The sequence below is a fragment of the Wyeomyia smithii genome, chromosome 2, assembly GCF_029784165.1.
Source record: "Wyeomyia smithii strain HCP4-BCI-WySm-NY-G18 chromosome 2, ASM2978416v1, whole genome shotgun sequence".
In the NCBI taxonomy this organism is placed as follows: domain Eukaryota; kingdom Metazoa; phylum Arthropoda; class Insecta; order Diptera; family Culicidae; genus Wyeomyia; species Wyeomyia smithii.
The window spans coordinates 99,585,367-99,657,455 of record NC_073695.1 but is presented as its reverse complement, the minus strand read 5'-3'; the positions used below and the strand labels follow the sequence as shown (position 1 = coordinate 99,657,455).

The 72,089-nt window shown below is 38.4% G+C and overlaps 1 protein-coding gene across 1 annotated transcript; it reads right to left on the bottom strand.

Moving 5' to 3' along the window:
• Nucleotides 1–28,657: 28,657 nt before the first annotated feature.
• Nucleotides 28,658–53,128, bottom strand: LOC129722353 (sialin). The gene is made up of 6 exons (XM_055675732.1): nucleotides 52,390–53,128; nucleotides 41,052–41,226; nucleotides 30,270–30,389; nucleotides 29,525–30,071; nucleotides 29,335–29,468; nucleotides 28,658–29,268 (listed from the first exon to the last, which is right to left on the bottom strand). The coding sequence occupies exons 1-6, from the start codon at nucleotides 52,416–52,418 to the stop codon at nucleotides 28,804–28,806; spliced, it is 1,470 nt and encodes a 489-aa protein (XP_055531707.1). The 5' UTR covers nucleotides 52,419–53,128; the 3' UTR covers nucleotides 28,658–28,803.
• Nucleotides 53,129–72,089: the final 18,961 nt, after the last annotated feature.

Here is a 72,089-nt window from a genome sequence, read left to right as displayed (position 1 = left end):
AATAAAACGTGAAATTCAGACAAAATTTATAAAAACTCGTAGATCTCTGAAACTTGAAGAGTTAGAAATTTTGTATATTGCGTAAAGTTTCATGAAATTTAGAGATCTACAACTTTGTCGTTTACCGCAAAGCTCTAGCGTGTAAGAGAAAGAAGTTGGCATCGCAACGCCACCTTTGCGGCTAAATTCCGAACCAATTCAAACATCCAAAATGACACCCTAACTATACCAAGAAACTTTGTAGAAAATCGGAAACCGATTGATCAAACCCTAAGAGCGCTATTAATTTCGTTCCACTAGATTCCATTTCTGGCCCAGTGTGCAATGTACTCCAAGCCTAGATAGCTGGAAGTATCGTCTTAATAGCGTAGTGTAGTTGAGCAGTCTATCTCAGCTTCTTATCGAAAATGGTTCCAAGATATTTAGTCTCGTTGCTAAAGCTCAGTCTAACCCCATTTAATAACTGAGGAGTGATTGAATGGATTCTTCACTTGGTAACGGTTATAATGACTGTTCCAGCGGAGTTCATTTTTAGCCCTTCTTCTAAGCACCACTGCGAAGTGGTGTTAAGAGCCGTTTGCATACACCTAGATAGAGTTGCATCACATTTTTCCCGTACAATATGTCAACTTGTCCGGGCTCACCCCGACACCATATTTGCCGTTCGTTTGGTGTTCTTCAGCTGTTTGAAGCTGCAACTTCAACTTCCCCTATCGTTGGAAGTGCATGTCTCCGTCTTCTATCGCATCGACAATGTCAGTTGCTTCATTCATAAATATGCGAATATGTGCCTTAAATTTGCACTTTCCTGAGTAGTATCAAAAATTTCCATATATAGTGCTCAACTTGTGAAAAAAACACATAATCAAATTCAATCACTAAAATCACCAAAAACTTACACCAACGAAGAACGTGGACATTTACTATTAGAAAAAAAATTGACGATAAATCTGTGCTAAAAATTTGTAGAGTCTACACGCAAAAGTTGGACGGTGCGAAACCAGTACAAAATTGTGCGTTTTTAGAGCAATTGTTGATGTAATTCGGAACCAGTACAATGATTGCGTGTTGGGCATAACGCAATTAATGCTCTAGCGTTTCTCCAATGTTTTTGGCAGCTCCAAACTACTACACCTAAACAGTTCAAGCAGCATTGCAAAGCGAGCGAGAAGCAAAACCATTCTCCTCCTTTCTGCTTGAGGACGAGACATATGCTACGCTTTTCAAGTCTTTTGCACACACGCTTTCGAGATACTTTTTCTTCTTCATGCATTTCTTTGAATAGCAACAAGCACGCAACGACAGTATGAGTGAGACTAACAACACTGGTATCAAGTATGTACAGCACGGGTGTCTCGCTCATTTCGTAAAGCAACGAGATATCGCCTTGCGCGTCGCAATCGGAACCGAAAGAGAAGCGAAAGAGCAACCTGCAAATTGTATGTGACGTGTCTAGTCTTGTCGCACATACATGGAAATTCTACGAGCGAGAGAGAAATTTCTTTCGTCGCTTGCACTGCACTTGCTGCTTGCACTGCTCCATGAGTAGCAGTCACTAATACACTCGACGTGAGAAATAAAGTGTCGGTATATGATACATATTCTGATTTCATTCTATGTCAATGTATTCGCAGTACAACTGTTGCGTTATGCGTTTCACACATTTATTGTGCGATTTCTGTGCAACATTTGTGCGATTTGGGAAGACACAATGATTGTACAAAACTTCAACTTTTGCGTGTAGAGTCTAAAGAAAAAAAGGGCCAGAAATTCTACGTGGTTTATGAATAGTCTACGTGGTTTATGAATAGCTCATTTTTTTCCTGTGTGTACTCATCACTGCGACCAGAGATTAGATCTATTTGTGATATTGCCCAGGTGTTTTCTGTACTCCGCACTTCATATTATTGGCAGTATCACTATTGAAGTAAGTATACGCTTATCATTCATATCCGTGCTTGTGTGTAAGTTTTACCTTTCCGTTTCAAGTTTACTACTCTACTATACCGAGCCTCTGTCCCTCCTAACAATATCGCCTAATTACAATTCCCTGGAGAGAACTTTCATACGTTACTCACACCAGTTTTATTATAACAGAGACTTAATTTTGTTGAAAGGAGAGTCAACAGAGGTACTGTAGAATTCAGATTGAAGGAAAGGTACTTAGTCCTTTGGCAACCAAATGGCCGGATTCTACTAAGATTCGAACCCACGACCACCCGCTTACCAAGGCGGACTATGTAACCTTGTGGCTACGGAGCTCCCAGACCAAATGTTTCCTTGATATATGTCAAAATTTCTGAAAATTGAAGCCTTTCTTACAATTTCCTTTTTTATTCCAGCGTTATCAACGTTATCCGTAAACAAAAACTAATCACTGGCTACAAAAAAAATCAGTAGCATATAGACTGGAACCCGCAAAACTTGGTCGACAAAAAATTGTTTCTTTCAGACAAAATTTATAAAAATAATGTCTTCTTACTTTTTTTTTTTGATAGTTCATTTTATATATTTAAATGAAACAATGTTGGTTTATTTTTTTGGTTTGCCAAATCCGGTCTTCCGCCTAACACCTTCTATAAAATTTTGTATAGTTGCCTTATCGACCTTGTTCTCCGCCGAACACCAGTTGGATTTAAACTGCTGCTCGTTTTCCATCGATTTACTAGTTTTTTCAAGAATCCGTTTGACCAAGGCTCAATACCGTTCGATAGGGCGAAGTTCTGGGCTGTTAGAGGGATTGTAAAAGCCGCTTTTTCAGGCACTCCTGGTCGTAGATTGCCATCGCGAACAGTCATCGGGCGCGGACGCGTTTTCATTTCGCTCCGCAATTTAACTTGTATTTTTATTTTTTTTTTTTTTTTTACACCTTGACGGCGTCGCGAGTGCACGTAAGCAACAATTTATTTATTTATAAACAATCTTTGACCGTCGCGCTACCGCGTGTATCTAACCTTTTCTCGACAATTCGTACTCGCCGCGTAACAATTTTTAATCAGTGCTATGGAAAAGTGTGGCATAACCAACTGTACTTCGACCGACAACCGTTTCCTGTGGAAATGCGAAGGAATATGCAAAAGGCACTTCCACGCTGCCTGCGTAGGAACCCGTAGAAACCAAGAAGAACTACTGCGTTCATTCATGCTGCCCTTATGCATAGAATGCCAGGAACAGTTCATGGACCAACTCCAACTGAAGAAGCTCATCCAGCACCAGAAAATTTTAACAGAAAGTATTGAATCACAAATCAAATCAAATCATTCAATAATCAGTCAACTTCCTAACCTGACTGTAACGCACGACACACTGGACAGTATCAATACACTGCTTTCTGAATTGAAGACGGAAATTAAAAAAGTAAATATTAACACAAACAATGCGTCGGCAAAAACCATAAATCGCATTTCGACGCTGTTCGGCGAACTTGGCCATGACTCCATATCGGACATATCGGACATTAGCAAAGAAAACCGGCAGCACACAAAGAACATACAACAGCACCTGGAAAAAGCATTTACTAATATAGAATCAAAAATTGACAATATGGAACACCAATTAGAAGCTATACAAAATAAGAAAACAAACTGCAGTACAACGGCGCAGGAACTAATTAATGAATTAAAAGCGCTCAAAGAATCGAATTCACTCCAGCCAAAAACAGACAATCATCCCAGTCTGGCTGAAGAACTTCGCCTTTCGTTGCCACTTCCAGAACCGGACTCAGAAGAACACCGTACTCCAAATTTCACATCAGGCTGGCGCCTAATTGGCAATAAAAAAGTATGGAAACGCGACTGGACTGAATATGACGCCAGACAGCGTAAAAGACGCATGCAGGAAAAGCAAGCAGAAAAGGCCGCTCGTAAACGTATGCAGCAACGCAAACGTCAGCAGGAAAACTCAAACCCTATCAGCATAAGTAACACCTATAAACACGGAATAAACCATTTCGCCTGCAACTCAAAGAAAATTGCTGAAATGCCAAAACAACCATTACCCTCGGACAAAGACCTCCTGGCAGCTGCACGCGTTCAATTTGCTGGGCCGCCGAATTCAGACATAACATCAAAATTTATAAATTTCCAAAAAGGCGAAACTATCAACCCATATCGGACAGAAAAAAATGCAACTAACAATGAAAATTCTGCACCGGCTCCTGCCAGCAACGCCAGCATACAATCAGCACCGCAAGACAGCCAATTTGAACTTGACCCCATGCGTCCACCAATCGTCCGACTTACGCAGCAATCATCGAATGGCGACGAGCGCTTTTTGAAGGCTAGACTCCGCGACCCAAAAGTAATGCATATTACACGCCTATATCTCGCATACATGAAGGACCAACCATCATCTGTATGCGTAGAAGGAATGACACCAACCAGTATAAGAATGCTTCTCGCATCCGAAGGACTGCCGACATCTCCAGAACAGCTCCAACGCGTCTTTATTGAAGTCCATCAGGAATATGGACTCACGCCAGCCGAAGCAGTAGCCGACCTTCAATCATATCGTCATTTTTTATCAAATGAACGCACGCACCGTCTTCAACAACTTCGCGAAAGTGTAAATAAATTTAGTACAAATTTTCGCAAGTAAGGACGCCCTCTTCTGAGGCAGAACCATTATATTTAAACATAAGTAATAACTTGACTAACACTTCTTCGCTTCCTCGACAGAATGCGACTGAAATTCTTATCTATTGTCAGAATTTCAATCGCATGAAAAGCCCAAGCAAAATGAAAGAAATTCAACAAAATCTATTGTCGTCATCTTTTAAAATAATTTTAGGAACTGAAAGTAGCTGGGACGAAAGCGTAAGAAGCGAAGAAGTATTTGGAAACAATTACAATGTATTCCGGCACGATCGGAATTTGTCTACCAGTCAAAAAAAGTCAGGCGGTGGAGTCCTCATTGCCATTAATGTAGACTTTACTTCTGAAGAAATAATATCCGACAAATATAAAGAATTTGAACACGTATGGGCCAAAGCATTTATTGCTGGCGAAGAACATATCTTCTGTTCTGTGTACTTTCCACCGGAACATGCTCATAAACATTCGTATGAATTATTTTTCAAAACTCTAGAATCTATTATGTCTAACATGAAACCAGAAGTAAAACTGCATGTCTATGGCGACTTCAACCAACGTAATGCAGACTTTATTGTAGACATTGAAAATGAATCTATCTTACTCCCAGTCGTAGGCGAAAACGAAACACTGCAGTATCTTTTTGGCAAATCCTCAGAACTCGGTCTATATCAAATCAATCATGTCAAAAACAAACAAAATGCTTATTTAGACCTATTATTCACAAACTGCACTGAAGACTTCTGTGTAGATGCATCATTGACTCCCATCTGGAAAAATGAAGCATTCCACACAGCAATTGAATATTCAATAGTAATGAATAACACTTCGTACCCCAGCGACTGCGAGTACGAGGATGTACCGGAATACCACAAAACTGACTTCGAACAAGTCAAACGTAGACTTCGCATAATAAATTGGCGTAGTATAATTTGTAAAGAAGGAAATGTCAACGTAGAAGTATCAAAATTTTATGAAATAATTAATCAAATCATATCAGAAAATGTACCTCTAAAGAAAAGAAGACGAACGAACACCAACAAATATCCAGTGTGGTTTAATCCACAATTGAAGAACCTAAAAAATAGAAAACAAAAAGCACATAAAATATACAAAAAAGACAGCAATAGCGAAAATCTTTAAAATTACCAAGAAATTTGCTGTCAACTTGACGCAGCCATTAAAATTGCACATGAAGGACATAATCGTAAAATCGAATATCAAATCAAGTCTTGCCCTAAGAACTTCTTTAATTACGTAAAAACCAAATTAAAAAGTAACAACTTTCCATCACGAATGCATCTTGACAGTAATGTAGGACAAACTAGTAATGAAATATGTAGTCTTTTTGCCACTTTTTTTCAAGAAATTTACACCAAATATGAAGAAACAGATCGCGACCGCGAATACTTCTCGTATTTTCCTGAATTTTCGAATTCTTTATCTGTCAATCAAATATCTGAATTCGAAATTCAAAACGCACTTAAAAATTTAGACGCTACGAAAGGTCCTGGACCTGACAGAATAGCTCCAATTTTTCTCAAAAATTTGGCAGAAGAACTATCTACACCATTACAACACCTTTTTAACATGTCCCTGAAGAATGGAATTTTCCCAGAACTCTGGAAAACCTCATATTTAGTGCCAATTTTCAAATCTGGCGCTAAATCTGACATTCGTAATTATCGTGGAATTGCCATTATTTCATGCATTCCAAAATTATTTGAATCAATAATTAATGAAAAAATCTTTCAACAAGTAAAACACCAAATTACAACTCAACAGCACGGCTTTTACAAAGGCCGATCAACTACCACAAATCTTTTGGAATTCATAACTTTCACTCTGACTGTAATGGACAACGGTAACCACGTAGAAGCTCTTTATACGGACTTTAGCAAGGCATTTGACAGAATCGACATACCATTATTACTCTTCAAGCTCGAAAAATACGGAACTGAAACAAAATTTTTGGAATGGCTGCAGTCATACTTAACAAAACGAACACAAATAGTCCGCTTTCAAAATTCCTTTTCAAACCCAATAGAAGTAACTTCTGGGGTTCCTCAAGGTTCCCACCTGGGCCCTCTTCTTTTTATATTATACGTAAATGACATTTCCTTTCTTCTTAAGTCAATACATGTGCTTGTATATGCTGATGACATGAAGCTCTTTATAGAAATAACCAATGCAGAAGACTTCGAAATATTCCAGAACGAAATTAATGTATTCTACACTTGGTGCAACAAAAGCCTATTACAACTCAACATTAAAAAATGTAATTCAATAGCCTTTAGCAGAAAAACAGTAACACCACCAACAAACATTTTCTTAGGAAACCAACCAGTAGAAAAATGCAAAATCGTTAGGGACCTAGGCGTAATCTTAGACTCCAAACTCACATTCATAGAACATTATAATACAATTATCAACAAAGCAAATAGTATGCTGGGCTTTATAAAACGCTTCGGCCACAATTTTCAAGACCCATATACAATCAAACTATTATATATTACATACGTCCGACCAATTCTGGAATATTGTAGCATTGTATGGAATCCCTATATTGCCACACATGAAGAACGCATTGAATCTGTCCAAAAACAATTTCTTTTGTACGCGCTTCGTAAGCTAAATTGGACATCATTTCCCTTGCCATCATATGAAGCACGCTGCATGCTTATAGACATACAAGCACTTAAAGAACGCCGCGATCTTTCAATGCTTTATTTTATCAATGACATTATTTCTCAACGCGTGCAATCTACTCAATTATTATCACAACTAAATTTTTATGCACCCAGTCGTCAATTAAGAAATCGTAAAATATTTTCGGAAAATTCTCACAGAACAAACTACTCAAAAAATGGCCCAATAAATCGCATGATGCGTCACTATAACCAGCACTGCGAAAATATCGACATCACCATGGGCAGAAATCAAATAAAAAAAACGACTAACTACTGGAAATAATGTATAGAATATAAGAAAGCATTGTATTATTATAACTGTAGTCTACATTTGCTTGACGAAATAAATAAATAAATAAATAAATAAAAGATATCTTGTTTATAGTTTTCGTATTAATGAATTGAAAATATCGCTTCTTAGACCACAAGGGCAATCGGCCTGCCAGACGAGGTTTTTCCTCCGGAATTTCGGAAGTTTCGAAAATGTCGGTCACCTTGCTTTTCCTGATGCAGTATAAAAGTCCTGTTCCGAAAGCTGCTTGAAATCCACCTTCACATAAGTTTCGACGTCCAATACGGCACAGTCGAACTCTGTGAGCAGAGTCGTATACAGCTTCCGGGTCCACTGCTTTGCCGACGTGTTTTGTTTATAATCTCGGTTCGCTACCTTCAGCTTTTTGAACGTCGACAACCCGGCTCGCTTCTTGGCCCGCTGCACATAGGAGTATTTCAGTCAAAAACCCGGCCAAAATACGGGAAAAAATTTAATGTACCTCATGCTATTGCATTCTCTAATACTTACTACGTTGTATGCTGGCCAACTTGAATTTATCTGAGTCGTTTTCAAACGACTGTAGCTATCATAACCTTGGTATTGCTTAGAGCGCATGAATAAGTCACAAATTGTTCTAAGAAAAATATAAACTTCCACTGATGTTATTATAACTTTCAAGTGATTTAATATGGGCGGTAACAATAAAGGCATGTTAAGTAAATTTATGCCGGTGATGTGTTGTATTGGTTAAAAAAATTGATTCAAAAAAAGGCCTTGCCATACACGTGTTTCTCAGCTTCTTTTGATTAATAAAATTTTCACAAAAAGGGATTTCTATTTGGGTTTCCAGCAAGTCTCAGCAAAAATTCACTCACCATTGGAAAGGTTATGTGTTTCTGCATAAGTACCAAGAAGAAAATCTGCCCCATCCTCACCCATTTGTAATTGCAATCAATGTGAAGTTGGAACGTTCAGATTTGCTGTTTTTTTTTTCTATTGAATGGGTGCATTTATTATGCCTTTGTAATGTATCGATTGTAAAAATTTGATTAGTTTTTTTATATTGTGTGATAATTTGCCGAACTTTTCCAGAAATACCCTATTCAGGTTGATTACGCACTCTGAACATTCGATTGATAAAAGGTTTTTGTTTATGGAGGAACAACTTGAAGCAAATTTTACCACAAGAGATAAAAACCATGATCGCAGTGGTTCAAATCTCATAAAAATTCCTCAAATATCCTCCAAAAAACACTCGATTTTTAAGATGTCAACAAAGTCGCTTCAAAAGTTAGTTTAAATGAAAATTGACAACTTCACAAAGGGACAAAATTTATTAAGCTAAGGTTCTATGTTTAAACCATAAAATTTTCTGTTGGTCGGAACCTTTGCATTCATATCGTCCAAAGCATTGATTGCAGTGATTGAACCAAGAGAAGCAAGACGCAAATGCTAAGAGAAAATGTAAAATTCCCAATGGTAACTTTCCATGACTCAATGATCTGCTGGTAGCGCCACGATTTCTGAGATTATTGAGAGCATATCGGACAATCCTTTCAAAGCGAATGATTTAAAATACGCTTCAAAAGCACCATCTTTTAATGGCAAAAAAGTATACACCAGAACAATCTCTCACTATAATATTTGTTTAAACTTTATTTTTTTATTTCCAGAGGAATAGTAAAGAAAAGTTCTCATATCACTGCTAAGTGATCTAACTACATGAAATCTTGTTAATGATAAGTTTTTATGTCTAAATATATAGCTTAACCCTCTAGTGCCCAGTGCCGCCTTTAGACGGTCATCAGATGAACCTCTAAAATGCTTCAATCAATACCTAAATAATGTTTATAACAATTCATAGTGATTTTTTTGAAGTTCATCTAAAAATTAACTTGGGCACTAGAGAGTTAATTGAGATAAAACCCCATTAAGACAGATTTGCTATCTTATAATTTTGGCCAGGTTTTTGTTCTACGTACTCCTATGTGCGCTGCACACTAGTATGAGAGACATTGAGCATGCCAGCAACGTCCCGGAAGGAGAGGTTAGGATTCTGCTTATATTTCCTAGTCGTCGTGCGTCGCTTCTGGATTACGATTGCCGCCGCTTCCAGGCTTCCAGACACTCGCCGAACACTTTAAAATCGTTTGTCACAGTCGATTTGGTCACATCCAGTAATTTTGCCAACTTTGCGTGCGAGAACGCCGGATTCTCTTGCTGCGCGAGCAAAATTTTAGCACGCTGCTTTTTTTGCTTGGACGCCATTTTAGAAACTGGAGAGCAAACGGTCAAAACTCATCATAGTAACGACTGTATATACACTCTATTTCCAAATGCAGCATTTCGGGTTTATTAAATGCATCTATAACAGTTATACACCGATTTGAAGTCGACAAATTTTTTCGTGTTCCAGTCTTCATTTGAAACAATATTGATGGATTTTGTTGTTGTACATGCATTCCAGTACACTAAGGTCGCTTTTTACGCGGTTTTTTTACGCGGCTTTTTTACGCGGATTCCGGAATTTACGCGGTTTTTTTTTACGCGGCACGTATCCCCCGCGTAAAAAGCGACTTAAGTGTATATCCGAATCCAGTACTTATTTTAAAAATACGAAACCAGGAGAAAATCCATTGAAGATTCGTATACACTAAGGTCGTTTTTTACGCGGGGGTTGCGTTCCAAATTTGTATGGGCCCGCGTGAAAAACGACCTTAGTTTTTTGAGTTTCAAATATAACAAAGAAAACCGTCCTAAAACGTTAATACCTCGTTTGAATATGATAGTGGCCAATTTAGACCAAAATTCAATATATTAAATTTTGAGTATTTACACCAAAAATTGTGAAATTTTTAACAACTGATATATGATCACTCGAGGCCTAAAACGGAAAACGTGATTGAAATGAGGTCGATATCTTGTACCGTTTTTGAGTAATGGAAGAAAGCAACCCGCGTAAAGAAAACCGCGTAAAAAGCGACCTTACTGTATTCAGGCAATATTTTAAGAAGCTATTAAAATTAACCCCTTTTACAGCATTTTGGAGACATCATCAAAACAATAGAAAAGTATAAATTCAATAGTTAAAGAACCCACAATTAATTATAACTCTCTACCAGTCAGGATACTCAGGGCACAAAATAAATCGTGAAAGTTTTTGACGTTGACTAACGTCTATATCGAAGTTAGGCCCCTGAATTTGAAAATCTAGTAATTCAACCAGGAAAAACCAGAGAAAAGTGGTCAGGTTTTGAGCGCTTATTTTGCAGTCATCTATAATCAGGTTTTCGAGGTTTTAACATCAATCGATCAGAAATTCTTTTACGGTTAAATTTATGTAACAAAAACAAACTTTTGTTTGAGATACACTATTGAAAAATTGGTAATTAATATCGATTGTCTAAATCATACCGCGCAGCCAATCACTACCTCTCTTCCCAAGCACAGTCGACACTAACGGATACAATCGATCTGACTTTGTTGTTATTGTTGTTGTCACTTTCTGTTTCCGATGTTTATGCTGCTGCTAGCGGAAAAAACCTTGCAAATATGCATTTTTTTGTTGGTGTTAATATTACGACAGCGGCCGGCGCCCCATAATTCTGATTCCAAAACCGCACCAGTGACATGCGGACGCTAGGTGATAGCAGCTGAAAGGAGGAAATACAAAATAGTACCGGTCATCTCGTGCCGGTTTCACCCGTTATGCTGGTGGCTTTAGTAGTAAATGGCTACTGCAAAACACTTAAATGGCTGGAATTCTGGACGGACTAACCAAAAACAAGGATATATTCGGCAACTGGCCCCTTTTGGTGCCTCGAAATTGTTCAATAGAAGCGGCTAATTGAATTTTTTGTTTTACCAAATGCTGCTGCTAGCGGAAAAAACCTTGCAAAAATGCATGTTTGTGTTGGTGTTAATATTACGACAGCGGCCGGCGCAGCTTTCAAGAAACATTTGTCTCTACCATTCCATCATCTATGTAGCCCCGCCTTCTTTCTAATTATCTGACGAAGCCTTGGTATAAAACGTATCGTTCGAACATTTCACCCCATCAGTTTCACTACTAAACCGTACCGGATACATACGGACGCTCGGTGTTAGCAGCTAAAAGGAGGAAAAACAAAATAGTAACGGTCATCTCGTGCCGGTTTGACCCGTGATGCTAGTGGCTACTGCAAAATACAAAAATGGCTGGAATTCTGGACGGAAACCAGTAAACAAGAAATCGGCAACTGGCACCTTTTGGTGCCTCGCAGTTTTATAATAGAAGCGGTTAGTTGAATTTTATGTTTTACAATTGCTGCTGTTAGCGGAAAAAAACCTTCCAAAAATGCATGTTTATGTTGATGTTAATTTCACGACAGCGCTAGGTGTTAGCAGCTGAAAGGAGGAAAGACAAAATAGTACCGGTCATCTCGTGCCGGTTTCACCCGTTATGCTGGTGGCTTTAGTAGTAAATGGCTACTACAAAACACTTAAATGGCTGGAATTCTGGACGGACTAACCAGGAAACTATAATCGGCAACTGGCACCTTTTGGTGCCTTGAAATTTTGTTACAGAAGCGGCTAATTGAATTTTCTGTTTTACCAAATGCTGCTGCAAGCGGAAAAAACCTTGCATAAATGCATGTTTGTGTTGGTGTTAATATTACGACAGCGGCCGGCGCAGCTTTCAAGAAAAATTTTTCCTTACCATTCCATCACCTATGTAGCCCCACCTTCTTTTTATTAATCTGACGAAGCCTTGGTATAAAACGTACCGTTCGAACATTTCACCCCATCAGTTTCATTACTAAACCGTACCGGCTACATACGGACGCTATCTTGAAAGAATTCTGGACGGACTGACCAAAAACATGGATATATTCGGCACCTGGCCCCTTTTGGTGCCTCGAAATTTTGTTACAGAAGCGGCTAATTGAATTTTCTGTTTTATTACAAAATGCTGCTGCTAGCGGATAAAACCTTGCAAATATGCATCTTTTTGTTGGTGTTAATTTTACGACAGCGGCCGGCGCCCCATCATTTTCATTCCAAAACTGCACCAGCGACATGCGGACGCTAGGTGATAGCAGCTGAAAGGAGGAAAGACAAGAGTACCGGTCATCTCGTGCCGGTTTTACTCGTTATGCTGATGGCTGTTAGTAATAAATGGCACTGCAAAATACTAAAATGGCTGGAATTCTGGACGGACTAACCAAAAACAAAAATATATTCGGCACCTGGCCCCTTTTGGTGCCTCGAAATTTTATTACAGAAGCGGCTAATTGAATTTTCTGTTTTACCAAATGCTGCTGATAGCGTAAAAAATCATGCAAAAATGCATGTTTGTGTTGGTGTTAATATTACGACAGCGGCCGGCGCAGCTTTCAAGAAAAATTTTTCCTTACCATTCCATCACCTATGTAGCCCCACCTTCTTTTTATTTATCTGACGAAGCCTTGGTATAAAACGTACCGTTCGAACATTTCACCCCATCAGTTTCATTACTAAACCGTACCGGCTACATACGGACGCTATCTTGAAAGAATTCTGGACGGACTGACCAAAAACATGGATATATTCGGCACCTGGCCCCTTTTGGTGCCTCGAAATTTTGTTACAGAAGCGGCTAATTGAATTTTCTGTTTTACCAAATGCTGCTGATAGCGGAAAAAATCATGCAAAAATGCATGTTTGTGTTGGTGTTAATATTACGACAGCGGCCGGCGCAGCTTTCAAAAAAAAATTCCCTTACCATTCCATCACCTATGTAGCCCCACCTTCTTTTTATTTATCTGACGAAGCCTTGGTATAAAACGTACCGTTCGAACATTTCACCCCATCAGTTTCATTATTAAACCGTACCGGATACATACGGACGCTCGGTGTTAGCAGCTAATAGGAGGAAAAACAAAATAGTACCGGTCATCTCGTGCCGGTTTCACCTGTTATGCTGGTGGCTGTTAGTAATAAATAGCTACTGCAAAATACTAAAATGGCTGGAATTCTGGACGGAAACCAGTAAACGAGAATAATCGGCAACTGGTACCTTTTGGTGCCTCGCAGTTTTATAATAGAATCGATTAGTTGAATTTTCTGTTTTACAAAATGCTGCTGCTAGCGGAAAAAAACCTTGCAAAAATGCATGTTTGTGTTGATGTTAATTTCACGACAGCGCTAGGTGTTAGCAGCTGAAAGGAGGAAAGACAAAATAGTACCGGTCATCTCGTGCCGGTTTCACCCGTTATGCTGGTGGCTGTTAGTAATAAATGGCTGCTGCAAAATACTAAAATGGCTGGAATTCTGGACGGACTAACCAGTAAACGAGAATAATCGGCAACTGGTACCTTTTGGTGCCTCGAAATTTTGTTACAGAAGTTTTGTAAAAGAAGCGTTGCAATTCCCTCTACTATTTGCTTCAATGGAATATTTTTTTTTATAAGAATACGGTAGTCAACGTCATGCGGTCGTGTCTTGAATACCACCCTCCTACTTTTTTTTGCCAATCCGGTTTTACAGTGAGAACACGCGAACATTAATTTCCCTCATGTGTTGTGCACCAAGGCCATCGGAAAATTTTCGCTAAGCATGATAACGATGTGTTTAGATATATCCGGGTAGATGAATGTTTGTTGTGTGATTCAATCAACGATGTTACTACGCATGTTTTGACATCTGCAGTGAGTAGAAAGCTGTTATGTGAAAGTGGTATTATAAAAAAAAATATGTTGCCGTGTGTTAAGAGCAACTGTGAATAATAAAATCACGAAAAAAAATAATTTAGTGGCAGGATAACATTAACATTGTTTTGCTAATTTATTATGTAGAAGCGTAATGGCTTCATGTATTTCATACTTAGATCTAACCAATTATAAACCGAACAGTTTCAGATACTACAAGCAAATCAAAATCCACAACACCTTTTATAATCCGCACGGTTCACTGAAAGTGAAAATTCTAACCAAAATATTTTTTTTAAATTTACTCGTGATCAAATTATCTTGTTTTGTACGCTAAAGGTGTCCCGGGGAAAGTAATTTATGAATCGTGATACGGAAAATGTTGTAAACAACCGGTGTTTGCTCAATAAATTCGGTCAACGATCGTTAGCTTGAGCCGTAGGGTTGTATGATTATGACGTTATCCTAACAATACCGAAAAACGTTGGCGCACTGAAATCGATGGCGTCGATGCCGACTGCTGAAAGAATCACACCGATATGGATGACGAAGTAAACAACAATAAATTCTGTTTTCTCACTTTTTTTCGACGAGATCAACCAGCCTCAACCGGGTCATGCCGCAGTGGGATCAAAATTAAATATAGCTTGTTCGGTTTAAGGAATAGTTATTCTTGACCGACACAAGAAAATCGCAAAAAAAAGTGAATCAAACGCAAAACATCGCATTCACCAAGCGTCTAAATCATACGAATATATTGGCAGATCATGCACGGTAGCGTGTGTGCTTGAATTTCATTAGAGCATTAATTTGCCAAAAAGCACACCTGCACCCAAATCTGTCACTCGGTAGCAGCTCATATCTTGCTAACTTTCACTTGGAACATGTGGTCGTAGATAACGGAAGCTGACATGTCAACCAGCGATGACGTAGGTATCTTTTGCGGAGCTAGACATTTAATTTTTACTGTCACATTGGGGGGCAAAGTTATTTGGATTCGCAAGTGAGTGCAGTTTTTGGAATAAGACTAGAACACATTGCTGGATGGTGTTATCCTGTTATATTTTATGCCATTTTCCTCTTCTTGTGATACTAATGATATGTGTTTTTCCAAAGTCTTGGCGAATCTGAACAATGCATCGTGTTTTTTATATTCTTTCTAAGATTATGGTCAATGAATGTTCATGATTTCATGTTACTACCCTAGAAGACATTTAAGTTATTTCGTAAACGTTTACATGAAAAAATACTGCTAAAATGGAATTTTAGTTCTATGTAATCATTCACACTTTCGTTTTCACATACTCAGTTCCAAATCTTCGCACACCCACTGTAATCAGCAGTTGTTGTTGCGTTATTGTATAGGAAAGCAGTGAGTCACCTTTATTTGCGCGGTGGAAATTTCGATAACAAGCGAACGATTTTCTCTCGACAACAGTGCAACGTACCGGATGGACATTAAATGGAACAATTTTTTTCTATGCTTCCGGCGAAAGTGTTACAGTAAACATTGCAAACTTACGTGACGCTGTGATTTTTTAACCTGGAAACACAAAAAAAGTAGGAGGGTGGTATTCAAGACACGACCGCATGACGTTGACTACCGTATTCTTATAAAAAAAAATAAAAAATATTCCGTCGAAGCAAATAGTAGAGGGAATTGCAACGCTTCTTTTATAAAACCTCTGTAATGAAATTTCGAGGCACCAAAAGGTACCAGTTGCCGATTATTCTCGTTTACTGGTTAGTCCGTCCAGAATTCCAGCCATTTTAGTATTTTGCAGTAGCCATTTATTACTAACAGCCACCAGCATCACAGGTGAAACCGGCACGAGATGACCGGTACTATTTTGTTTTTCCTCCTTTAAGCTGCTAACACCGAGCGTCCGTATGTATCCGGTACGGTTTAATAATGAAACTGATGGGGTGAAACGTTCGAACGATACGTTTTATACCAAGGCTTCGTCAGATAATTAGAAAGAAGGAGGGGCTACATAGATGATGGAATGGTAGAGACAAATGTTTCTTGAAAGCTGCGCCGGCCGCTGTCGTAATATTAACACCAACACAAACATGCATTTTTGCAAGGTTTTTTCCGCTAGCAGCAGCATTTGGTAAAACAAAAAATTCAATTAGCCGCTTCTATTGAACAATTTCGAGGCACCAAAAGGGGCCAGTTGCCGAATATATCCTTGTTTTTGGTTAGTCCGTCCAGAATTCCAGCCATTTAAGTGTTTTGCAGTAGCCATTTACTACTAAAAGCCACCAGCATTACGGGTGAAACCGGCACGAGATGACCGGTACTATTTTGTCTTTCCTCCTTTCAGCTGCTATCACCTAGCGTCCGCATGTCACTGATGCGGTTTTGGAATTAAAATGATGGGGCGCCGGCCGCTGTCGTAAAATTAACCCCAACAAAAAGAAGCATATTTGCAAGGTTTTTTCCACTAGCAGCAGCATAAACATCGAAAACAGAAAGTGACAACAACAATAACAACAAAGTCAGATCGATTATATCCGTTAGTGTCGACTGTGCTTGGGAAGAGAGGTAGTGATTGGCTGCGCGGTATGATTTAGACAATCGATATTAATTACCAATTTTTCAATAGTGTATCTCGAACAATAGTTTGTTTTTGTTACATAAATTTAACCGTAAAAGAATTTCTGATCGATTGATGCCAAAACCTCGAAAACCTGATTATAGATGACTGCAAAATAAGCGCTCAAAACCTGACCACCTTCCTCTGGTTTTCCCTGGTTGAATTACTAGATTTTCAAATTCAGGGGCCTAACTTCGATATAGACGTTAGTCAACGTCAAAAAACTTTATCTTTTTGTTGGTTAGATATAAAAAAAATTGTAAAACTATTAATTAAAGCGTCGTTGGTTACTGAACATTTAACTTTCTAGAGTTGATTTGGTTTTTAAATCTGATGTTATCACAGAAAAATACTGTTTTCATACTTTATTCTAGACATTCGTGTAGTGTATACAATTATGCATTATTATACGCCTTTAAAAAAAAATTACCATCTGAGAAAATGCTAGAAAATTGAAGCTTCTTGAAAATATTTAGTCATTTTGTTACGCAATTAAAATGATAACGTGTTAGACATATTTATTTTTTAAAACAATAAAACACATCACAAAGACATCCTGTGAACAAGTAAGAAAACACTGTAAACAAGAAGGGTGAAAACAATAACACAGCATTTGTCGATCATCGCGGCGAGAAAAATAAAACCTCCGTCAAGCAGATGATCATCTGCAACAACAAGCTGGCGTTCAAGTTCATGATTATCAACAAAAAAGATATTCATCATTTGCTGTGCCATAGAGATATTTTGTTTTCGTTGCCGTCGTTTCGTAATTGGCCAACGGAAAACAGGAACAGCAAAAAAAAAATACAAGCTTCATTTTTCTTGGCACAATTTCCCCAACATCGTTCTCTCTCTCCCAAATTTTCTTGGCACACGTTCTTGGCAAATTTTTTTTACCGAAAACAAATTCGCTAGAATGAATCAATTTGCCAACCATCGGATTCTCTTCCGATCAGCTGAATTCGACAATCCTTCTCAGTTGCAAAACAAACCGCGGTAATTGATATAACGTAGGAATGTATGTCAAGAAAATTAGACAGAGAAAAAGTTCAACGTCAGCCCCTAATTACCCCAGCGAATTTGCAAGATGAACATGACGTGCAACACAGCGCAGTAAAATACAAATTTAATAGACCTTGAACTCGAGCATCGGATTCAGCTGTTGTTCCAATAATCTGACGGGTTGTTTTTCGAGTGCATTTTTTTTTCGGCAGAGAAAAGAAAGAAAGCACGGTTCATCACCCTCGTCAATCTTTCGACAAAACGACAGAAAAAATGGCGGGCATCCTACCTAATTAACTAAACTGAGTTATTAGGTCCTGATGTGCTTTGTTTCGACAGGCACGTACTAGGCCAAGAGTGTGAGTCAATCTAGAGAGGTTGTTTAGGGACTGATCAACGTTCGTTGAAGGAGTGCCGTTCGCATATAAAAATGTTGATTGATGCCGATGCGATTTTTTGGGTAACAAAATAAACATGAATGTATGTGAGGTTTGTATTAACTATTATTACACTACATTGGAGCATAGTTAACCTTTCAGCACAGATTAATAGACGTAAACCTGGAACCTAGCTCCATTGCCACAATAAACGATAATTTCAAATTTCCAACCGCGTAACAGTCTGGGGCGCTGGCATGCAATCTCACACAGATTTTGTGGTTCCCATTGTGACACATACACTACGCTAGCGCTGATGTAGAAATACAAGACGCAGCGCGAACACAGCAGCAGATGGTGCTAGTGTTACTATCGCAATGAACTGGTATCATCCGAACGATGATTTTGTAGAAGATTTGTTCGAAATGTTATGTCTGTTAGTCTGTGCCCGTGCCCTATCTCAACTTCCAACTTTATCTGGGATAACGATCTAAGTTTGATAAACATTGCCGCAGCCAAGAGAATGACCATCTGTAGCACCTACTTACCACGGTTGGATGTGTGGAAACACACCTGGAGACGTCCGAAAGGAAACACCTGCTTCCAGATCATTTTTCGATTGAATGTCGACAATTTTCAGATTTTACGGATGTTAGGTGTGTTCGGAAACCGAACATAGACTCTGACCACTATTACACCTATAACTGACGCTGACTGACGGAGCTGGATTGAAGAAACGCGGTACAGTACAATAGCAGGAGGAAAGGGTAGAAACAATAGATAAATTGTGGAGAAAGCATACATGATGTCATCGGAAAGATTGCGAGAAAACTATGGGTACGACGCGTGGAAAACACCGTAACGGTTGGTTCAACGCTGCTTGGCAAAAAGTAACGGACGAGAAGGAGCAGGCAGGAGTCGTATGGTCACAGTGGATGCGCGTCAAAACAATAGAGAATTGATAGTAACGGACAAACTGTGGAGCCACTAAGACAGACGGAGAATAAAAATGCGATTGGAGAGTTGAAAAAAGGGCAAAGCTGCTAGGGAGGCGAGGGAAGCAGCTGCTTAATGTGATCCACCGGATCATTCTAAGAATCTGCGCGGATGAACGACTCGATCTTAGATAAGTTTCGGAAATCCTACAGAGTTATCATCTATTTGCGGATTTCAAATGCGGCGTACAGTTCAGTCAAGCAAAAATAGCTTTTGCAAATAATGCAAGAACAGGGTTTTTCGGCGCAACGCGCGGTGTACGGTAAGGCGTCGCTTTTGTAACATTGGACGGACCAAAGCATTGGGACGCGATTTCAAACCCACTGTTTAGTATCGACTTGTTGGTTTTACGGATGACATCAATATAATCGGTAACAACCATAGAACCACAGAGCTGTGAAAGAGGTTTTCAAACCTTTTAGGAGAGAAGCGACGCGATTAGGGAGTGCTAGTGGTGTTGATGCTGAGGTGGAGCTAGATGGGAAAATCCTTGAAGTGGTTGAGGAATTCATATACATTGGTTAACACGAGACATATGACAACAGCGTGAACCACGAAGTCAAACGACGAATTGCAACTGCAAAAAGGACTTTATACGGAATACGTAGCCAGCTGAACTTCCATAACCTTCATACTCCCCCACATATCCTTTATGACCATGAATCATGAACGCTAAAAGAAATGTTCTGTGTTTTTGAGCGTAAGGTGCTGCATTCAGTACTTGGTGGCAAGTTAGAAGATGGAGTGTGGCCCAGACGCTCACAAGGTGTACCAAGTTAAGATGATAAAACTCGGCTGGTTGCAGTGGGCTTGGTAAGTTGCCAGAATGCCTGATGTACTTACTGGGAAACATCCTTCAGGGTTTCACCTGCGTCACAATGTTACACCAACACTCAATCCATGGCAGCTTGTCTCCAGTTTCTGGAGCGTCCTACACTTCCCAGACCTTACTACTCTTGGTCTAACCACTTAACTAGTTATGCACCTCTACGTCCTAAACCGAACGGATGCAAGATAAACACCATTTTCGGGGCAGTGTTGTGCGACTTTCTTATAACATACACCGCCGGTTGCACCCTTCCAGGTTTAGCGACTCCTCCTTGAGCAATATCCATGTTTTGTACCCGGTCTTAAAAGCGTCTTCAATGAGCAACTAAACGCCGAGGCTGTAGAGCGCGAGGGAGGTGTGGCAACTGATTTTGGGTTACCATACCGTCCTCTCGTGGAAGATGAGCTGTTGGAGTGGACCAACTTCCTAGCGAGCTGTTGAAATACGGTGTTGAAACACTGGCTATTGCTGTGCACTGGGTAATTGCCAAGATTTGGGTATTGTGTGTCCCATCTACAAAAAGGGCGACATGCTGAAGAGCTGCAATAACCAGGCATCACTCTGCTGTACGCCGCCTACAAGGTACTATGCTGTCGACTATCACCGTTTCCACAATCGATCGAGACCAGCTATGGCGAATTATGCACGAATGCGGCTTTCGGACAAACCGGCCCTTAACTGGATTGGTCAAAGGGACGATGGATCAAGTGATGTGTGTAGTTCGAGTATCGGAGGCACTCTCGAGCTCCTTAAAAACTCGAAGAGGATTAAAGCAACATCGGACTAAAGGCCGAAGTCAAACAAATTCGACTGGTCATCAGTGCATCGAAGACGAAATACAAGAAAGGTAGAGGTTTACGAGAAGACATTGCTATCCTGCCGCCTAGAGTTCAAGTTGGTGGTGATGAAATCGCGGAGGTCGATGCGCTCGTGTACCTGGACTCACTGTTAACTGCCGACAACGATACCAGTCAGATAAATTCATCGGTGCATTATGGCAGGAAATCGTGCATACTTTAGTCTCCGGAGGACGCTCTAGTCGACACTTATCAAACCGGTAGTCTTCTACGGCCATGAGACATGGACTATGCTTGATTCTCGAGCGGAAGGTGTTGCGTACCATTTTCGGTGGACTGCAGATGGAGAACGGAACGTGGAGAAGGCGAATGCATCACGAACAGCAGAAGCTACTAGAGGAGCCATCTATTGTCCAATAGATAGAGATGGTTTTTGGAACCAAATACCAGAGCTGGTGAACTGCAGCCATAGACCGAGTAGGATGGTAACGACTCGGCTACACGGATTGGGGTTGTTTGGTTAACTAATTTAAGAATGTGCGAGTGACGGTAGGCGAGTGGTAGTTTTCAATGGCAGTGCCAATAACTCTATTTCTCCTTTCTTCTATTTAACATATGCAATACAAGCTGAGATGCCAGAATATTTTGTGAAAAAAAAAACCGGAGATCTAGCAACTCTGATCGCGAGTGATGCATGTGAATAAAGGCGAAGTGTAGGTTTGTCACATCTATATCCCTACTCCATTCCTTACTACCCATTCGGGAAAAAGTGTGACGCCGGGCCTGGTGCAGAAGTTACTTGAATTGGTTTGAAATTTATCCGTTGAATTTAACTATTTACTGGCGATTAGTTTAATGTGATTCAACCGGTTTTAGTAGTCCTGGCTCAGACAATTTTTTCTAGTTTAATGAGTACGTTGGTAAGTCGTTGCGATCAAATGCCTTACTTAAGTCTAGAGAGCTTCTACATGTTTTTTTTATTCAACTCTTGCATTCAATGAATACTCCGAGCAAGCTCTTTAAGAATGGTAGAATACTTGCTGCACTGGGTTGTTTCCTGGATTTAGGAAGGAGTCGTCTGCCATTTATACAAAAAATGCGACCAGCTGGTGTACCGCAACTACCCCGGCATCTTACTTATCGATGCATCGCAGATCATGTTCCGTCGTCTATCACCTTAACCCAGGCGGTTCATGGGTCGAGAGCAAACGGGCTTTATGGGAGCCCGTGCCACTACGAACTAGATCTTTTCAATCAAAAAGATCTTACAGAAATGTCGCGAATACAATATGCCCGCACATCACATCTTCATTGACTTCACGGCGGCCTATAGACCATCTCACCAAATCTCTCTAACCTCACTTTTTTGACAGTTAGTGATAACTTTGTTTACGTTTTGGACTTTGTGCTTTTCACTGGAGGAGCAATCGTGTCAACTGAAATTGGTTTTGGAGTTTTTCAACATTGCGCGGAGGTTACCTTGGGTGCGCAGAATTATTACGGTTTACGGTATTCGATTTTGTAAACACCAAAATCGATGATTTCTCGCGAGATCAATTTCGAAAATCAATATAATAACCAAGTAGAGATCATCTTTTTGGCTAATGTAATGACTTGTTTCTTTTTAAGTTGAGCTTTTGTTCAAAGTAAGCTTTTGATTCTGCAAATTCATTATCTTCTCGAAAACAATAGAAGAAATATTTTATTGAACAAAAGGTTTGGTTTGATTTAGATTTAATAAATTTAATAAAAGCTTTTGTTGGATTCAATAAAATGTCGTATTGTTTCAATGAAAGCTGTTCATTTGTTTCAAGCAAACGATTTAATTGAAATAAAAAGATGCTTTTATGGAAACCAACTGCCCATTCTGTTGGTCAGAGAACAATTCAAACTTTTTTTTTTAAACAAACCAAAGTTTATTTGATTCGATTGATTATTTTTCTGTGTGTACAAGATGATGGACCTTCTTATTTGTAGAGCAACACGTCAAAAGGATCTATCTACTTTCATCGATTTTCTTGATTGACTTTTCATTTGTTTAATAGTTCAGCTAAAGAAACTATTCCCAACGTGGTTTTTATTTAAAAAGCTAGATTAGATTCTCCGCTATCAAATGGTGTAAAGGACATATCATGAAACGTGTTTAATAAGCCGTGGCGGTTGAAAGAAACCGATCGATCAAAAAATCGATCAAAGAAGATAGACCGTTTTGACATGTTGCTCTACATTTGCTGTTTAACATCGCACTTGAGAGTGTGATCTAAAGGACGAGCATCGATACGAGGGGCACGGTTCCGACAAGGTCGATTCAGCTTTGTGGATGAGTTTGACATCATAACAGGTAGCTTTGCGACGGCGAAAAAGATCTACGCTCAAATGAAAGCCGGATCCAGAATAAACGAACTGCGGATAAATACGTCGAAAAGAAAATACACGCAAGCGAGAGGCTCCAAGGAGAACGGCCATAGCCTCTCAAGTATCCTTAGACGGCGATAACCTTGAGGTGTTCGACGAGTTCGTGTATTTGGGGAGTCACTGATGACCGCCGGCAGGAACACCAGCATAGAGATCCAGAGACGTATCCAGGCTGGGCCTACTTTTCACTTCGACAGGCACTTCGATCGAATCGAGTGCGATGACGCACACAGTTGACGCTGTACAAACCCCTGTTAAGACCGGTAGTTCTCTACGCCCTTGGAGTTTTCGAACGAAATCAACCCTAACGGCACCAGAAATAGAGAGATGCAGCATGCGCGGCGGCTCAATTGAATCGAGCCAAACTTTCAAGCGATTTAAAACCAGTCAGTTCCCAACCGGTTTTCCTTCATTCTTACAGCAATCGATCGGAAAATCATTTATGCACCCACCCACATGCAGAACCTTGTAATTTGATTATTCGAACTATTGTACTATTGAAAATGGTCAAGCCTTGTCGAAACGCAGATCAACCTCTGATTGGTCGCTGAATGCTTGCTTTCCCTAACACGGTCGACAGAATATCATATCTAGTTAACCGAGAATGCACTATTTTGGCTATATGAACCTGCTTCTGCTGCAGTAGCGGCGGCAGCGGATAGCAGCGAGGGTACCCTCATTGACATAAGACAGGCTGTCCTAATTCTTCGTTAACCTCGCGGTCGTGTCTTATAAACAACCTCTATAACTATTAACGTTTGATCAAAAAAACTAACGTGTCAAACTTTCGACAGAGATTCTGTCATTGATTTCCTACAATTGGAAGAAATTTACGCGGCGATTCAGGACACTTCCGCCTGGTGGGAGTCATCCGAAGCGCCCAAAAACGTAACAATCAACCGATAAAGTGTTGGCCAGTATTTCAAAGAACTCGCAAGGCATAATATACTTCGACTTTCTTAAACATGGTAAAACAATCACGGACTTTGAAGCCAGGGTAGCATATGGCGAAGAAAAAAAGAGCTCTTTCACCAAGACAATGCTTCCACTCAATATGCTCGCAAGGACAGATAAAAATGTAAGAAACTGCGTAGCTTGACGTGAAAACTGGCATCGAAAATTCAAGAGACCGCTACAATAAGTGAATAACTCTATGGAAACACTATGTCGAAGCATACAACAATGCTGTTCTCATAAAGTTCATCTTTTTGCCTTTCTCCTAGAAAGGTATAGCAATCACTGGGAGAACCAAAGGTATAAAAGTGATCCCAATGGCCGAATGTAATATACCACTCGACCTCTTTCGACGAATTGAGCATTTTCTGTATGTATGTATGTATGTGTGTATGTGTGTATGTGTGAATGTGTTTATGTGTGTATGTGTGTATGTGTGTATGTGTGTATGTGTGTATGTGCAACTTTTTTTTCTCACTCACTTTTCTCAGATGGCTCAGATGGCTGCACCGATTTTCATAAAATTAATTGCAAATGAAAGGTCTAGTTGCGCCATAGGTTGCTATTGAATTTCATTGTAATCGAATTTTTAGTTTAGGGGTTATGTATCAAAATGTAAAAATCACGAAACATCAATATCGCAGAAACCACACAACCGATTTCAATGAAACTGGTTTCAAATGATCGGGCTGTCTCCAGAACCCTTAACTATCAAACTTCGTTATGATTGAACATATGGTTCAAAAGTTATGTAAAGAAAAGTTATCCTGAGGTTCTTTAAACTCACTCATTTTTCTCAGAGATGGCTGAACCGATTTTCACAAAATTAGTGTCAAATGAAAGGTCTAGTTGCCCTATAGGTCGCTATTGAATTTCATTGCAATCGGATTGTAACTTTGTCCGTTGTTCATAAAAATGTGAAATCACATAATGAAAGTAAACATATTGACTTTCTCTTAACGATCACTGGCTAATTAAGAGGCAGAAAAGTGATCCGAATGGCTGCATGCCATACACTACTTGATTCAGTTCGACGAATCGAGCATTTTCTGCATGTATGCATGTATAGGTGTATATGTTTGTGTGTGGGTGTGTACGTGTGAATGTGCACTAGGGTGGGGAATCGTTATATGGAAAAAACGAAACTTGATAGCAGTAAGCCAGAACCAAGTTTTTTTTGTTCTATTTGGGGCCCCAAGTAATCCTGAATTTATTGGAAGTTGATTGGTTTTGTCTCCGCTTGGCGCATTGCATTTTAAATTTATATGAAGGTTTGTATGGAAAAACCAACTTTTTTGCATTTTCCATTCTAAAGAGCTAAAAATGGCCCAAACCACAGCTTTCATGACTTCAAATGGTAGGTTTTTTTGATACTTCACAACTTGGCTGAAGACATTAAAGAGCTAGGGTGTGCCAAAAAAATACTAGAGCTGTTGAAAGTTGAGTATGTCGAAATTTATAATGGAAATCTTTTTTTCTGCCAACACTGTCGGTGTACCGGCGTCAGTCAGATTTCCATCAAAAGTAACCTCTAAAACAGGTTGTAGATTTTATTTACGCCTAGAGTATTAACCTGAATTTGTTTGCTTGGTCTAACTGAGTGTATAAACTCGTTACGACAGATTACTTCTGATGGGAATCCTACTGACGCCGGTACATTGGTAATGTTGGCAGAAAACAAGATTTTCTGCATTTAAATCGACATACTCCACTTTGAACAGCTATAGCTCTTCTTAGGGATATTCTAGCTCTTCAATGTCTTCTGCAAAGTTGTTAGGCATCTGAAATACTATACTTTAACATATTGTAGTGCATTGTTAGAGCATTATTGCTCTCTCTAGAAAGGTAAATGCAAAAAAGTAGGTTTTCCCATATAAATTTTCATACAAATTTGAAATGCAATGCGCCAAGCGGAGACAAAACCAATCGACCTCAGGTAAGTTTAAGGTTGTTTGGGACCCCAAAAGGAACCAAAAAAATTTGGTTCTGGAAAATCTATAACTTTTCCCCACCCTAATGTGCACCTTTTATTCGCACTCACTTTTCTCAGAGATGGTCTGACCGATTCTTTCTATCTTGGTGTCAAATGAAGGGTCCGTTTAGGTTGCTATTGAATTTCATTGTAATCAAACTTTTAGTTTTGGCGCTGCGTCAGAATGTAAAAATCGCTCTTATATCTCAGAAGCTATGAACATAGTTGAATTTAAATTAATGGGCTTTTAAACCCTTAAACAATGAATTACATAATGTTTAAACATGTGGTTTGGAAGTTGTAGAAAGAAACGTAACCCGCAGACTGTTTAAAACTATAGCTACGATCAAAATATGTGGCCTCAACATCATTTAGATTTGATATTGTACTATTTCAATGTTTGCGGCCTTGCTCGGGATTGAAGTTGAAATTAAAAGTCATTTCTATCATTTCACTTTTTGTTTTTCTCCTAGAAAGGTAAAGCAATCACTGCAAAACTAATAGTATAAAAGTGCTCAAAAGAGCCGAATGTCGTATATCACTCGACTCAGTTCGACGAGCTGAGCGTTTTCTGCATGTGTGTTGTGTGTGTGTGTATGTGTGTATGTGTGTGTGCGTGTGTGTGTGTGTGTGTGTGTGTGTAACGCTCTCCCAATCTCATTCGATTTTCTCAAAGATGGCTGGACCGATTTCAATGAAATTAATTGCAAATGAAAGATCTTGTTGCCCTATAAGACCCTATTGAATTTCATTGTAATCTGATTTCTAGTTTAGAGGTTATGTATCAAAATGTAAAAATCACGAAACATCACTGTATCAGATACTACACAACCAATTTGAACAAAATTGGTTTCAAATGAACGGGCTAAAAAACGCTTAACTTTTGAATTTTATGAAGATTGAACATGTGGTTCAGAGGTTATGGGAAGGAACGTGTTCTGGAGACTATTTAATCTCACTCATGTTTCTCAGAGATGGCTGGACCGATTTTCATAAAATCAGTTTCATATGGATAGTCTTGTTGCCCCATAAGACCCTAATGATTTTTTTTGCAAACGGATCGATATAACGGATTAGCTGCCTCATAACATCCCATTGAATTTTGCTGTAATCGAACTGTAACTTCGTCTGTAATGTTTCGAAATGTGAAAATCACGAAACTTCTTTATCTTAGAAACTACACAACCGATTTGAACAATATTGATATCGGATGAACGGGCTAGCTAAGGGTTAACTGATGAATTATGATTTAACACGTGGTGTCAAAGTTTGGCTGCCCTATACGTTCCCATTTCATTTGATTATAATCGAACTTAAGCAACCGTTATGTATTAAACTGTTAAAAAAACGAAAGTCTATTATCTCAAGTATTACACGACTTTTTTGAACATAACTAGTTTCATACCAAAGAGCCATCTCTCAAACTTCCAAATAACAAACTTCATAACAATTTGATACGTTGTTCAAAAGTTTTCGAAAAAAAGAAATTCAAAGACTATCCAAAACTATACCTGCTTTGATCAATATATATGGCCTCAACATGATTTAAATGTGGTATCGTACTATCTGATCGTCCCGGTATCGCTCGTGGTTAAATTGTTCGAAATTGAGAGTCATTTATTTTATTTCGCTATTTCTTGAACACTAACATTACGTCAAATTTCATATTTTATACTTTAATTACAACATCAATGTTTTAGAACCCAAAGAATGAATTTTCCCTTATTGGATTTAAGCATTCATGTAAATCTATTTTTACAAATAATAAGTTTGAATAAGAAAAGCTGAGTCTGACCGCTAGGTGGATTAATTTAGGTTTTTCATTAGCAGGCCAAAGACTTTATAGTCCATGTAATTAAAACATCTCTTGTATTATCATAAGCCACTATCAACATTTGTGGCTTACAGTTAGGGTGGTCCTTTTTTTATTTTAAATTTAAAAAAAATTAAAAAACGAAAAATTGCCTGATCTGGATAATAATACATCACATGTATTAATACATCTGCTGTGAAAATTTCAAAAATTCGATGCAATATTTTCAAAGATATGTCAATCTAAAAAGAATATTGACCTAAATTTCAAATGACAATAACAACTTGAAAACTTGCTCAAATTCTATTAAAATTGGAAAATCAACTTTCCGAGTGAAACTCTTGAAGTTTTCAATATTTATTTCAGACATCAGAAATCAGACATCGCGATTTTTAGTGATCCATTTCACGAATTTTCATCTGACCCATATTTTTTCCTTCTCCATATAAAGCTCTTTCTTCAGCATTTTAACTTGTTTCGAATGAAATTCCAAAATGCACAATATTATTTTTGCCAGACAATGAATGTAGTGACTACAATCAGTACTCGACTTAACTTGCAGTATCAACGCTTATTGCCCCTGTCGTTAGGCAAGATACGTCACTATTTAGGTGCTTCGTTTGTTGCAAGCAATATTGCGAGCAACATCCGGCGGAGTTTGTGGCATGCAACAAATACAACTTTTCCCATAAAATTTCAAGACATTTTTTATTTTTCTAACGATAGCACAACATAATGCCAACAACTACGCTTGAACATTCATATAAAACTTGAACGTACAGCATACACATTTCGAACCTACACAACTAACAAAAACAGCACATTTATCACTTCTCATCATCAATACTAATTTTATTATCGAAACCATCAACTCCGTTGTGTCGCCCGTTCTTTTCCTTGTCCCGCAGCTCCTGTGCTTCTATCGACCAGGGTTGCAACTCTCCCGACGCCCAGAACCAGTAGATCATGCATCCTATCAGATAGATTCCGGCCGCAATGTAAAACACAATCCGCCACTCATCGTCAGAGCCGTTAGAAGTGATGCTACCGGTAATTATCGGACTCACAATACCGGGAATGGTGCCAAACGTATTCGATATTCCCATCATCACTCCGGCACTTTTCGGCGACAGGTCCAAATGATTGACTGCGAATCCGGACCAGGCAAACGCACCCATACCGACGGCAATCGTGATGCAAGTGATCGTTGTTGCTGGCTCCAGGATATAAGCGCCGACTATCATGAAGACAGTCTGGCCCAGGAACGCTCCGCAGTTGAAGTAACGACGAACCTATCATTAAAAAAAAACGCATCGTTACCTACTACCTAATCATACTAAATTTATCTGAGACATTACCTGAGAAGTTGTGAGCCATCCCTTATCCTGACTCAAATCGGCGAGATATCCAGAAATGAATAAAAAGATTCCCATTACCAGATAAGGAATGGCGGATATAATGCCCGTTTTCTCCAAATGGAAATGCATAGTATCTAGAAAAAATTTAATTGATGTCATTGCAATTTTCCCAAATTATCAGACACAATACCTTTCAAAAACGTTGGTAGTTGAGTAAGAAGCGTATAGAATCCCCAGTTTTCGGAGAAATGAGAAGCAACAAGAGCCCATACTGCCAGCGAGGTCAAAATACCCTTCCAAGGGTGCTTGACCTTCTCCGAAGTACCTTCTACCCTGTTTAGGGAAGAAAGTATATACTTCTTCTCCTCGGATGATATCCAAGGGTCAACTTCGGGCGACGTTTTGATCATAAACGACCACGCCAGGAACCAAACGCAGCCGATTGCTCCGAATATGTAAAACACGCTTTCCCAACCGAAAGCTTGTGCAAAGATTCCACTAAGCGGCATCGAGACGACCGTTCCTGCGTAGTTACCTGCGAAAGCAATCGAAACCATCCGAGACCGTTCCGACGGAGGGGCCCATTTGGACCAGACGGCGTGAATACATGGAAAGGTAACTCCCTCGAAGATACCTTCGATGACGCGCACCGCAATCAGTGCTCCGAGGCCACCCTCCGCCGCTACTGGTGTCAGTAAGGTTAAAATAGCGGTGACTCCAATTCCGATACCGAAAACCTGAAAGTGGCATTTAACATTATGATAATTCACTTCTCAGCAGGGTATCTCTTGCGGAGGTGCTAATTTCGGTTATCAAAAGCGAGCCACGAAAATGTTTACTCGCTCGAGCATCCACCTTACGGCCTTTCGGTGCACCGCAGTTATTTGCTAACCGAACAAACGAAAACGCAGACACGAGCAACTAATAAAACTTACGTAATTTCCGCCAAATTTATTGGAAATGAATCCCCCAAGGAATGGGGTCAGAATGTAACCATAGAAAAAGGAACTCAGTACTAATCCCTGCGTCTGTGAGTCCCATTCGAAATACTGCTCCTGTTGAACAAAAAAAGAAGATGTGTTAGTGATGAAGATTGTTGGCAAATCAGTTAACGGTTCTCTAATCCACGCGTCCATGTGTTTTTCACAAAAACTAATACAACATAAAAATAATAAATGAAACCCGGTATTTTCTTTTTTACTCCCGAAACTATCGCCTTACAACTTCAAAATCATTTGATTCTAGTATACATTTTGCGTTGTTGAAATCGATACATTCTTTTATTTTTCAATTTACAAACCAAACAGATTTGTGTTTACAAACTATTGTTGCGCTGATCGTTGGTCACAGGTATGACGTTTTTACCTACACCAAAAATAAATTTCATGAAACATTCTTATAACACCAGAAAAAGTAAAGTTACAAAGTTACAAAGTTACAAAGAAAATAAATCCTAAATAAATCGGATCTTTAACCGGATTATAGCGAGCTTGTTTGACCTAATAATTTGAAATTTGGTGGCGATGTTTCTAATTGCTAATGGTTAATAAGCTGGTTTGCACCTAACGGTAGCCTACCGTACTTGTTTTTTTTTCTGGAAAAAGAAAATTTTACCACAATTTAGACAATTGATAGACAAACATTCTAAAACTTATCATATTTAGGGTTTCCAGCAGTTTGTTCGTGTTTTTAATCTGATTATTTTATTGAATTTTCGTGATTTTTAATCCTTTTTAACTTAAAATAAGCAATTAAAAACCATATGAAAAACAATAGGGGTCTTCACATCGAGCTCGTATACGAATACCCAGCCGTAAACTGTGTATCTTCTATTACTCGTCAATGGAGGTGAGTATTTTTACGGCTGGGTATTTGTTTACGAGCTCGACATGAATACCCATAATGAAAAAAAATTGAAGAGGTTGTGTATGAAACACACACCACAACTTTAACGTAGAATAATTACAGCTTGTCTCATGTCAATGTATTTCTTGCAATAGGTTTGGGTGTTAATCAGTTTGAAGGTGTGAATCGGAAAATTTCAGTAATAATTCTCTTTTAACTGTCTCTTTTGCAACTATCTTTTTCTATATCTATGAATGCGAATGTCTGTCTGACTTTCTGTTTTCCATAGACTCAAAAACTATAGAACCGATTACCGTGAGAATTTGTACAATAGGGTTTTCGAATACCGAAAGTACGCTAAAGTATTAGTTTCGCTTTATCTCATGAGCGTAAGCAAGGAGAAGTAAATTCGTACCTACTCAGTAAACTTAAAAACGTTTAACACGATAACCGTGCAATTTTTAATACAGAGGTAGTCAAAGCAAAACCTTGGTGCTACATTCCGATTCGGAACTTGACCTTCTGTTTACTATACACAGACTTCGCAGCCAACTGTTAAGTGTACAGGACAATTGCGGGGCCAGCGCTACGATCATACTGACGCTAACAGTCTCTCCCGAGTCAAGACTCGAACCTACGACGATTGGCTTGTTAGGCCAGCATCGTACCTCGAGACCAGCTGGGGAGGCAGACAGAGGTAGTCATGTAGGTTAAAAATGAAAATTTGTATGGTACGTGTTGTGTGGCTAATGTTTGAATAAAATTTTAGATCCGACGATGGCTGAATAACAATACGCCGAAACGTTATGTAAAATAACCACAGTGTGCATAATTGACCGAGAAAAATCAAACATCCAAAGAGAATTGAAATACAGAGGTTTTTCAGTATGAGCCGTATTTCCATGGCTCTACTGAGTCATTTTTTTATCTCATTGGCGTAGTAAGGATGGCAAGGGGGAAGACTATGTTATCCTTTAACAATTGTAAAACCGACCATCATTAAATTCGATTATGTATTTCAACAATTTCTTTTTGGTAGATTTCATTAGCGTGGCAAGGGAAGGGGCAAATTTGTTATTTGTAAACTCCCTACCACCTAACTTGATTACCGTGCCAATTTGTATAAGTGGAATTACAAGTATGTTTCTATGACATTGAATGTTCTGTATTTCAATAGAGTAGCCAACAGGGAAGGGGTATATCAAACTCCATTGTTGGTAAACTATTCAAAAATTCATTATAAAAATTGTATACAGGCGTTTCTAGAGTATGAGGCATTGTTATACGACTTTACTCTGTCATTTAAGACCTTATTATATCCCAGGGGCGAAGTAGGGAGGAAAGGAAAGAAGTGGATGAATGTTGTCCACCTTCAATAATTTTGAAACCGCGTAACCGATTATCAAATAATTCGGTTCATAAATGTCCCACAGTAGCGTATTTGTTCCAATAACTTTTAATTTCCTCTATTCCATCAGCGTGGCCAGTAATAGAAAATTTTTATTTGTAAACTCCTAAATCAAACACGATCACCGTATCATCTTGTATTCGTGGGTTCTCAAATAGGAGGTATATTCCTGTGACATTGATTTTTCTGTATCTCATCTCGCCGTAGTTGAAGAAAGGGGGAAACTTTCATTATTTTGAACCGTTGAATAGTGCATTTTGAAAATTTGTATCCAGGGGCTCTTGCGTAGCCGTCATTTTTCTATGATATAAGATATAAGATAGTTTTAACAATATAAGATAGTGTTGCTGTGATTTTGCTTATCTTTTGCAACAATCGGTTGAAAAATTTGTTAAACTTCGTACACAAAATACGTAGTGCCAACATCAAGATTTAAATACACAATGAGAATGATGCACATAGCCTAGAAATAGACTTTATATGCCAACTTGAAATCCACAATCAATGGCGACATCCGGTTTTTATGAAACTGTTTAAAATTCCCATATACCATCCAATACGAGTATTGACGTAATCTAGAAATCCAAGCATATAATCAAAAATCCAAGCATATAGGTCTATTTTTATGCATACAGGTCTATTTTGAAATCCCAGGTGACGAACTCCAATTTTCGGCAAACAGCCAAAAATGACCAAATATTACTATTTTTGGAACTAAAATCATACCCAGAGACCGGAAATCTAATTCCGACGCCATTTTGAAATACAAAATGGTGACCTACTGTTTCTGCAAATGACCAAATACAACCCAATACGGGTATTTCCGTAATCAAGATAATGTACAGAAAACAAAAATCGACACCAGATGTTATTTTGAAATTCGAAGTGGTAACTACCGGTTGCTGGATATGAGCCAAAAATCGGTAGCGTGAATACGCCCAAAAATGACCAAATAGCAACCGATGTGAATATTTTTGGAACCAAAATGGTTTTTAGAGTGTACACATCGGTCCCATTTTTAAAATCCAGGGTGGAAACTTCCAGTTTCTGAGGAACGTCCGGCAATGGTCAAATTCCACATAATATTTCCAAAACCGGAAAGATATTCGGAGACCGGAAATCGACCCCAGATGCCATTTTGATTCTTTCAAGGCTACATTATTTCCAGAGAGGGATTCACAGGAATCGTTGAATAGCTATAATATTTTTTCCGGTTTGTGCTTTTGGAGTGCACCTCTGTTGACCAGTGATATTGCTCGCCGAGCTTTGTTCGACAGAACCGGCCACGAAGCGAACGATGCAGGCTCCCACGAACATCAAAAGGAGGTTAATCGAAACAAGCCCTGGTCCGGCTGGTCCGTCAACAGAGAATATTGGGCTCGGTGGACAACAAACGGCAGATGTGGCAAACGCGTGAAAACCGCGAAAACCGCGCCGAGAAACCGCAAAAGGCAAGGATGAGCAAGTGTGAAGCTCATACTCAAAACTGACGGAGGCCTTGAGGGCCATGAGAGGCGACACCCAGCTAAATGATTTGGGTGAGGATGTTTGGACCATTTGTCGATCTCGTACCGGTGAAATCATTCCAGAACTTCGTACAGACGCGAAGAGGAAGAGAGCTACCTGCAAAGAGGTAGCCAAAAAGTGTTAGAGAAGGAAGTACAAGTTCGGGCTCTCACCCCAGAGGTGACTCTTCAGCTTAAAAACCTAGACGAAATCACCGAATGGTGCGACATTGCGCAAGACCTCGATAAGAAATGTGGAGTGGTGGTGGCCGTAGAGGCAATTTGCCTCCGAAGAGGTCTTTCTGAGACCCACGTTGCCACCGTAATGCTTCCAACGACAGAAGGAAGCAAAGCCCTGAAGAAAAGCAAGCTGAAGGTTGGTTGTCCGCTATGCCCGCTGGGCATCTTCCAGCAGCCCGACGTTTGATTTAGGTGCTTCGAGAGCGGACATGAGTCCTGATCGTGTGAAGAACCCCACTGCGAGGCGCGTCCCAAGTGCTTGGTACGTACTGGTAAGCGGGACGCTAAGCACGTCACGAGAGACCCAAGAACCCAGATAGCAAGCCTAAGCTACTAAATCGCAGGCGTGAGGGTGACGCAATTAACCCTGAACCACTGCTACACGGTACAGCAACTGCTACACCAAGCAGTCGGACATTGCCATCGTAACGGTAACAGGGAAGCTGATAAGTTTGGGATCGACAGGCAGATTCCCAATTCAGGAGATCACGTCGGACGAAGGCTACGTGGTTGCCAAGGTGGACGAAGCGTTCTACTGCTCCACCGCGTTGGTATACAGAGAGGTTCGCTCAGATGGTTGATTGTGTAACCGTGGAACTAACAGGTCTAAAGCCGTTGGTGGTGCCGGTTGACTTCAACGCTTGGGCTGTTGAGTGGGGATGTCGCTGCACTAACCAGAGGGGCCAGATTTTGTTGGAAGCTTTGGCGAAGCTCAACTTCGATCTGACCAATTTCGGTGTTTAAAGTACCTACAGCAAAAACGTTTAAGAGCGCAAAAAAGGTCAATAAACAAGCCTGTTTCGATAGACTTTGCGACAGCGCCAATACGAACCGATAGGGTGACGCCTACAGGGTCGTTACGGCCAAGATCAGAGGCTCGTCAACCCCGGCAGAGCAATCACCAGAGATGTTTTTCCACACCACGAGTCAAACCCCTGGCCTCCGGCTGCTGAGTCACCACAAACAGCGAGTGACGACAGTCGCTCAGAGGTCGAGCAGACGGCAAGGGTAACGGGCGGTGAAGTCATTGAGATCGCAAACTCCCTAAAGATAAGCAAGGCACCGGGACCAGACGGAATCCCGAACCTGGCCATTAAGACGACCAGAGTGTGAGTGTGTCGCAACGTGCCTTAGTGGAACGAAACGCTCAACAGAACAAAAAGCACATCCAATTGAGCTGAGTTTCAGAGCGTCGCTCACCAAGTACAACGCTGAGATACGCAAGGCAAAACGAACCTGTCGGATCAAGCTCTGCGAGGGTATTCACACGTTGCCCGAAACTTGTCGACTTTAGACAGCGTTGTCAGTAGACCACACCAATGGTCTCGAAGAGAGGACGGCAGTCTTACCATCACACTTAGGGAATCACTGCAGGTTCTCATCAACACGCACTTCCCTGGGTCAACTTGCATTAACGAACAGCAGACAACGGAGCAGCAGCGTCCGAGAACAAGGCGTACAGCGCCCGACTACGCGATTCTGCTCTTTCGAAGGCTGTACACGGAGGCTTTATTCAATTGGGTAATGAGCTTCTTTGAACCGATGAAGTCTCCTGAACCAGATGGCATTCTACCCATCTTTTTACAAGAATCAGATCAGATGGTGTCATAATGCCCGAACTGATACATCTGTTCCGAGCAAGCTTCACCCTGGGTTACATCCCAGATAGCTGGCGGAAAGTCAAGGTGATCTTCATACCGAAGGTAGAGAAAAGAGTCAAAACATTACCTAAAACCTTCAGGCCTATGAGCCTCACATCTACACTCCTGAAGTTGATGGAGAAAATTACAGATAGCTATAAACGGAATGAGTTCCTCAAGAACTTACCACTACATAAAGATCAGCACGCTTACCAGCCTGGTAAACCGACGGAAACTTCTCTGCATGGCATAGTTACTCTTATGGAAAGTCGCAGTACCAAGTACAAAGAGACGGCGCTATGCGATTTTCTTGATATTGAGGGTGCTTTTGACAATACATCCCATGCTTCAATCAATGCAGCTCTTCTGAATAGGGGAGTTCACAACACTACAATGAGCTGGATTCAAAATGTGATCTCGAGCAGAGAAATCACAGCTACATTGAGAGATACTTCGATCACGGTCACAGTGGCAAAAGGCTGCCCACAAGAGGAAGTTTCTCCCCCTTGCTTTGGTCCCTGGTGGTCGATGCGTTATTAATCAAGCTAACCCAGCTATGCCGATAATGTAGTCCTCATAATTCGCGGAAAATGTGACGCAACAATGTCGAACCGCCTTCAGACGGCACTAGACACTACCCTGGGTTGGTGAACTCAAGAGGGGCTGAACATTAATCCCGCAAAAACGGTTATTGTACCCAGGACCCACCATTTTCAGGTTAATGGGTAAAATTCATGCTAAAACTGAATCACCCGAACGTCACTTTCAATTAAATTCATACGGTTTCAAGCTATTGCCACACTCTTCTCGTTCTCGTCGGTTGGAACATTCCTTTAAGCTTCACGCTTTATTAGCTGTCTCATTAACGCCTCCTTCGTTGATCATCTTAACGCGAAGTTCTAAAACGTCATCGATCGGAATGAAAACGAAAGGTTACCCTTTCGAGCGGTTTACCATCCATCATCTCCCGGAAGGCAGCCTAAAGACAAAGTCAATGAAAGACCAGTGTCTCAGTCAGACAGCAGTAAACGAAGAAAACGTTATGGAAAGGATTTTTCGATTCATATAAAGGGTGTCCACGATGAAATTGCCACACCATGAAATTGCTCTAACTATTTAATTGTTGGGTAGAATTTGATGAAAATTTGGGTGGATTTTGTTCATAGTGCATTGTTTACATCCTGCAAGTTTAAAGTGCTGTGATCAAAACTCGCGGAAATGGAGTCGAAAGAACAGCTCGTGCGTGATAAATCTTGCGCATTCATCACGAGAACAAGGATCTCTCGCATCGTTCCATCGCTAAAACGTTGGGAATCGCGAATTCCACGGTTTCGCGAGTGATTAAGCGGTTCGAGGAACGATTGACCACCGATCGGAAGCCCAGAAGTGAAGGAAAAGTATTCCGTACAACACCAAAAATCACAACCGCGTAGTTGGGGCCTTCAACCCAAACCCGAACGCCTCCGTTCGGGATGTGGCTAAGAAGCTGCACCTGAGCCGAAGTTTTGCCCAGAAGGCCAAAACTAAGGCTGGGCTTCGAATGTTTAAGGTACAAAAGGCCCCTAATCGCGACGAGAAGCAGAACAAGTCCGCCAAAACCCGTGCCAGGAAGTTGTACCTTAAAATGCTGACGAAAGTTGAGTGCTGCATCATGGACGACGAAACATATGTCCATAAGACCGACTTCAAACAGATTTTCAGCAACCTTTTTTTCACGGCAAAGGATAAGTCCACCGTTCCGGAGCATGTCCGCACTCAGAAGATGTCCACATTTGTGAAAAAATTCCTGGTTTGGCAAGCCATCTGCACGTGCGGGAAGCGGAGTGCACCTTCCGTGACCCAGGATACGATGAACGGACAGGCGTACATGAAAAAGTGCCTCCAGAAGCGGCTGCTTCCTCTCCTGAAGGCCCACAACGTCCCAACAATCTTCTGGCCGGATTTGGCCTCATGCCACTACTCCAAGGACGTGCTGAAGTGGTATGCGGACAATAAGTTCAATTTCGTGACGAAAATGTTCAACCCACCCAACACTCCGGAGCTCCGCCCCATCGAAAAGTACTGGGCGATTATGAAGCAGCACCTTCTTAAACAACCTAAGGTAGTGAAGACGGTCGAGGAACTGAAGAAAGTATGGGTTTACATGCAAAAAACGGTTCATTCACAGGTTGTGCACAATCTTATGGCAGGGGCTAAGGCCAAGGTGCGGGCATTTGCGTATGGACTGTAAATAAAATACGAGTAAGATGGTAAAATGAAGTTTAATAGTTATTTCTCAATCCCTGAAAATTTGATGGCAATCGGATGAAAATTCGAATTTTGCGAATCAATTTTGTTTGTGGCAATTTCATCGTGAACACCCTTTAGTTTCAATTACTAGACGTTTTCTATTTTTGCTAAAATGCTATCTATTTATTTTTCTAAATAATGAAATAAATTTAGAGAAGAAAAAGACTTCTATCTGCCATATTAATCGGTGAACGATTGTGTGTCCAATTTTAGCAGGAAGCTTTTTCAAAAAAGCATTTTTTACGCTTTGGTTTCTGCTACGTCGCGTCAAAAATCACTAAATCGTCAATGACAGTATTTCCAGTCGTTTCACGTTATGATGTGAAACCATTTGACAGGTGAAACGACTGGGTCTGATTTCGAGTAGGTTAAAAAGTCATTGAAAACTTGTCGGCAGTCAAGCTGACTGGAGGTGTTCATGAGATGAGCGAAATTGGTAACCAATCATAGCAAGCTTGAAAACAGACACAGAGGCTTGTTCAGTCGTTTCATTGTGATCGGGTTGAAAATCTCTAGCCCTGATAGTACCCTTCTCCAAACGGAGGAAACATGCCCTGTTGCCTCCTTCACTGAATGGCTTTTTATTGAGCTTCTGTAAAGAAGTTAAATACCTGGGTATTATTCTGGATAAGTAAGTTAAATTGGTCGGCCCAAATTGACTACGCAGTCAAAAAAGCTACAACGGCGATTCGGACCTGCAGCACACTTATTGGTAAAATCTTGGGGATTGAAAGCACAATTCGCGCTTTGGTGCTTTATAACCATCGCTCGGCCAAGAATTATCTGGGCCGCTATAGTGTGGTGGCCAAAGGTAGATGAGGTGACAGCTCAAGGTAAGCTCAATAAAGTTCAGTTACCAGCGCCATGCGTTCTACACCAACGGCAGCTTTGAAGGCCATGCTCTGCCTACTGCTTCTACATTTTCATGTAAAGAAAGAAGCAGAGCTTGGTGCACTAAGGCTTCCAACAAAGTTAAACAATATTCGAAGGCGATCAGGTTGCTCATCTTCGCATTCTAAGAGAGTTTAAAGTTACACCCTTAGTCACAACAGTATCAGAATGCATGGCGGTTCAGAACAATCGAAACCAATCGCCATATGTAAAGTAGGGGTGGTCCTACACTTCCATCTGGCATTATCTGTTTCTATTCAGATGAATTAAAAGAAGGATCCAACACTGGCACCGAAGTCTTCGGGATCAGAGTTAAGGAAACTATCGAAGAAAAATCGGCATCATCTCGAATAGCCAAGACTAAGGTCCGCCAAATGCGCGTCAAAATTAGTTTGGGTGTGCAGCGCAGCGCTACAAGAGCTATTTCGGCAGAATCAAGTTCTACTTTACTGCCTACATGGATACTGTGGTATCGAGGGCAATAAAAACGCTGACTACCTCGCAAGACAAGAATCGGCACAGCAAATCATTGGACCAAAGCCATTTCTGGGCACCTCCAAATCTGCCGTTAAGCGCGAACTCAAAGCATGGGAAAGGCTAGAAATAGCTTACCGATGAAACAATACACAGGATTGCAGTCAAGCTAAACAGTATATCCCTCCAAACCCTGCTATAACCTAGAGGCTTCTCGGTCTCAAGTGTGGTGAGCTACATCTCTACACGGGAGTTATTACCGGACATTGTCCTCTTTACCACCTCTTTACCACGTATATGTTGCCGACATTTTACGTAGATCAGACACCTACCAATCGATTTCTGAGACTTTTTTGCTCAATATAAGATATAATTTAACTACCATTAATGCTCATACATACTCGATATTATTTTGCTCTGTGAAATATACTAAAACCATGCAAAAACCGGTTTCGTAGAATCACCGTTTTGAGCTCAGTTTTTGTCTGATTTAGGATCTGTTTTTTTTTACAAACTCATAGAATTTTGATATTTGATCTTAAAACAAAATGGCATCGAAAAAACATCGAATATTTCCGATTTCTGAAAAATTCAAAATGGCGCCATTGTTGCCCCTTAGGTTGAAATATGTCCAAACTCGGGAAAATTTGTTTTCGCATCAAACTTCATCAAAAATGCCAAGGCAAAAAAATTGTTGCACTGTGTTATTTACCGAATGCATTCCACCGACTTTTGATCCCGCTCCGTGCATCAATTTACAAGAAACAAATTCACGAGAAAGAGAAATGCAATTCGAAAGTTCCTGCTGAATTTAGCAGTATGGTACCCACCCCGTGTTCACATGTTTTCTTGAGCAATTTTCTGTCGACTAGTGTCATGAATCCTGAGAGTTAACCTACATCTAGTCGATGAATATTCGTATGTGCAGGTAGGCGTATCATCGCTTGTCAATTTGACTGAAAGTTAAGTCAAATGAACGGTGAACTAGCGAAGCTTATAATATTTCGTAAACAGCTATCGCTTAAAATTGATTGTGATAAATACCGTGTTTTTGTGGCTATTTTTAGTATATAAAAATAACGCAAACGAAGCGAATCAATATTTACTCACGTGCACTACCTTATTAAGTGCTTGCGTCTTCTGTTTAGCATTCCCTCTGTCTTTTAGCTTGGTATGTGATCACATATTATAGCTAGAATATTTATCGCCACACATGTTCGGTAATTTACGTGATATTTTCATTTATACCTCGCCAAGAGATTGCTAATATTTCTTTTGTCGCTTGGGTGTTAAATTATTCAATTACGCGAGACAAACGCAAGATTGAATCGAATTATTGTGAAGCGAGAAAATGGATACAAATAAATCACTACAGTAGTTCTAAAGTTATGTTGCCTACATTAGTATAGTCTATTTCAAACTCACCTCTCCAATAGTTCCATTTCCGTAATCCACTTCCCTTTTTTCGGTCATGGCCACGATGGTCACGCTGAGATTTACCCGCAGGGCATACACATTAAAGAAGCCGAGGAAGGCCATAAACACCACCATGTAACGCCGACGCTTCCAAAACATCCACAAAGGCGAATCAATCCCATCGCTGAAATGAAAAAATAAACACTGATAATCCAAGGATTTCCTTTGCTGTATAAAGGGCAATCAAGATGTTGGCAAGTTTGGCTAGGAACCGAAAAACAGGTGCTCAGTCAAATGAACTTCAAGCTTGTACCAATCGATTATTTTTAGCTGTCAATAATGTGCGATATCAACAAATCGTAAACCGCCCAGTCAAAAAGATTTACAACCTTTTTTGTTAATGAACGATCTCAATCAACTTCTTACTACACAGTGTAAATCGTCGAAAGTGACGCACGACCAATGAAATGGTACGACGCGGAGGACACGTGTGCCGATCCCCGCACGCTCCATTCATCGAATTCATACTCTGACTGGTGAGTAGCTTTAACGTCGTATCAATTAGATAGACAGCATGCTTATATTAGCTTATCGATATAATAAGCAAATAGCGGTTCTTATCAAACGTTCCAAGATAGTCTATTATCAGTTTAATCCAGCACACGAGGGGAGTGGGCTGGCATTTGATTGACCATTTGGAATTTTTGGCAAAAAATGGGGGGTAAGCGCTAATAAACGCGCGCTATTGATATCTGTTATCAACAGGATTTCGAGCCTCTGGAAGGGTTAATTACCGTTTTTTCCCAATATCGTGCGAACGACTAAAGGTAATTGCTCCCATAAAAACACGGGGAGAAGGCATGGTACCGTAAGTGGATTCGATTCCAAAGGCAATTTAAAAAAAAATGTAAAAAATTTGATTTGAAAAACTACAAAACTACGAATAAAGAAATATATTCGAATCTTAATGCATTATAAATGGAAAAAATTCACTTTACAATCATTTTCATCCTGTTCAGTGATTGCCATGTGTAGAGCTAGCGTACAAACTTTGGCACATGCGAACGCGCGCAATTACCTGAGTGCAAGTCGAAGTGCAGTAAATATCGAATTTTTGATGATGCAAAATTTAGAATACAAATTAAACTTAAAAATCAATCCTGAACGAGTAGCTAGAATGAAAATATCATGTAAAAGAAGAATTTTGTTTCGCAATTCTTTTTTAAAAAATTGTTACTATTGGATCTTAAATGTTATTTCATAAGTAAAGTGAAACCATCAAGTTTAGATGTAACATTTAGTGATATTTCCACTAATTCGCACGAACTTTTTTCATAGTACTTGAGCAAATGTGCTGCAGCTAGCTAGAACGTGGATGTGATTAATTAATAATCCTACAAGGACGTTGTCAACGGACACTCAAAACACAAGCAATAAAATAACACAAGATACGCTTCGCTGTATCCGGCGGCTCAAGCCATTGCAGTTATCAGTGAGTGTTATCTGCTGAAGATATTGCATGCGAACGTAAGAGCGCCAATAAAAATTGACGTGCTTTTTGGAAACGGATTATATACAAAATGTTCATTGCTGCGAAAAAAAGTTAAATTAATGTACCTAGCGGTGCTGGGTCTTTCTCATTCGAATTTATTATTTTTTAAAATAGATCAACACGAACACTACGATTATCAGAAAAAAAAACAAATTAATCCACCTAGCGGTTAGACTCAGCCTTTCTCATTCAAACTTATTGTTTGTAAAAATAGATTTACATGAATGCTTAAATCCAATAAAGGAATATTCACTCTTTGGTTCTAAAATATTGATGTTGTAATTGAAGTATAAAATATGAAATTTGACGTAATGCTAGTGATTGAGAAATAGCGAAATTAAAGAAATGACTCTTTATTTCGAACAATTTAATTATTATTATTATTATTATTATTATTATTGTTTATTTATTCATCGGACTGAATGTGTCTAAATGAATGCTTAAAATAATTAACTTAACATAATTTGGTCGGCAGATGCAGTTACACGTTGTCGGAACAAATAGGACGGCTCGTTAAAACTAAGAAAAATTGCATGTCGGTTGAACTGGCGAACCATCGAAGCTAAAGGCGAGTTGGCAGCATATTGTGTCAAATAATTTCCTTCCTGCAGCATCATTCTCGGTCGCAAAGCTCGCGTGGGAGCATAAAAACCAATCTGTGACAGTAGATCTGGTGCATCGTACTCGCCAGTCAGTAATTTGGAGATAAAACTGACCTGGGACACATGCCTCCGTTTGTCAAGCGTACCTATGCCCAGTAACCGACAGCGATCTTCATGCGGTGTTAAAAACTGTTGCTCTCTCCAAGGAAGCTGCCTTAGCGCATAACGGACGAATTTACGTTGAACACTTTCAATTCTGTTTGACCACATTGTCTCGTGAGGACACCAAACAACATTTGCGAATTCCAGTGTCGAACGAACGATGGAACAATACTTTAAAACAAAGTGGATCGTCAAATTCGCTTGCTTTCTTGAAAATGAAGCCAAGACTTCGATTTGCCTTATCGATCGTAGTCGAAATGTGAGTCTTCATAGTTAGCTTCTCGTCAAGTATTACTCCGAGATCTTTTATCTGGACTACTCTGTCCAGTTTCACTCCAGAGATTTCGTAGTCGAAGCGGACAGCATCCCTGGTTCGATAGTAGCTGATGACACAACATTTCTCCACACTCAGAAACAAGCAAACTCTCATACACCAACCACCAAACAAATTTAGAAGTTTTTGCAATTCTCTGCAGTCCTCAATACGCCTAATGACCAAGTAGATTTTCAGATCATCCGCAAAAAACAGTCTTCCACCTCGGTTGAGTAGTATTGCTGCGTCGTTTATATACAAACTGAATAGCAATGGCCCAAGATTGCTACCCTGAGGTACACCAGAGCTATTTATGAATGGGCTGGAACGGCAGTTACCAAGCTGTACGAATAGTTGCCTGTCCACGAGGTATGTCTCCAACCATTTACAGAATCGCGTAGAACAATCCAACTTGTTTAACTTGTTCAAAAGAATTGTATGACTAACAGTATCAAAAGCGGCTCTCAGATCTGTATATATTGTGTCGACTTGAGCTTTTTCACTCATGTTTTTCGTGCAAAAAGATACAAAATTTACCAGGTTAGTTTCTACGGACCGCTTTGGAAAAAAACCGTACTGTACTGTACTGATATACTGTTGGCAGGCCGAAAATAATGTATCCTTGATAATTGTTTCGAACACTTTAGACTCGGCACACAAGGAGGTTATACCTCTATAATTCGTTACGTTGCATTTATCACCTTTCTTAAAAACTGGAAACATGCACGAAACTTTCCATGCCACCGGAAAGCGTTGCTGCTGTAGTGATAAGTTGAATAAGCATGTTAATGGAACCACTAGGTAGTCAGAGCATTGCTTGAGAATAGCTGTCGGAATTATGCCAGGTCCGGGCGAAAACGACGACTTTACTTTGTTAATTGCTGACGAGACGGATTGCTCATTTACTCTTAAAATTTCCATGCATAGCGTATCGGCCGGTACATCGCTCAAAGCTTGCTGAATTTGTGTTTCAGTGGGTGCAATATGACTATAAACGGTAGAAAAATGTTTCGCAAATAAATTGCACTTTTTGGAAAGCGCTTTCGCAGACATTTCATTCAAGAATACCGATGATGGAAGCCCGGTCTCTTTCCGATTTGTATTAACAAACGCCCAGAACTGTTTGGGGTTCTTTCTTTGCTGGAGCCGATGAACGTAACGGTTGTACGGGAATTTATTGTAGATGCGATAATTGTTGCTTGCAGCTGCGAATTTATTTTTGGACAATGCACACCGCGCTTTAGAAAAAATTCTTAGAGCCTTGGCCCTCAATCTTTTTAACCATCGAAGCCTCGCGTTTGTCCATGGCGGTTTTTTTGTTGGCCGATATGGTGGGACAGCAGCAGTGAGACAGTAATTCAGCATTCGTTCATAATACGCCACGGCATCATCGACATTGGTAAAATGATAAATCACGAACTATACCTGAAACGTTTAAATAGTGCGATACCATAATTAAATTATGTTGATGCCACATATATTGATCAAAGCAGGTATAGTTTTAGATAGTCTTTGAATTTCTTTTCTTTCCATAACTTCTAAATCACGTATCAAATTGTAATGAAGTTTGTTATTTGTTTGAGAGATAACTTGTGTCGGGCACTAGTTATGTTCAAATCAGTCGTGTAATTTTTGAGATAATAGACTTTCGTTGTTTTTACAATTTAATACTTAACGGTTGCATAAGTCCTATTATAATCAAATGAAATGGGAACGTTCAGGGCTGCCAAATTTCGAAACCACGTTTTCAATCATAATTCATCATTTTTATAACTTTTGAACATCATTTTTATAACATGGACATGCACACTCATTATAAAATTATTAACAAATGGTTCAAAAAAGAAGCCCGTTCTTTTGATACCAAAATTGCTAAAATTTTAACTTTTTTGAAAACTGTTTCACCCCTTGGTGACCGAGGGGTTAACAAATTCGATCAAACAAAAATTGCATTATAATTTTTTCTCTATTTTCAATAACTATGTTATATCAAATTTGAGGGACCTTGTGCCTAGACCTTGTGGCCTAGTTTCAGCGAGAATTCCTCACCGGAGACATTTTCCCTCTCTTTTGTTATTTGCCTATGATTGATGTCGGGTGACGGCTGTTAAAAAAGGCTGTGGGAAGAATAAGTGCAAGGACTGCTATGGTCGACATGGGAATAAGGTGAACAGCAAAGAAAATACTACAAGATATAGGTACAGCCCTTGGGTTGTATGAAATGGGGACGTGGGACTAAACACTGTAATTAGGGGATTTTTTGTTACAAAATATACAGAGTCGGCAGACAGAATCAATGAGTTTGCTGAGCGACTGTACGTTTTTTTTCATTTTCAGCCTCCCCTGGAAATCAATTTTTGAAATATATTCAACAACACTCGAAAGAATATCGTTTATATCTTCGATATTATGCCTGTAATATTTTTTTGTGCGAACAACATGTATTTGACAAGGCACAAGCATATCGTGCTTGTTGAAGAAGCACCAAGAGTTTCTCGTAATGCGTCAAAGTCAGAATTAACCCTATATCCTCAAAAACCAATTCCAATAATACTTACGTTATCATAATGAATGGTTTTGTCTTATTTAACTCTGATTAAATCAAATCTATAATATGGATCTTACTTTCAAAATAATATGGAAGCCCTTGCAAAGGTTCATTAATTGGCAAACATAAGAAGATATTTCAAACAAAATTATTACGAGCTCCAGCAAAAAATCGTTGCAATCCACAATTACATTTTTGTTTTTTGCTTGACAATTTTTTTCATTTACCTACAACTACATTCGCTGTATTACGAAGACAGCTAATATACGTTTATTATGGTAAAGCTTAGAATAATAATATATCATCTAACAATTTTAAAATGTAAAAAGAGATTCTGAATAAATGTTAGTTAATAAACAAAAAATTAACAACCATTCGCAGGCTCTTACTCTTCTATGAATGTATATATTTAAGAATTTACGTTCAGGGCCCGAGGAAGACAACTCAATATACCAGTCCGTAATATCTTCCCAAGTAACACACAAAACATGTTAGAAAATAGATTACAACGAAAGTAGTCATATAAGTGTACTACAAGCGCAATTAAAACTTGTGTTATTATATTGTGTTCGAAGTTGTTTTTCATCAGTCATACAACCACATTTCGAAAACAAGCTTATTTTTTCTGGTTTTGGAGATGTTTTTTAATAACATGAGTTCAAGAATAATAATCACTATCACTTGGTCTTTTCGTAAGACATTACACCATCTAATAACAACATTACGTACCTGTAAAATGCTTTTCCTTAGTACAACAGTCGTAGCATTCAACACTCACCTTAAAAATACTTGATCAAATTATATGAAATTATATGAACGATTTCTATATTTATTCGAAGCGGGTTAAAACGTGCCATTAAAAGATAAACAAAACGCTTGCAGTGTTACCAATATTAATTCAGTTTTTTGTTACTGTTTATCTAACAACGTTTTCTAGTTTTGTTAGATTTTATATCCTGATAACGTTGAAACTATGCGAAAACAATTTTAATATTCAAGCAAAAGAAACAACTCTTCTTGAAAGGTTGAAAATTATTTTTTGTCATCAATTTATAATCAATTAAAACTGCCACTGATAAAAGCTACTGTCGATCTAGTTGCACTGCGCCGACACAACACATTTGCGCATGCGCTGGTTAACAGTTGTCATAGCAACAGATTTGCGCATTGCCGTATTAGTACTCGAGATGTATTTTGCCACTTAATTCTATCAAGTTGGCTTGCTTTGATGCTGTTATCGGTACTTGTTCTATTAGTCTTCATGTTTTGCGCTTTTTTGGTGATAGAGATGTCATGGAATAGGTAACGTCAACTATTCTTTACCAACGTGTGTTACTTGGGTTGGCACAGCAGCGGCACATATTGAATATGCTGTTTACCTATGGCAATGAAAAAACATCAAACAACAAGCTTACCACCTATGGCAATGAAAAAACATTAAACAGTGCTTTTAATGAAAACAATTCTAGCTTTAAGTTAGATTTAATTTCAGCTCGTAGTCGGCAGCGAGGATAAAAAATTTGCTCTTAATCATTAAGATATTTTAGAAAGTAAATCACCAGATATAATTGGCGCCGTTAAACATTAATTTATATTTGTGTCGTGTCAAATAAATGATAGATGAGTAAAAAAAAAAATTACTCTTTTGATACTATCCGGTCACGATTATTTAGTGAATATCGAAGATAAAATTAAATAAATATCCGTTGCAAAAATTCACAATTCTTGTTGAGTAATTTATGGTAATCATATTTATGAGATAAACTTTCAATCACCATCAACATCAGCTTTTCCGCGATTGCACACGTATAGAAATGTACGAACAAAAGTGTACCACTGCAGTACGAATAGTACCGCTGCAGTACGAACAGAAGAGTACCGCTGCAATCATAGACGACGAGAGACCTGCGCTTATTTACTCCACTGGTACTGTTGCTCTTAGCGGCATGTTTTCTTTCAAGACATCAATTTTTATTATGTTCTGAAAGCAGGTTTAGAAATTGTTCAAGAATGGGGATTGTTTCAAACTTTTTGGAAAACTTTTACCCTCGAGACATCATATTAGTCTAAGCTAATGGAAGCGTAAATAAATTGACCTATTTGGACGGGGAGACTCTGTCAATTTTTATTTTGATATTGATAAAGAGAATATCACAGGGAACGGATGGTGTCCATTCACGTCGTCTTTGCTAGGAATGCTCGCATGTAATTGGTTCATTGTTCGCGTAAATTTGTCATGAAACTTTTTATCAATTTTACCGCTTAGCAGTGAAATTAGAGTGATAACTAGCATATAACAAAATTGTTATACATTTTATCTATCCAACAACTTATTGGTTATTGTTATCCATCATGTGCTTATGCTGTTATTATCGTTTGAAATATGACCCAACATTTGCCAGTTTCATGTACAATTTTACAGAACGCATTCCAGTATAGTTAACAAAGACGTAGTTCCACGTCAAAAAAACATTCGTGTATGGGATACTAGAAGGCAACGTTATAGTCGCAATATATTTTATCTCTCGGCTGCCTTTGTTTTGCCAATGCCAACACTGTCATAGAGGGACGCTCTCGGATGTCATAAAAAACTGTCATCGCCCGGTGCATTTTTTTCTCTGGTAGGGACCATCATAGCCTCCCGACCTTCGTCAGGTACTCAATGAAAATCTCTCCAATTAACGCATTATCCGCAACATTTTCGTTCGCATAATGCCATTGCGCGTATGCCCTCCGTGAGCAGCGCCATGGTTGCAAGTCCATAGATTATACCAGTATATGTCTAATTAGTGTGTCAATTTCGTGCAGCGTTCTATGCTACTGGATCGAAGCATTCTGTGAAAGGCAAAGTAGGCCCGATTTTTAGCTTGTAAGTATACGTCGTTGGATGTTCTTACTTCTGTTACCAGGGATCCCCAGTATACGAACTCATCTCCCTCTTCAAGTTCCTCGCCATCCATGATCACCGTTCGTGGAAGGCGGAAGTTGATTTCTCTTGAGCATGTACCTCTCAAATATTTGGTTTTCGACGCATTGATTTCTAGTCTAACTTTGGCGTAGATTACCTGCGCCGTCGGAAAAATTGTAATTACGTTGAGGCCGTCTGGGACGTTTATGAGTTGACCTTTTTTGCTGGAAATCGATAATGTCCCTGATACACATACGTAACACATCACGCAATTCAAGGTAACTTTGATAAGTTGTGTATCCGGAAACCGGTGTCGTACATTTTCGCTAATGGAGATAGACGTTGGAGCAGTATCTGAAATTTAACTTTTTAGGTGGCGTTAATCAACGTTATGATTGTTCTTGCTGCATTGTAACCGATCGCTTTATAGGCATACAAGGCTTTCCATCCATTTCTCTGGTAGTCTCTCCCTAAAACCTACATTTTATACAATGAAGTGCGGTTTCTAATGCCCACTTAAATTTTCTGCGGACAATATTCACGTCAGAGCAGATAAATTGACCTGATCTATAGGAAATCGTGCCCCGCTTGTTAAGCCCTGCTCGTATCATAACACCCTCCAGTGCGACGGTAAACATTAGGCAGGAAAGACCATCACCTTGTCGAAGCCCCCTGGGGTATTTAGGACTGTGATCGCTCGATAGTTCTCGCAGTCTAGTTTGTCCGGCAGCTGTTCTGTCTCCCAGGTCTCGACGATCAGCCGATGCAGCGTGCTGGCCAATTTGCTGGACTGAGCTCATTTTTTATAATTTCTGCTCCGATGCCGTTCTTTCCGACAGATTTGTTGTTTTTGAGCATACGCTGAATTCTTCTCAAATCATTCCCCATTCCGTGTTTGCATTTTTATAAATTCTCAACGACGACAACGACTTCCTGACAACTTCCTGACTAACCCCCTAATCCAACTCCGTATTACTTACGGGTGTTACTGAGTCGGTGGCCTCTCACTAAGTAAGTATTACATCATCAATATCCTTTCTAATGTCCCCAAGCTACGGTAAAGATGGGCGTGGCCAACAATGATAACTATCGGGTCAACTTCATTTGAGATTGGTGTAAATGTTACTCCCAAACATTGTACCTCATACAATCCGAGTAGAAGCGTTAGTCACCAGTCTGCAATCTACGAAATATACCGTGCTTACGCTACGCTATTGAGAATCCGTGATTAAGACCTGTTTACCCTACAGCAAACACCCAGGTGTTATCACGAAAGATCTATGTTTCTGGTTGTAGAAAGAAGACTCTTTAATAGTAATAAAAAAATTCTTCGAAATGTTATTGAATAGTTATTTGAATTAATAACAATAATGACGTGTGCGTCGCGTGTATTTTCGGCTCAACAGTCTCAAAAAGTAGAACGATCTTATTTCTTACTGTCCGACGTTTCGTCACCGGTTAGTGACATTTTCAAGGAAAATTGCGGGGATTTATTAAGGATTTGTAGTCTCACTTTACATATCCAAATAGTGATTTATCAAATGAATGATCAAACTCGTTCCTTGTCAGGACATTTTTTTAAGCTTATCGTCATTGTTATTTGCGCCCTTTGGGGTACATTCTATACCTAAATGTGATGTTCCCAATAGATGGTATTATTTTCAACTTATAAATTATTTTAAATAGACTTACAACTGTATCCGCTGTGGACCTATTGCGATGGCGGATAACACCGTTATAAAGAGTGGTTTGGATTTGGGGGATAGGACATTAGTGTTACTATTGGTAACATTTGCAAGATAGAGAAGGAGTTAATTGGGTTGTGCGTTGGTGTTAAGCATGATACTAGATAGAACTGATGCGTAACCCACAGCAACCGCACCCATATCCTTTCGTTTTTAGATATGTGTTTTCTACGAAACAGTCGAGTCGATCTCGATGTACTCAACGCAGCTTACGCGAATTGGTGCTAAATATAAATAAAACATAAAGCAACGTAAAACGAATCGGTACGTATAGATTACACAAAACAATTATAAATCAAACTAAATGAGAGATGAAAAACATTATTGGAGTCAATACACAGCTGTCTAATAAAACTGTTTCATTACACATATGAAGTTTCTCCATATGCTATAAAATGCGCTTGAAAGAGGAAAAAATATAATTTGGGAGTATTAATAAATAAGATTATTAAGTGTTTTAGTCGAATATCAACGTTCAGAATTAACACTCACTTAAGTTTTGTCCAGATGCTATTATTAATAAAGTAAATAGATTCATATGTAATAAATTATGATGAAATAAAATAAAATACAAAAAGTGTTTATCCACTAGAATACGATCTTTACCTAAATTTTAAGGTTAGTGTGTTTTGCAATTATTTTAAATTACAAGCATTTGAAAGATGTTACCATTCCAAACAGAATAAAATACTAAAATAAACATATTTCTACCAATGTTTTCATAATTCAGCATCACGACTAACGAATTCTAACAATCTGTTTCAAGTATATTTGTCTAATATTCATTTCAATTGCGCGCATTTACTGGTAAAACTACCTTTAGTAAGGTTGTCTTTAAAATGGCGGTTGTTCCAAATCATTACTGGCGGCGCTTGTTAAGGGATATTATACATTTATTTGCTTGTTAATGAAACTTCATATGTTTAAAATTAAGTTTCCAAGAAAAACCGATATGCGGTTCGCATAAAATTGAATAAATGGTATTAATTAAAAATGCTTGCTTTTCGACATAATGAAAATATGAGAGCACAACGATTTGAAGCTGTGGGATTTTATTTTGAAATGCAAATAATGCTTTCGACGCACATAATATTATTATTAATTATGAATTGTTGAAGAAGCTTGTACATTTGAAACACCATCATCGGGAGTTCCATATTTAAAATTAACTGTTTCTGTTATATAATTCCAGATACTTTTCGACGTAATTGAGAACTGTTAACAACTCGCGAAATCATTTCCCAATGGTAGCCTCAAAAGCCACGATAATTTTTCCCTCTCAATAAAGTTATATTGTGCACGATTCAGTAATCATGCAAAAACCATAGATGCTCATTTCCTTCTAGTTTTCGCTTTGCCTTACTCATCATCCGCAATCGTTAACCATGATTGCACGCTTCCATTAGAATCAACATTCGCAACTGACCGATCGTTACTATTTAATGAAGTATTATCATATTATCTAACAACAGCAAATTGTAAAACGCCGCAAACTAAACTATCACCGCATTAATTACCTTATCTTGCTACTCTCCTCCGCATCCATTCTGTTTGGCTTGTTACTACGAACGGATTCAAGTAAAATCCCGCCTTTCAAATCCACGATGAAACAGTAACACCACCAGATACAACGTTCACCGGAGGTAACACCTCGCTGCTTGTTATTCTCTCAAATCAGTCACAAAGTGTTATAAACACCTAAAACGCGGGTTCACAGCTATTCACGTACTACCAGCAATAACTTTGATAAATTGGTGTATTACCGTCCAATTTCCGTCATCGTTGGTCAAAATTCACACGCACCCGCAAGTGAAATGTTACATCGGTTCGAACTAGCTGTATTGACCAAGGTCAACAAGTAGCATTCACGTGCATCAAATTTAGAGAAAATAATTTTCAGTTATGACTATTGCAGGTTTTCTTTCACTCCCTCTTTCTTTCACAACAATGGCAGTGGAGGTTCGTCACTTAAACCCCGCTGGACGACAAGTACAATTTGACGCTCTTGCGATTCCCCTTCAGTAGCTGGTAGCCAAGTGATTATATCAACAACTAAATGTTCAAATACTACCGGTTATAAGTTGCTAAATTTTTTTTATAGAGTAGCGCCACGCTGGTTTGCTGGCTGTGGGGAGAACCCCTGCGGTGGAAAATTGAGCAACGGGCACTATACTGATATTTTTTGCGAAAATGCGAGTAACTCACGGAAAACCGAACCGATTGTGCGGAGCGCAAACAACCGACTGAAGTTGGGCTATTTGACTGGGTTTAATATCAGTTCGCTGCTGGATGTCGATAGCTATTGTTCACGTTCGCGTACCCACCTATCAGTGGGAAGCACCTTAAATCTTTGCGGCAACCACTGCCGAATGTTTGTAGGTATGTGCCGCAAATTCTTGCGGTTAAACAGCGGAAAGTGGGTGGCGGGCGGCGTTTGATCGGTTGGTCAAATTAACGACATGTGTAGGAATAAAAAATTAACAACAATGTTGAATCGCTCGTTTTGTTGTATTCCTGATTATTGACACAAACAAGAACGGTGTCGGTGCTGTTGGGTCAAATGATAAAACAATGCTAAGTGACTGCTAGATTTGCAGGTCATTTTATCCAAAGGATAGAAAGGTAATCTCGACAAGTTTTATTGGAAACCGCAAAAATCGTGAAAGTTATGCAACCTATCAAATGCATGAAACCCTGCTGTCCTCGAGTCGCACTCGTGAAGAAACATTGAATGTTTCTTTAGTGGGGGTTAAAATGTCAGGGCAAAGAATAAACGCCAAATGTAAGCAACGCAAAGCAAACCGATGGATAATGTTAGTTGTCATATTACTGAAAGGCTTTCTTATAATAATAGTACGTCACCTACAAAGTAAGAGAAAGAACCTTCGTTTCTTCTACTTCAAATTAAATAAATTGGAATGAAACCTTCCCCTTTGTACCGTTATTTAAAGTATGTATGGAATAATGACGCCATCAGATAATGCGGATTTAATGCAAATTGATACTTTTGATATCATTTTTGTAGGTAAGTAAGATGTGCATTTGCATGAATGGGATTTGCATAATGGGCATATTCTATGTTGTCATGGCATATAAAGAAGAGAACCATTCACGCACGAACAGTGCGTCCATATTAAAGAGGCGATGAAAATCGACTTTTTCAAATTTCGATTACAAGTAGTACCAGTCATTGCCGCCTTAGTCCATATTTTCCGCAAAAAAAAATGAATTCTCAAGTTAGGTTAATATTGTTATTCAATTTATTATGGCGTTTTTTATATAAGAATAAGTGGAGCAGTGATTGTCCCATCTACCAGAAGCAACTGAAGAAAGCTCGACAGCGTACCGGTTTCTCAATTTAGCTACTAAATGCCGAAACATCTGATTATTTTTCGACAACCTCAACCAGTGAAAAGATCTGGTTTGTCCAGGTAATACATTTTTTAATATATGTCTCACTGAAGCTTTTGTGGATACTGCGGCCTCCCTCATTCGTATTCAACTACTCCCGATTGAATTGGACTGGGATTCAACTACTCACCAATTATCTGAGCAAGCTTGGTCGAAATCGGACACCGATTCTTTCGCAACAACATCGTGGACATCATCGTCGTTGGATTATTATCACCAACCAAGTAAATTGGTTGGCCCAGGTAATGCCACACTGACTATATGTCCTGCCGAAACATCTGAAAATGCCTTAGTCGTATTCAACCATTTCACGCGAACCCGGAGTTAACCTCCACCGTTCACTCTGCTGAAGCTACTCTGAACAATCCGTCCCTGCCACTGGACGCGAGCACTATTTATCAACCAAACGATCAATCTTTCAAAAAATTAGAAGTCTACTACCAGAACGTCCGTGGTCTGCGTACAAAAATAGATGATTTTCTTCCAGCATTATCTGAATCATGTTACGATGTCATAGTCTTGATTGCAACACGGCTCGACGATAAGATATATTCTTCCAAATTATTCGGAAATTCTTATGTCGTCGTATTCCGAATGGATCGTAACCGCTCTAACAGCACAACAACTCACGGTGGTAGAGTTCTTATTGCTGTTTCAGTTTCACTGAACAGTTGCATGGATCGAACTCCCATAGATAACTCTCTTGAGCTTTTGTGGGTAACTCTCAAATTAACTAATCTGTGTTTGAGTATTATAATTAAAATCAGTGTTTAAGTATTATATCTAACCCCGCTCCGCAAATATGATTTGGCATGCATAAACAAACACATTGATTCAGTCAGAGCTATTTTGTCCAACCTAAAAGAACATTATCATGCGCTTTTATTCGTTTAGTATGGAACCTCACCATTCGCGATTATCTCACAGTGGATGTTTTTGAGTCACATATCTCTGCTGCATGTTCGACACTACTCGATGGTTTTAGTCAGAATAGTTTGAGATCTCAGGTTTGAAACAAATTAGCCAAATTCTAAACACACAAAAAGGGCTGCTCGACTCAAAACTAATATCGGACTCACTTTTAGGACACTGTCAGATATTCGAAGGCATAGAACCGCTAACCTCAGTAGATCCTGGCCACCCTGTCATTTTAGTTGAAGCTGAGCTACCTGTTCCGACCGTTTCTGAACCTTACTCTAACGACACTGTACTGGATTATCACAGAGCTAATTACGTAGCGTTGAACGAAATTTTTTATCGAATGGCCTAGACGTTTTTAGATAGGACTGCAGACAACATTGACAAGACCGTTGACTTTTTCTCGCAGTTAGTAAACAATGCGTTGTCTGAACAACTTCTTGCTTGTAGACCTCTTTCTAAACCACCCTGGTGAAATGCTCATTTACGGCGTCTGAAGCGTATAAGATCTAGGGCACTTCGTAATTATAGTAGAACCCGTTGCCCGTTCCATAAGCAACAATTTTTGCGTGTTAGCAATATCTGTAAAAACGTGATTCCCTTAGAACAAAAGATAATCTCCGTAAAAATCCTAAACAGTTTTGAACTTTCGTCAACTCAAAACGGAAAGATGATAGCTTCCCATGGAGATGTTTCTAGATCACGACGTACCATGCTCCCCTTCTGAAAAATCCGAACTTTTCGCCACTCATTTTCAAAACGCATTAAGCAGCTCCACTGCTTCCGCTCAGCAAGCTACAGATGTATGTAGAGATGCCCCTACCAGCGCATGTGAACTGAGGAATTTTATAGTAAACCACCAACAGGTAAAATCCGCTTTCTCCAAGATGAAATTTTCTATGTAACTCAGCTCAGATGGAATACCTTTCTGTGTCCTGAAACGATGCACGAGCTCATTAGTCCAGCCTTTGACGTTACTCTTCAACAAATCTCTCCGTGAAAGCAAATTCTTCACCAGCCGGAAATTGTCTGTCATGTCTTCGTGTCTCCGATGTTCCTATTGGTTGGTTCAGGTTCTATCTCATGGACAGACGGCTTTGTGTCAAGATCGGATTCGTATCATCTAAAAGCATCTCCAACATGTCAGGCGTACCACGAGGAAGCAACCTCGGTCCACTTCTGTTCTCAATATTTATCAATGAACTGTCGATTTTACTGCCACCGGGTTGTCGGCTCTTGTTTTCGGATGATGTAAAATTATACATAAGTGTGAAATGCATCGATAATTGTCAGCTGCTCCAACAATGGATCAACATTTTCGAAAAATGGTGCTCGAGAAATCTTCTCACGATTAGCATCAATGAATGCAAAACAATAACGTTCCATCGAAAACTGAACCCAATCACTTACAACTACAACATTTCCAACCAACCTCTTATACCAGTGCACAATGGTCCAGAAACCGAATTTAGGGGGAAATTTGGGTCTAGAGCTCTATAGCAACATTTTAGAGAAAAACTTTTTTCTACAAAGTTGTTACATATGATAAAGCGCTCATTGAAAAATTATCAAAAATAAGAGTGACCAACATTTTCGATGCAATCAAGTATCTAACTTTTATATCTTTGTAGATAGAAGAAAAATTTGTTCTATATTGTTATAGATCCATTAATTTTAAGTAACTTTGTAAAACAAAGTTTTTCTCTATCTTTGAAAACAACCGATTTATATTGAAAAAACATATTTTACGCTCTAACTTTTTTATTTCAAATTTCATCTCAAAACTGTCTTTGAACGACTTTTATAGTTTTTTAAGAGAAACAATTTGCAATGCTGACATCGTAAATATCTCAATTTTACTCAAAGTTATTTATATTTTTCATCAAAACATATGCGTTTTTCATTTGTATGTAATTCATTTTGGGGCAAACATAAAAAAAACCTCTTGGTCTCATTTTGAAGGGCATACTTGACTCTATAAATTGAGGAGCTTTTAGAGATATGTTATTTTTTAAATTTGAGTAAATTCAATTTAAAAACGACGAAAATTACAATAATTTTATACATTATGCATATAAAAGCACCCAGATTTATTTTTTGGTATTTTTTCTTATAACTAGACCTAATTACCTTTAATTTGACCCAAAAGACCCAACTGGTTCAAAAGTTATGAATTTTTATTAAATTAAATACATCGCATATAGCCGTTTTTTATGGTCACCCTATTTCGGAGCTAATCCCCTTAACAAGCTAACGAAACAATACGGATTTGATTATTTTCAACATAGATGCATCTCTGCGATTGCACAATTGAAGCACTTTGCGTGACCAACTTCGAAATAGGGTGACCATAAAAACGACTGTGTTCGATGTATTTTATTTAAAAAAAATTCATAACTTTTGAACCAGTTGATCTGTTTTCCATATTTTTGGGTCAAATTAAAGGTAATTACGTCTAGTTTTAAGAAAAAATACCAAAAAAATAAATCTGGGTGCTTTTATATGCATAATGTATAAAATTATTGAAATTTTCGTCTTGTTTTTAAATTGAATTTACTCAAATTTAAAACATAACATATCTCTAAAAGCTCGTCCATTTATAGAGTCAAGTATGCCCTTCAAAATGAGACCAAGAGACATTTTTTATGTTTGCCCCAAAATGAATGACATACAAATGAAAAACGCATATGTTTTGATGAAAAATATAAATAACTTTGAGTAAAATTGAGATATTTACGATGTCAGCATTGCAAATCGTTTCTCTTAAAAAGCTCTAAAAGTCGTTCAAAGACAGTTTTGAGATGAAATTTGAATTAAAAAAGTTAGAGCGTAAAATATGTTTATTCAATATAAATCGGTTGTTTTCAAAGATAGAGAAAAACTTTGTCTTACAAAGTTACTTAAAATTAATGGAGCTATAATAATATAGAACAAATTTTTCTTCCATCTACAAAGATAAAAAAATTAGATACTTGATTGCATCGAAAATATTGGTCACCCTAATTTTTGATAATTTTTCAATGAGCGCTTCATTATATGTAACAACTTTGTAGAAGAAAGTTTTCCTCTAAAATGTTGCTATAGAGCTCTAGACCCAAATTTCCCCCTAAATTCGGTTTCTGGATCATTGTGCATTGTGCAGTGGCGTAGCTATGGTTTGGTGGGCCTGGTGCGGTAACAAAAATGTGGGCCCTTAATTAAAATGACAGGGCAGTTTTTTCTTTCATGAAAGGAATTCCCAAGTAACAATTTAAGTCGTATTGCATTCTTTTAGCGGTTTTCATGACCACTTTCGCAAAACTGCTTTTAAAACTAGAAATACTATCAGAACCTTCTGATAACCACTATAAGTTTGCTTTACAGCCAGGTGGCCTACCCTTGCCAAGCTTATCTAAGCAATCATAAGAATGGCAATAAAACTGCTTTAAAACCACATAGAAAGAGTACCGCATACTATAAGCAGCTGGCATTACCTCTTTAAGACCGCAATAAGTTTGGTTGCATTATTGCGCTCTGTTACTTGCCACAATAAGTCCAATTCAACTTTTCATTGGTTGACAGCAACCGTAATAAGTTGATTTGTTGTGCCGTTCCTGCACACACACCAGAACATCACGCCACTTTTTTTTATTAGATAATCTCTTGCGCGGGAGAAATGTTTCACCTGTGTTGGTTATCATCGTGCAATCGATTTTATTTGATGGTAATATTGTAGAAAGATAAGGAATAAAGAGGGGTTTTTGCTAGGTTTTGTAGCTCTCAAGCATATGCGCATGAAATTTTGTCGTGCATTTTGAGAACATAGGCGCTTAAAATTAATGCGCCATCAAAATAGTACGGGCTTACAAAAATGATCTCATTGTTAGCAAAAAATGAATTGGATTGTTTCAGCTCAGTTTTTCAGAAAAAAATCTACCCGTGTTCATCAGTACAGAGATAGATAAAAATCAATTTTGGGTGTTCAATTTATTTTTTAGTCAGACGACGAATCGATTTTCGTTTCAAGATCATAAAAAGTTTCAAAAATATCAATATGGCGCGGTTAGTAATTAATTGGTATCAATCGTAGCCGCAATAAGCCTAGTTCAATGATACATATGTTGTAAGGTGCGGCAAAGGTTGGATGCCTGTATTATTAGAGAAAAATATGGTAAATCCCTGGGCCAAAATAACTTTATTTTTATTAAAAATCTGACATCACACCGACGATAATAAGGAATCAACGAGCTTTGATATAAATAGAGAGGTGCACGAAAGATGCAACGGTACATACTTCGTTGAATTGAATATTGAATATATTTCGAAATATATCAATAGTGTTTTGCTTATTTTTAAGGACGCATAATTTAACGGCATAGGGAATTATTTTCAACCGAAACAAGACAAACTGACGATAAAATTTAAAAAAAAACTGCCGAACAGTACTAAGTTTGCCGTGTCACTTTATTAGATTTTTGGAGTTCTACGTCATCAATGTTCACAAATGCGCTGCATCTTGCTGCTCTAAAGCATTTTGCACACATCTTACGAAGACTGCGAAAGAATTCTGCATCACACTAAACCAACTAAGCCGCTTTTGTCTCACCTGTATGTATATCATTGCCTGCATATATTTGTTTACAAGTTTGACAGGTTAAAACTGGGCACTTATCACAATTTTATGAGATATTTTTCATAGCCAACTAGTAGTTTTTTAGGTTATGAATGACCTCAATAAAACTGGTTTCTATGTTGTATGACAGCAAGCTGGAGTGGTTTAATGGGGCAATAAATAGTGATAATAAAAACAATAATAAAGCAAAGCCGCATTGACTCTTACCGGTTTTAATGTAAGTTTTATTAGAGTTTTATTGACAGCTATCAGTGTTTATTACGACTTGCTATTTTTGGCAACGGGTTTAACCGCCATGAAACCGTTGGTAATATTCAATGTTGTGATAAAATTGTTAGAAAAACCAAGTAGCTATAGAATTGTTACTTGGGTAGAGACAAACAAAAAATTTAGGTTTTTATACTTATTTATTCCGTTTTCCGCAGAATCGAAAATAAGGTTAATTTAGATACTCACTTTTCGTGCTTTTTTATTGGCAAAAACAGATAGTATATAGGCACGCGCGAACGCGGATTATTTCCCTCGCTCTGTTTCATGTTAAAAACACAGCAACACAGATAGGGGAACTGTTCCATTATTCATCTCAGCTCATAATTGAAAAACGAAAACTCAATTGAAAACTAGAAAAAATGCATATTTTCTAACTGAACCAATCAACTAATCCATGAAATGGATTCTTTTTAGTTCACTTTAGATATCTCATGAAGTAGAATCCTCCAAAATCTACCTAAAATCTCTGAATTTGTTATTATATTCGGGCATCTACTTTAAAAAACTCATTTATTTCGATCATCTAACCAAGAAAACGAAACCTACCCATTGCTCTATACGGCTACAATGGGATTCATTCAGCAGCCAGCCAAAGTTTTTTTCATCATTTGCGGACTACATTTTGTATGATTCACTTAACAAAATCACTAACTACACTAAGAATACAATAATCTTCAAAATGTTCACCCTCAATTTCCAAAAACTAGCTTCAAATTTGACTAATTCCGACATAATTGACATAAATCGACAGCACTGCAGTGGATACCTAGACTAACAATTTGCGCGTAAACAACTACAGCGGATACCTAGGTAACCTACTACGACGGTATGCGGCTTCGTTCATTAAAAAAGTATTTACCTGTGTGATGAATATGGGGGCGTCGTGCGATGAATAATTGAGCAGTGGTTTTGGTTTTGAGATGAGTATGGGAGTGTTGTGAAAAATGGTTTGCTTCACAAAATTCAAGATGAAACAAGCTGAGATTACCAAATTTCAATTGATGGGCGATTCTATTAGAGCATGTATTCATATTCTGTTTGTTTGTTCAACGATTTCGTGTAAATCTGGTGATTACTCCATGCATTCTTCGTGAACGTCGGGCTAATGAGATGAATAATTAAACAAATACCCTAGACAGCTTTTCCAGCATCACAAAAAATCGCTCCTTTGTTACGTCTTTCCACGTTGAATCGAATATTTTCAGTGATCGGAAAACATTCAACTTCGGTGTCAGTCAGATATGAGGTTTATATTCCTTTTTGAATAACAAGCTGTGACTCAAAAGGGCTTTTGCTCATCATGAGAAGTTCATTAAGGCATATTGAGCCAGATGAAAATAACATAACAAATAAATAAATAAATAAAGTACAACTTTCTGAGAATATTTTCACAAATTTTCATAAAGGTCTGAGCAATAGGGAGAAAGTTAGAGCCATTTAAAGCTCGCCTCGTCACGGCCGCATAAGCTGAGCTTCAAACTTTATACGCGTTTATCTCGGAATTGTGCTTCTCAAAACATTATGTTGCCGTGTTTACGATTGCGGTCAAACTACTGAACCGATTTTCTTCATTTTTTTTTTAATGTTCGTTATTAAACTCCCCGGTCATTAAACGATCGTTCTTTTATACACGGAGCTTAAATTTGCCTAAAAACAAATTTATTGGAATTTTTAACGCTCAAAACATGTTTTTTTGGGATAAACGTTTATGTTTGCACTGGAAACAATATACTTATAAGAATGATCGTTCAGATACCCGGCACACTTCTAAACTAATGAAATAATATGGTTTTTTTTTATTTCAGTTGATCGGCTGGGTCACTATCGTAAACACCCCAAACTTCTACAAATAATACTTATTATTAACTTCTTATTATTGAGTTATTCTGACGTGTGTAAAAGGGGCCACTGTAGGTTAATTTACCCTCAGTTAGGTCTCCTAAAGCAGCCAATATCTACAATTGAATGGAACACCGAATATTACTAAATGCACTCTGAACGGATCGATTTGACCGAACCGACCAAGATGAATTGTCTGGTTTATTTCTGACTCATTTGCACACCCACACAGATGATTGATGCACAACCATTCTACGTACATTTATTAAAGCGTTGCTTTTTGGAATTAAATTATCACGGCGAGAAAGGTATAAATTGGTCAGTGCACTAAGAATAATACGCGCTGGTGCTTGCACTAGTGGTGCTGATGCTTGCATCTCCCAGATGGTCTTGAGGTACGGTGCTGGCCTAACAAAGCCAGTCGTCGTAGGTTCGAATTTCGGCTCGGGAGAGACTCTTATTGTCAGTAGGATCGTAGCGCTAGCCCCGCAGTTTTCCTGTACACTAAACAATCGGCTGCGAAGTCTGTGTATAAATAAACAGAAGATCAAGTTCCGAATCGGAATGTAGCACCAAGGCTTTACTTTGCTTTTTGCTTGCATTAGTCATAGACCATCACTGACCGGAACTGGTATCTAGTAACTTATCTATTTTCAACTGGAGTAACCGAACTTAATAGTATAGCCGTTCAAGAAATTTAGTATCTGAACAAGATGCAACTGGATGTTTTTGATAATTATCGAATTATCGAATGGATTTCGCCAGTTCAATCGTACGTTTGGTTTAAAAATAAACGTTGTCAAAACGAAAGCAATTGGGAGTTTTAGTTTGTAGAGAAGTTACAAATTCTACTTTCATAGGCGGAATTATTGTTTAAGATTGATATGGCTCCTAGTACTGAAACCAGTTTTCGCACTCTGTTCATACGCGGGATTCGTGCATCCTGTCATAAATTACATTAAGTGACAAGCATAATCGGAACCCATCAGGTGTTCGATAATTTTTCAGAAAAAATAATCTGCTATCAACGTAACACCTGTTGCATAAGGGTATTTACCAAGATGGTGAATTGCTACCGTATGATCTATTGTACAAAGACTAGGACAAGCCAGTTTCCGTAGTTTACGATTGATTGATTGATGGAACAGGATAATTGATTTTTTTCGCGTGCCATACAGAGGCACGGTTACTTGAGTTAAAAAGCGAGATTGTCCTTCGTTCAACTGCAAGATACAAGAGGATGTTAATGAGATTTATCAGTTGATTTGCAATCTATTTTCTATAACAAACTGACACCATTACAAGAGCCACTTTGGAATATTTTTCAAAATTGAGAATTAAAAATTATTGTTATGAAACGTATCTTTACTGGTAACTCCGTTTAAAAGCATACCGAAAGTAACAGCAAAAAAGCTATTTTCAAAGAGCGCATTGAGAGTATACAAGCCAATTGCATCAAATATATGAGATGTTTATATCCTCTCATTAACAGCAATTCTAAACTTTGTTTAAAGAACAAACTTTTGATTTACAAACATATTTTTAGACCAGTAATGCTTTATGCTGTACCTATCTGATCAAGTTGCTGTTCAACAAGGAAAAAAACGCTCCAAAGAATTCAAAATAAAATTCTGAAAATGATTTTGAAACCTCCTTGGTTTGGTACATTCGAATTACATAGACTTACTGGTGTTGAAACATTAGAAGCTATGTCGAATAAAATTATTAACAATTTTCTACCAAAATCGTTGCAATCCTCAATTGCTACGATAAGCTCTTTTTATAGCCAATAAGTTAGCAATTAAGTTAGTTGTAAGTTTACTTCCCCTTTTTTGACAAGTTGGTTTAAATCCCTACGAATGATAAGTTTTGATCGCGAAAGCAAACAAATCCTAATAATTAAAATTACAAATTTCTATCATTGTTGAGAAGTCACCACTTGTGATTGGACACACATACTCATTATTCACTAATATTTATCATGAATACATAAGCTACTAACAAATCCCCCCCTTTAAAAAAAAGTAACAGCAAAACTTCACCGTGAACAGCATTAATAGCCTTCATACTTGACTTCCTTCATAAACACGGTTGTTTGTTTAAAGTTTTGTTTAAAGTTTTGTATTATTATTTATTGCGTTGAAATTTACACAATTTTGCCTCTGCCGTATATATCTGACTTTTTATTTAACCCTCTAGTGCCCTAATTAATTTTTAGACGAACTTGGAAAAATTCACTATGAAGCTTTATAAACATTATTTAAGTTCTTATTGAAGCTTTTTAGAGTTTCAACTGAAGACCGTCTACAGGCGGCACTGAGCACTAGAGGGTTATTACATCAATAGTGCCGAGTAGATCGAATCGAATCCAATCGAAGTTTCGTTAGACTTGTTTCTCATTTGTGTAAAGTGTACTTACTATTAGTCGGTTAGGAGAGAGAACCTTCGAATAAACGTGGTTTTTGTATAATTTTCAATGTTCGATTTAATTAGTTCGATTTAGTTGATTAAAGAAGGGAGACAGAATTATTCTCATGCGTTTCTACATTTTCTTTATTTTTTATTCTCTGCATGCATAAAGAGTTACGTGCTAACACTAGCGTTGATTTATACCCCAAGCTTGTTGAGTGACAAAAATTTGATCCGCATTTCCAGACAATGCCAGGAAATAAATCATGTAACGAGTGTCTCGTTATCATCTAAAGGGGGCTTGCGTGTTATTTATTATCAGATTAAGATAGGATTCGTTTAACGATAAAAGCTATTGTTGACTAGTGCGTACGGGGAATTCAAAAAATCATATGATTATTAAATGTCAATACGCATAACAACGGAGAATAATCAACCCATCTTTCCGTGGTGAATTTGCAGCGTGTAGCTCATGATGTTGGGCAAACAGCTTCAATGTTAAAATATTCAATACTTTCGTGTTCAGAATTATAATTCGGTAACTTAGTTGGGATTGATGAACAATTCATACAAATTTTCCATGGTGATTATTTTCTAGGAGAAAAACAGGAAAATATTTGTGGGTCTGGAAAAACCGCTAGACTGATATGATGGTTAATTATCACCTGAGCTGAGATCGTAAAGTGAAGATGGGGAGTTCCAATCGATAATATTTATTTGAAGGGTTATCTATAAGTAGCTGCAATTGATTTCCGCCCGTATATCGTTTATTATACCATATGGTTTTTCAATGATTTAGTTCTCTTGTCACTTTCAAATGTGCACCAGTATCGCTATCTTCACTGACTGATACGAGCATATAATTTAAACCTAACTCTAGAGACTAGTAGACGTTCCGAATAAATTCACGCACAACTTTTATTGGGATAAGCAGCAGAAACAGCTTTATGCCTTGTTCACACTATAGCGGATACCATGTGATATCGCGAATCTTGATAACAGAATCCATACATTAAGTTTTCATTGGAAATTTGGTGTATGACATTTGATATTAAGATAGGCGATATCACTTGATTTCCGCTGTAGTGTAAACGGGTTATTACAGAGTTCGCATAAAGGTGTTCCATTTTATTTGAATCTTGTCTACTTGTGCCTATTTCATTTGAAGGCTTGGCAAGATCGCATGTATGATCGGTCGGTTCAGTTCTATTGATTTTTCATATAAAAAATTTATTTTACCTTGATTCTTGAAGTTTAATAATCTAGCAACAAACTTAGTTAAAACTCATGCGAAAATGCATTACAACTTCATTACATTTGGATATACAATAATGCCTAAGAGAACTTTTGCAAAACACATCTTTAACAATTGCTATATTTGAGATTTGTTTTCTTTAACAATTTAATTTCATTAAAAGTAGCAAATAATTCAAACGCTACGAGCACTTGCAATTGATGAAAGTTACAGAGGAATACCTGAATAAAATTCTGCTTCTAACAACTTTTACGTTTTCTTCGTCTCGTCATAATGATAGCGTCCGTGTTGCCAGAACCAAAGCGAATATCTCTTGTCATTGCGAATTTGATGTTATGTTCTCCTTACTTCAGTTTGTAACACTGCTAAAACTTTTATTTCTATTTAATAATGAAACTTCTATTTAATGAAACACGTGATAAATCAAAGAAATAGAGGATTTCCACCTTAAACTGAAACCAGTTCACGTTACCCGATAACCAACGACACTTATATTGGCATTGGGATGCGTACACAGAGAAAAGATTCAGTATCCCATAAATATATTTTTCATACGGTCAGCTCATTTCTCTAACGCAGACATCGAAAAGGTAGAAACGTTTGCAATCATCCCGTTATTGGCTATATGTATGCTGCCTTACGAATATTAGTAATACCGTTAATCACAAAGAAATCTGTGAACAATTGCAATTGAAACAAATCGACCTATATTGCAGCCATTCAGGAGCCACTTCGGGTGCTGAAAAAAAACGCCTGCAAAACAGATGGAAACTGCTTAAAATAGGTTCGGGGTGATTGGAATAGTGTCCCTCGATTCGTAACTTTGATTGACGATTGTCAAAGTTTGCTAACTTAGTTTTACGATCTGAAAACAAGTTCTGATAGAGAGAACGATAGCGAACAGATTGATATACTGCTGTTTGAGTTTCACCCAACACATTTCGAGTATTTCGTCTGAATACACAGGCGGTTCCTAAAGCTGCTTAAAATATGTTCCCTACCCTACAGCTATAAAGAAGCATTGAGATGAATGTCGAACTCTCTATGAAGAATTACCTCCACCGTGTATAACATATTTCACGTGCGATTGGAAAATAACACAACAAAAATGGTTTTAGCTTCTTTCTAATGAACGAGTAAAAAATTGCAGAATATAATCGTGTATGAAAATTTGCTTTACACAAGAGGCAAGTAACTGAATGTTTCTACTATTTCTTGGTTGGCTGCTTCAGTGATGTGATGTTTGGAGAGCAACTTCAAAAATAGATTGGAGAACAGAATCTAAAGCGTAGATAGTAAGGTAGTAAGATGGTAAGTGTATTCTTCCGTGACCGATTAAGTATCTACTAATATTTCTTCGAAGGGATATTGTTCTTGATCAGTGGGCTCCAGATCAGAGATACTAGATGATTCTTTCGTCTTTGTTGCAAATGCAACGAAAAGACAGTTTTTCCGATATGATAACCGTTCTATTAGGTAAAAGTTTTAAAGCACTTATAAAGCTAATTTTTTGTCTTAGAGCGGAAATGTAAGTTTTAATAATTTTATTATGCTATGTTGTAAAAATACATATCGTCGCTGTACTTGTTTTTTTCTTGTCCGACGCCACAAACAGTTGCGACAATCTTCATGAAATTATACTTGTGGCAGAGCAGCTTGTGGAAATGCAAAAATGAAGGTTTTTTGATGGCAAAAGGCTTGTTTCTAGGACACCTTACAGGTAATAAACAGGCTTTCCTTCCGAAATATGTTTATGGACGTTTATATCCCAGATACATCTTCCATGAACGGTTCTGGCTTTTGTCGCTTTTTGTATTTGTTCTTTTTTATCATCCTGATGTTCTTCTAAGCCTCTGCTGCTGTTAATCCCTAACAATAATCATCCGTATTCATAACAGTTGTCTTGGGAAAAGGCAAAACTATTGCTGAAGAATCGACCTTGTATTTAATTAATGAACCAAGCATACGATCCGGAGAGATTAAATCATCAGTACTCCATTTTTGATTAATACCATATCAGACCTAACGCTAGAAATTGCTCCATGCTGGCCCGTCACTTCACCTGGCGAAAATGAATCGTTTTTAAAAACAGTACGAATTTCAGAGTTTTATGTTACCGCTACAGAGTATATCATTTTGAAATGTTTCCAAGATAATGATAATAAATTCTTAAATGGAAAACAACAAATTGGTCTCGAATCACAGTGGTTTATTTTTGTTACTCTGAAACGAAAAAAAATTGACATTATCTCTAGTATTTGATTTGTTATGCAAAGAATCTAGGATAACAAGATAAGCTTCCAATATGCTTACAGTAGACAATAGCATAAATCTTTTCGATATCAGTAAAGAAACAGCAAGAAAAATCATCCTGCCTTTCTAAATCAGTGAAACTAATTTCACGGCAAAATGTGCGCCAAGTATTTTTTCTCAGTTTTAACCGAAAAAATCACAAGGGCTGTACGCCATGCCCCCACCGTAAGGTTGACGTAGAACTACACAAGGTTGTTTGATACGTTACTAGTATGGAATGTTTTAAAAATTTTGTGCAAATGAGAAGTTGAAGTGCTATCGAATTGTAATATGCATATATATATATATATATATATATATATATATATATATATATATATATATATATATATATATATATATATATATATATATATATATATATATATATATATATATATATATATATATATATATTTATATTTATATGTATATATATATATATATATATATATATATATATATATATATATATATATATATATATTCATAAATATATATATAAATACTTTACTGAACAGGAATGTAACAAACACTATACGGAGCGTCAGTCAGAGTGTGCATGCAGGCAGAGATAGTTATCATTCGATTATAGCGCAAAACGAGGAAAAATAAGCCTCCATTAATTCATTTGTTGTCCTTATAAGACAGCAATTTATTAAAGGAAATGCCGCTGCATCAGCTGACCCTGCTACTATCGATGCTGATAGACCCGCTGCAACTGCTGTCGCTATCCGTTGCCACAGCTGTGGCCGCTATCCGCTGCCCCTGCATTCTTGCTCCTGCATCAGCTGACCCTGCTAATATCGATGCTGAGACCCGCTGCAACTGCTGCGCTATCCGTTGCCATGCCTCAGCTGTGGCCGCTATCCATTGCCACTGGTATCCATTGCATTGCTACTGCTGCTGCTAAGGGAGGACTGGTGTTGTCGCTGTCTAGAACTATTATGAACGGCTTTGATAATCGATATCGATAGTATTGAGAAACTATCGATAACTATCGATAGGCATTTCGGTCGATATTTTCCATCCTTACTTTTATATAGGCCAAATAGCACATTTCAAATTGCAAGGTCTATGTTTCTGTCGACCGTGCTTGGGAAGCAATCATATAAAGACCAATCAGAGGTCGAATTTTTCGTTTTGACAAGGCTTGACTATTTTCAATAGTACAATAGTTTGAATAATAAAATTACAATTATTTTCATTTGGGAAGAATCTTAGAAGATTTTCCAATCTATTGTTGCAAGAACGAATTGAAAACTAACCGATACATTAGCATTCAAAATTGGACATATTTCTCAATTTTTCCGCTTTTAGATGTTCATTTTACATCCTTATGTAGCCGGGCATGCTCTGGGCGACGTAGTCTATTCTGAGAACTTCCTGAGAGACGTAGTCCTATGTTAAAATCTCTGAGGAAGCTTTCTGCATCTACTCTCTACAGTAGTGAAGAGCTGCATGAAACGCGCCAGTTAAGCATTCACGCAATTTACAGTGCTTTCAATGAACGTGTGGAATGATTGCAGGATCTATATAATGTATGTTTATGACGAAGCCTATTCTAAAATACTCGACTTTAATGTTATTTTTGATAAAAACTACTATTGCTACCAAACAAGTTCGTAGGCAAGAATCACCACAGCAAAGACCAAAATGCTTCAATGCAGAAGGCTAATATGCCCCTAGCAGAAATTAGCATGCGAAGTGAGAGGCGCTTGAAGTCTCAGAAGTCAAATCTTGAGCAATGGAACGTACTCTAAGTTGTCAAGTAGAGCAGTGAGGGGCAAAAGTCCGCGCTTAATGGTTTTTGCAACAGAACTATTGCAAACAATTATCATAAAATTCGGTTTTGTTTCCAAGCGGCACATAAACCTTTTGTCTTCAAAATGTATTACCAGAGTTTTTGTTTGTAGCATGAGAATTTCACTTTTTAGGAAAAATACTCAAATGCGAACTTTTACCCAGCATGCGGGGCAAAAGCACGCAGTTTAGGCGTCGTACACAAATTATGTATGGCATGTAGAGGGGGGAGGGGGTGTTCCGAATCTTAGAAACTTTATGAAAATTGGAACAGAATCTTAAATTATTGGTTCAAAGGTCATAAAATTACTTCCACGGGCCGGGTTTTGGATATTTTGGTGATATGTCCCGAAAATAAACTTTCCGGAAAAGATTCCATTGGGGCTTCTAGAGGCCATAGAAACAAATTAACAAAATTTATTTTCGGAACCAGAATGATGCACACAGACCCGAAAAGACTCCAGATATTAGATTCCAAAATAGCAACTTCTGGTTTCCTAAAAACAACCTTAAATGATTGAATACCACCCATTATGTATATTTTCGGAATCGAATTGATGCTCTGAGATCAAAAATCAACTTCAGACGCTATTATTAAATTGAAGATGGTGACTTCCGGTTTCCATTAACAGTGAAAATCGACCAAATACCAATCAAAATGAGTTATTTAGGAATCGGAATTATTCCAAGAGATCTGAAACGATCCCAGACGCCATCTTGAATTCTAAGATGGTGACTTCTGGTTTCCGATACACAACCTTAAATGGCTGAATACCAATACTTCAAACGCGAAACAAATCAACTTCAAACGCAATTTTTGAATTCAAGGTGGTGACTTCCGGTTTCTGGAAAACATCCAAAATTTACCAATCTTATATGAGAACTTTTGGAATCGGAATGATGCCAAGAGACCTGAACACGACACCAGACGAACCGGAAGTCACCATCTAGTATTTGAAAATGGCGTCTGAAGTCGATTTTCGGTCTCAGGGCGTCCTTTTTAATTCCAGAAATACACATATTGGGGAGTAATTGACCATTTTGGGTTGTTTCCTAGAAACCGGCCGAGTCTCGGAATCCAAACTGGCGTCTAAAGTCATTTAATGGTCTGAGAGCATCATCTCGATTCCGTAAATACCCATATTATCTGGTATTTGGCCACATTTTGTTGTTTTCCAGAAACCGAACGTCGCCTCTTGGAAGCCAAAATGGTGTCTGCGGTCGTTATCCAGTCTCTGTACATCATCTCGATTACAGGAATACACATATTGGGGGGTATTTGACCATCTTAGGTTGTTTTCTAGAAACCAGAAGTTGCCATCTTGAAATTCAAAATGGCGTCTGGGCCATTTTTCCGATCTGTGGGAATCATCCCGGGTGCCAAAATAAATATTAAATGGTATTTGACCTTGTTTTTTACATTATTCAACATTTTCATAATTATCTATGCCTTCTAGAAGCCCCAATCTATCCCGAAAGGACCATTTTGAAAGCATATCGACAAAACCCATAAAATAGTTGTAAGATTCTATTAAAAAATCATAAAACCATAATATTCCTCAGTTACGGAGCATATCCGCATATCACTAGTTATTCTTGAGCAATTTCTGTTCGAAAACATCGTTATTAAACACATTTTTTTCATTACGGTTAATGGCACTTAGTGCGTAGTTTTGCCCCACAATGAGTTTTCCAATTGGTTTGAATTTTATGACAAACATCAAAATATTTTCGACAAAACAAATCCCCTCTGCAAACCACAATTCTTCCGTAAAGACTCGAGACGAAACTTGTTTTTTGAAAATGCTCGTGCTCAGCACTGGAACGGCCGATTTGGGAAAACTTGGAATTTTATTCAAGGGGAATAGTTGCTCTAAGTTTTGATAAAGGTGCCACTCCTCTGGACCCCTCCCCGTTTTCGTGAGACGCAAATATGTCTGTGTTTTTTTCTAATTTTCCAAACAGATTGAGCAAACACTGGGAATTTTCATATGTATCAATTGCTCCATGTATCAAATCATGTCAGGTGGATGAAATATGTTATGTAAGAGTGAATTCTGGAGTTTTTTGATTATTTTAGTACAAATTCAAAAAACTACGTATTTTTATTAAAAATCAAACAACAAAACCGTTCTTCAAATTTTAGGCTCTACATTTTTGCGGCAAGATCTCCTGAATCCATATGCGATGAATAATTTATTTTAGCATGCGAACATTCTGAGAAAAATCAGTTTAAATTCACCAAAGTACGTATTTTCATGGAAACCTGATTTTCCCAGTCTCCCACGGTAGGTTTCAACTTAGCTCTTCAATTTTCAAGCTCTATAATTTTAGAGTGACGGCTCCTGAATCCAAAGATGGCGAAAGATTTTTTCTAGCATGCACAGATTTGGAGAAAGTCAAGTTTT

What these genes read in the sequence shown, in the direction of transcription:
- LOC129722353 (XM_055675732.1), bottom strand. Translation starts at nt 52,418, where the DNA reads ATGGATGCGGAGGAGAGTAGCAAGATAAG. An exon ending in GAAATGGAACTATTGGAGAG is followed by an intron (nt 30,390 to 41,051) that starts GTGAGTTTGAAA and finishes TTTGTTCAACAG; the next exon opens with GAGCAGTATTTCGAATGGGA. An exon ending in GATGGCTCACAACTTCTCAG is followed by an intron (nt 29,269 to 29,334) that starts GTAATGTCTCAG and finishes TTTTAATGATAG; the next exon opens with GTTCGTCGTTACTTCAACTG.